The sequence below is a fragment of the Camellia sinensis genome, chromosome 6 (assembly GCF_055761805.1).
Source record: "Camellia sinensis isolate YWXY chromosome 6, ASM5576180v1, whole genome shotgun sequence".
Classification (NCBI taxonomy): Eukaryota; Viridiplantae; Streptophyta; class Magnoliopsida; order Ericales; family Theaceae; genus Camellia; species Camellia sinensis.
The window spans coordinates 181,180,660-181,252,748 of NC_138966.1; the positions used below are offsets into that span (position 1 = coordinate 181,180,660).

General features: G+C 37.4%; 1 protein-coding gene and 2 long non-coding RNA genes across 3 annotated transcripts in view; all 3 read left to right on the top strand.

The window, feature by feature from the left end:
- Positions 1-6,000: 6,000 nt before the first annotated feature.
- LOC114284209 (uncharacterized) lies at positions 6,001-10,699 on the top strand. The gene is made up of 2 exons (XR_003636811.2): positions 6,001-7,824; positions 10,228-10,699. It is a non-coding gene; the product is annotated as an uncharacterized LOC114284209 (long non-coding RNA).
- Positions 10,700-13,737: 3,038 nt separating this feature from the next.
- Positions 13,738-19,936, top strand: LOC145793090 (uncharacterized). The gene is made up of 4 exons (XR_014333600.1): positions 13,738-14,309; positions 15,238-15,623; positions 19,101-19,136; positions 19,645-19,936. It is a non-coding gene; the product is annotated as an uncharacterized LOC145793090 (long non-coding RNA).
- Positions 19,937-43,966: 24,030 nt separating this feature from the next.
- Positions 43,967-72,089, top strand: part of LOC114272040 (uncharacterized) — a 183,703-nt gene continuing 155,580 nt past the window's right edge. The window contains exons 1-2 of the transcript XR_014333602.1: positions 43,967-44,097; positions 46,683-46,943. The gene's annotated coding sequence lies outside the window, so the exon portion shown is untranslated. The remainder of the gene's footprint in view (positions 44,098-46,682; positions 46,944-72,089) is intronic.

Sequence of the window (72,089 nt, forward strand, 5' to 3'; positions counted from 1 at the left end):
TCGAGTGGCAGAGCTTCGTCCCAGAACTTGGAGGTGGATTATGGCCGCGTCTACACAGTCGTCATAGTCAACTGCACCTTCCCTTCCTCCGTCTGCCACGGCGGCTCCGGCGGACAATTACTCCTCCATGCCTCCACCAACGGCGGCGGAGATCGAAACTCCAACGTTGCCGCCACCATTGAAGCATTATCCGACTCACCCTGGAAGCTTAAACCCATCTCTCTGGCGTACCGAAGGGATCAAGTCTAGTTCTAGAGAAGAGAGAGAGAGATACATGCTCTCTAGTGGCTGGCCCCAGTTCAAATAATGAACCATAAAACCAAAACCATGTGCTGGTTCCACCCACGTTATTTCACACTTTTCTTTTATTTTAATATATATATATATTTTTTATTATAATATATTTCCCCTATCCCTACCATTATGTCCACTTTTCAACACATCATTATTATTTTCAACTCACGGCTTCAGTAACCCGCAGTCTGATTTCACTACCTACCCTTACTTTTATTTTATTTTATTTTTTTTATCTTTCTTTTTCCATCAATATTTCATTATTATACAACTCAGTTACTGAGCATCACCCTTTTTCCATTCTCTTATTTTTTTTTATTTTATATTCCACCAAAAATAAAAAATAAAAAATAAATAAAAAAACCTTTCTACCATTTTTATTATTATTATTATTATTATTTTATAACATCTCCACTCTGTGATGCCCCGTTCTGCTCCACTTTATCAATCCCTTTGTTTCAACCTCCAATAGGTTTCTATCTTCAAACCTATTTGAGTTTGCGCCGGGGGGGGGGGGGATATTATACATATATCATGGTAAGCATGGTTATACACCATGCGAACCACCCAAGCCACCCCATGGAGCACTCTCTAAGTCGCCCCCTTAATGTACCACCAAAGTATTCTACATCAGTCCGGCATAACCCCGTAAACTGTCCCGACATTGATTCCAGTTAGCTTCTACATCGGTGCGGCATGACCTCGTAAACTGTCCCGACATTGATTCCGGTTAGCTCCTACAACGGTCTGACATGACCCTGTAAACTGTCTCGACATTGATTCCGGTTAGCTTCTACATCGGTCCGGCATGACCTCATAAACTGTCCAGACATTATCTGCTACAATGGTCCGACACGACCATACAGTGTCTTCTCCAACGGTGTGACACGACCATACCGTGTCTTCAACAACGATTTGACACAACCATACAGTGTCTCCTATCCTATTTTATTTTATTTATCAGTTTACTTTCCTGTTTTGTTATTCTCTCCAAACTCAAGTTGGTTAGTACCTATCCTTCTTGAGTTTGAGGGGGGCTGTTAGTATATTATTATATGTTAGTGTTTAGCTTTAATAATTAGTGTCCCCTTGCTTTATGCTTTCGGTGCCTCAATTGGCATCCTATGTTGTTTTCTCCTCTCTATAAAGAGAGTGTACATCTCTTTGTAAATATACACAGAAATACAGAGTTATTCATTTGCTCTCTCTCCCTCTCTTTATCAAATTATTGTTACAGTTGTTATGCACAATATTCTTATTGATGCATTCTGCAAGGATAAAAAGCTTGATACTACAAGGGCCCTTTTCCATAACCTTTCTTCCAAGGGATTACAACCTAATGTTAAGTCATACACTATGATGATAAAAGGTCTTTGTGAAGAAGGCCTACTACATGAAGCTAAAGAGTTGTTTCTTAAAATGGAACAAAATGGTTGCTTGGCAGATGATGTCGCTTACAACACTATTATCCAAGGATTTGTTAGACGACACAAGTGCTATGAGGCATTAATACTCGTTGAGGATATGGTTCAAAGGGATTTTTCAACAGATGCATCCATTTTTCCCTTGATCATCGATATACTCTCAACTAAAGGACAAGATCCTGCTCTCCAAGAAGTGATAAAGAAGTTCATGCCCAAAGATAGTCATGGAATGCAAGAGAATGAGTAAATTTCTCAAGCTATGAAGGTAAAGCTACATTATACTAAAACCTATAGCCTTTTATGCTCATAAAATGTCTGTTATTTAGTGAAACTCTTTTGAATACATGTATAGATGTTGCATCTTGCCTGTACCGATATGTACTGCACTAATGACAAATGTAGTACATTGACTGGTACGATATTAACGACGTTGGTTATTTTTTATTATACCTCTTCTCTTACACTAGGATGAAATTATTGGTATAAATTAAATGGGTTGAGACTGATCTCTATTAGCAAGAAGATTGATCATGGAATTGTTCCTTGTGTAGTTCCTACATTGCTATATTTGTTGCTCTTTGCATGAAATAGAAGACAATGCCATTGTCTTGTTTCAGTAAATGACTCAAATGTACATAAAGCCTGGCTTCTACTAGCTTTTGAATTCTTTTTTGCAATGTCCAAATCAGAAAACCCAACTTGAGAAGCATTTAACCTAAATTACTTTAGGTCTATAACATGGATACAGCTTTGCTAGTCACCATTTTCAAAGTTACATGTTTCATTCTTTTCAAACATCACGCTTTTTTAATGGAATGCATATTAAGATGGATTAAGATAACTTAGTGAACCATTTTTGCTAGTGTATCTTTAAAATGATTGATTGAGTTTGTAGTTTACTTGGTTTATTAGCCTATATTTTGATGTTACCAATCAAGGATTCTTTGGAAGGAAAGATTGGTTTGCAACTAAGGGGTTCTAGTATTGCTATGTGCTATTATGGTAAGATTCGGTTATATATAGCTTGCATTTATTAAGCTAACTACAGATTCAATAGTTCTGACATGACCCTTGGGGTGATTTTAAAAGTTTCCTGGTATGTATCCTTTTAATATTGGGGCTGTTGAGTCTAAATGATACTGATATTGAACTGTACCTGTAGACGTTCTCGAACGCCCCGAGAGGATGAGTCCCGTTCCCTCCCCGGTTCTGTTCATATTGGGTTCACTATAGTTCAGGACTCTTAGATAGTCACGGTTCTTAATCTGAACCAAAGAGTCCAAATCTGGCAAATCGTTTTGAGAAAACAGATTTTTAGAAAAGAAGTGCCAAACATGGACTGCTTTGCTAGATACAGAGTCGCCACCTAAATATTTTTTATGGGGGAATTTAGAAAACCCTTACTCGGTGCCAAAGGCCACGTGTCCGTCATCACCAAAGTTGCCTCGGCTCGGGAGCTTGGGTACGATTGGGGAAGGTCAGCTATGAGCACCCCCTCTCGCCCGATCCGAAGATCGGCCTCTACTAACCGTGATATCCATTTTTGAAAACATTATGTGTTCTTATTCCGGTTATTAGCCTAGAATTACTATATTATGTGCACAACAAACAAGTATAGACCAAACCACCTAAATTGGAACAAAACATTTCATGCTTGTTTTGAAAATGGTTTGCTACTCGTAAGTAGGCTAAAATGCAAGTTTTGCCACCCTCAAGTGGGCTTAAGAAAAGATGATTTTGCCACTATCTAGTGGACTTAAAACTCACAGTTTTTAATGCATTATCCCAATTTAGTTGATTCAACATCCATTCACAAGCATTCAAGCAGTTATATCACATAAGCAGCTAGCCTCATGGTAATCATGCTGTTATAGCAACACTCACACGCATGCGGTATGCTAAAGCATAAATGCTTACCGAGTACTCCAAGCCAAAACAGAAACTGGTTAGTAATCATATGCATGATCCTAGTTTAAGATGGCTAATGCAACACATGCGAAATGCAACTAGAAATGGGCTCGGCTGTTCTAAACATAGCATGTGAAATTCTATAACTAACACGTATTCGATTTGGGATTAAAACACAATACAGTTAGCATAATGTGCCGAGCCTGGTGTATGCAAGACAAATGTATGAATGCACGCATGCATAGCATAAGGTATGCTAGTTTAAATATGCCCTAGTCTACCATCATAAGTGGGTAAATAAAAAGGAAGAAAGACGTGGGGTTGGAAGACATGCACACACTCACGCACACTTATTACACAATTGCCCTTGCTCGGAGGGTCCAAATAAATATTACAGTCCAAATAAATAATACTAAATTAATTATACAGAATTTCTAATTAATTAACAAATTAAACACAGACTTAAAGTGGCCACAGCCCCCGCCCGCCTTGAAATGCGTGGATGATACATGCTTGACTCGCCTTGCTCGGAAACCTGTGCCATGCCACTGTTGCCTCTGTTTACACTGCTCTGCTTCTTTGAAAATTGTGCAACTCCCAAGGTGCACTCTCTGGACACTGGAGAGAATCACCGACCAAGTGGGATCACCACCGGCCATGTCCGAATGATTATCGGCCATTTGTAAATCCATCGGCCAACAATAAATGGCCGCTTGGCAGTATAGGTGGCCGGCCAACCAAAACTTCTTGCAGAACCTGTTTTTGACAGCAGCAGAGAGCAGACAGTGCATGGCAAGGAAATTCAAAGCAATGTATGCATGGCCACTCTCCCTATCATGCAATGGACTCAAGGGAGCATGGCCTTCGACCCTCGGGCCATCAATTATGCATTTCAATGCATGATGGCCCAAAAGCCAAGTGTGCAACTTCGATATCAAATGAAATGCAAGCACAAAACACATCAAAGGGCCCCAACCCCTATCATGGTTGATCAAGAGGCAAGGGATGCATGCTCAATGAAATGCAACCTAGGCATGGAGGCTAAGTATGCAACATGAACATGCAAATGAGAAATATATACTAGGCACGCAACCTAAACATGTAAGCAAACATGGCATGCAACAACATGCGATGATGGACTTGCAAAGCTTTAGGTCTGCCACAAATGCAGACGCACGCTCAAACGCAAGAATACTCGCTCAAGCGAAGGAACAAATAACACAAGGCTCGCTCGAGCGCAAGAATGCTCGCTCGAGCGAAAGCTGCGTCTGAGAAAGAAACCTGAGGACTCTCAACGCTCTCTTGAGCACAAGAAACCTTGCTCGAGTGAAGAAGCAAATACCTAAGGCTCGCTTGAGCGCAAAAAGCCTTGCTCGAGCGAAGAAGCCAAAACCTAAGCAGCAACCAATTATACCAACTGACAACCAACCTATTCCAAACTCACCCAACATGCCCCAAAACTCAAGTTCAAAGAATTAAAGGAAAGAAACAAGACATAGACAACAACATACAATCACTGAATCCGAGTTCGGAATACAATAAAGGTCGGGGTAAAACCAGAATCGCTATATTGTTATAGTGTGAATTGTATTGATTTGTACATCTTGAAAAATTGTAAATGACCTCAATAAATTATGAAATTTAAGCAAAGGCATCTATACGTGATTCTAGACAACTTTTATATTTTAACTTTTTATTAAAAAGATCGATTAGAACTTGTAATCAGATGATCTTTGTTACAACAGTTTTTATTTATTTCAGTATTGCAGATTTTAGATGCTGTTTTAATCCAAGAAACGATCTCATTTTTATTGTTTTCGAGTGAACTGAAGTAAAACATTATTTTCAACACTTTTCATATTCTGAACTTTCCTGAAAAAAATCATCTTAGAGTAGTTTCTTTTCGTTTTCAGCATCAGATTTTTCGGTTGAATTCCGTCTAGGTTCTTCTATCAAGTTTTTCTCTCAACCTGTTCAGTTTCTACTAAATTTGTTTGTGCTATCTTTTAGGAAATTTGATTTTGTACAACTTTTGTTCTTTGAGTTTCAGTCAATTCGAATTATTTAAGTATGAAATGATGCATTTTTATATTTGTTTTGTAAGTTACTTATGATTAAATTATGTTAACTTTATTTTTTACAGGGCTGACCCACCATATTTTTATATTTCTTTGGGTCTTACTAGCTTTTTATGTAGGGTTGACCCACCATATTTTTATTTTTATTTTATACTTAATTTATATTTTGTTGTGTACAGGTAAGAAATTAAATGCCACCGTATCTCGAGAAACTACCCATTCATCTTGGTGTAGATAGGACTACTTACCTTGTCCCGTAACAAAAATTAAAAGTATTTTTACTTGTGTCTAGTGGACACGTGTGTGAAGGTACAATATTTCCCTCATTCTTATTTCATCTCTTTCGTTCTCTCTCTAATACCACCACAAGCCCTACTTCTCCTTAATCTCCTGCTGCTGCTGCTGCTGCTGTAATACCCAAACAACCATGCAATTTGGGTCCCAATCATCTTCAATCTGCTTTAATTTCGTTCAATCGCATTCTCCAAATGCGACCTTTGCCCCCCATTTCTCAATTCAACAAAGCTTTAGGGCCTATTACGAAAATGGGTCATTACGACATCTCTCTTTATCTTATTCTCAACAAGCTGCTACAGTTCCAAGGCATTCAGGTCGATCTCTGCACCTTCAACATTGCTATTAACTGTTATTGCCGCCTTAATCAAGTCTATTTTGGCTTCTCTCTGTTAGGTTCCCTCTTCAAACGTGGTTAAACACAAAATGCAACAACCTTCACAACTGTGAGTAATGGACTTATTTTGGAAGATAAAACCCCTGAAGCTATAGAGTTATTTAAGAAATTAATCAGAATGAGAGGAATTCAGCCCGATGTCGTTATGTATAGAACCATTGTTAATGGCCTCTACAGAACGGGGAACACTAGCAGGGCTGTTAGTTTGCTTAGGATTATGGAAGAGGGAAGATGTAAACCGAGCATCGTAGTGCATGACACAATCATTGACAGTCTTTGCAAGGATAGAATGGTGGACGATGCTGTGAAACTCTTTACAGAAATGGATGAAAAGGGTATTTTCCCGGATGTTAGTCAGTTACAACTCTTTGATTCGTGGCCTGTGTAATTTTGGCCGATGGGATGAGGCTACAAAAATGTTAAGGGAAATGTTGGATATTGGTATTGCTCCGAATGTTCGTACATTTAGTGTGTTCATGGATGCACTTACAAAGGAAGGGAAAGCAAAAGAGGCAGAGGGGGTACTTGAAGTCATGATACAAAGAGGTGTGGATCCTGATGTAGTCATATACAATACTCTAATGAATGGATATTGTTTGCAAGGCCACATGGATAAAGCAATCAGAGTGTTCAATACCATAGTGGATGGGGGCCTCCAGATGTTGTTAGCTATAACATTCTAATCAACGGATATTGCAAGAAGATGAAAATAGATGAGGCCATGCATCTCTTTCCAGAAATGCCTCGGAGGGGGTTGAAACCTAACATTGAAACCTTCAGTGTTATCCTATAGGGCTTGTTTCAATTTGGTAGATGTGGAGCTGCTCAGGAACTTTTTAATGAGATGCAAACTGTAGGCATAATTCCAGATTCTCAAACTTATGGTATCTTATTAGATAGATTGTGCAAAATTGGGCATATTTCTGAAGCATTGTCATTATCCCACATGATGGAAAGCAACGGTTTAGATCATAGTGTTGTTATGCACAGTATTCTCATTGATGCATTTTGCACAGATAAAAAGCTTGATACTGCAAGGGCCCTTTTTAGTAAGCTTTCTTCCAAAGGATTACAACCTAATGTTAAGACATACACTATTATGATACAAGGTCTTTGTGAAGAAGGCCTACTACATGAAGCTAAAGAGTTGTTTGTTAAAATGGAACAGAATGGTTGTTTGCCAAATGGTGTCACTTACAACACTATTATCCGAGGATTTATTGGACAACACAAGTGCTATAAGGCATTAATACTCGCTGAGGAAGTGGTTTAAAGGAGTTTTTCAGCAGATGCATCCACTTTTCCCTTGATTGTCGATATACTCTCAACTAAAGGACAAGATCATGCTCTCCAAGAAGTGATAAAGAAGTTCATGCACAAAGATGGTCATGGAATGCAAGAGACTGAGTAAATTTCTTAAGCTGTGAAGGTAAGGCTACATTATGCTAAAACGTGTAGCCAATTATCATCACAAAAAGTCTATTATTAGGTGATACTCATATATATATATATATATATTGCATTATGATATTCTTGTCTGCACTGATACATACCAGGCTAATTTCAAAAATGGTAGACTAACTGCTATGATATTAACAACATTGGTTGGGTTTTATTATACCTATTCTCTTACACTAGGATGACCTTATTGAAGAATTTGTTTTTTGAAAAATATGGTAAAAATTAAATGCATAGGGGATGATCACTACATTTACATAAAGGGAAAAAAAATTTAAAGCTTTATCAACTACATATTGATTAATGATCACTACAGTAGGGTTGTAGAAAAAAAAAAAAATTTAAAAGCTTTATTAACAACATGTTGCATAATGATATCTACAATAGGGTTGTGTATGGGCCTTTTCAGCAAGGTAAGCATCATTTTTATTTTTGAGAATTTTTTAGTTTTATTAATAGCTAGATGTTGCTTAATAACTTATAGATTCTCTTATGATGTTGCTCACTAATTGAGTACTTATTATCAATTTTTGAATATATTTTCCTATTGTTTTGATGAACGATGTAAAGGAGCTAAACTATACAATTTTGATTGTGAGCTAAATTTGTTAAAATGGGGCAAAAGTGATCTATGTTGCTGATTTCTATATGTTTTGTTCACAATACCAAATGCAGCCCAATGGATATAATTTAGGCTGAAGGGGCCTGAACGACCCTCCTTTCCTGATGGATGTTGAGTTGGGCCAACACCCAGCAATTTACCTGTAGTATTTGAGAATAATTCTACTTGTAAACCTTCCAATTTTGTGTGTTACAAGAATAAAGTCCATGTATCTAGGAAGTTGCTCTCTCTCTCTCTCTTGAAAGTAAGAACAGAGAAAATATTTCTTGAAAAGCAATGGCTGCTGTCCTGATAGTGGTTGACAAATTAGTACTAAGGATTCTCCCATGTAAACAAGCCACTGGTTGCTATATGAGATTGTAAATACAGTTTCATTATCAGCCCTTTGACCTCTAATGCAAACAGTGAGAAGCTAATTGCTGAGGCATATCTACCAAGAAAGCTAGAAGCATTTTTCAGGAACAAAGTTGTACAAGAACTGAAGTCCAATGCAGACGAAGCTCAGGAGTTGCTGTAACTGCAAGGATCGAAGCAACAATTAGAGAGTTCCACTTTGGATGTGTTGTGGTTGTGCCTTAGTATGCCATTTTTATAGTTGTTTTTTGGATAATTCTTGCAAATATATTTGACCTGAAACACCCGTGCCCCAGACCCCAACATTAGTTTAACCTGTGTGTGGAGATAATCAACATCGAAAAGGGAAAATAGGAAGAATTACAGGCTCACCACCCTGTTGATGAACCAATGACCAGCTCCAAAAATCACTTCTTCCACTTGATTCTTCATAAGATAATTGTAATGTTGGTAAGAACATCCTACAGTGTATGTTGCAATTGAGAAAGAGGGTGGGTTCAGGTATTTGTTTTCTTTCCTTGGTCCTACGGCTGTGGAAAATGATATTTGCTACTTGTGCAAGAACATAACGAGAAAATTAAGATAGTAATGACATATTGATTCTAGCTATACTAGAGGAATATCTAATAATAAAATCATCTATTTTGAAATCAAGTTCTAGTCTATGATATTTGGATAAACATATGCTCATTCCTGATGAATTTGTTGTTGAAGTGTGACCTTGGCGTGTTAAGCCGCCGCTGCAACCAGGTCCAGAAACTAACTTTAATATGTTTTAGCTGAAACAATGCACACAACTACCTGTCAATGGAAAAAAAAAAATTAAACTAAATCCTGGCTAGTTTATTTTGTATCGTCACCCTTTTATTTTCACCTAGTTGAGCAAATACACTGACTTCTTGTTGAAAAATTCAACTAACAAAGTCATACCTCATCTATTGGGTGAGCTTCACAAACCCATTGTTGCAATTCTTAGATAGGTCATATCTGTGGGTTAGTTGTGGCGCTATGGTGGATTATGAACGATATGCACCTTATGATCTCCTTAATCCTGGTTGTTTTTGGCATTCCCCCTTGCATTGCTTTCAGTTTGAACTATGTTACTAGTTATAGGTGTAGAAGACCAGATTTCATTGCTAGTATGTTCTAGAGATGGAAAAAAAAAAAAAAAAATCAAAAATACATTCAGATATCATTTAAATGTCTAGTCAAAGAAAAATGTGATCTTTGTTAGTGTTGACTCAGCGCTAGGCTCCTGTATGTTTATTTATGATTGCAAATATCAGTCTTCTTCTTCATTCTCCTCTAAAAGATTGGCATGTTTTCAACACAAAAGCTCACTTGTTGAATCTTTAAATACTGATGTAGCTACTATCTGAATATATATATTTTGTGCAGGTAAGGCTAGGTGAAACCAATGTTTTGGGGTTGATGTTGATAAAAGCTTTATGGCAACGTCCTTCAACTACTGTGTCTTGTAAAGAAATAGGAGATCAAGGTTGGATACTCAACTAATTGATCATCAATCAGAGGATGTGTGGAGGAATCCTATCCTTTTGATCACATATCATATGAAGCAAGCTTTTAAGGGCCTGTGAAATATACTCGGCAACAAGCTCAACATGCAGTTGAAGTCCTATGCAAACCAAACTGAGTCCTTTTGCATTTGCTTTGATTCAATATGTTACTATTTCCCTTAGCATAAACAAGATGTACTTGGTATTTTTAAGTCTTTGTACACTGAAGCATTACATGTTGCTCTTTGAATATTGTTGTAGCAAATTATGATCTCAAATGCTTGTTGGAGATTCTTTACATCTTATTTTTTTATGAATGAGTGGAGTTATTGAATGTCATATAAGAATTTTCTTATATGAATTTATTGTTAGATTGATAATTAAATTCGTGATTGATTAGCGAAGGTTGGGACTGGGGATGTGGTGATTGCTTTCATGATGGTGATAGGCCTTGATTGTGTGTGCTACTAGTGACTGTTGGTGGTCTGTTGGTTTTGCATGTTTCAATGGTTTCACATAGTTATGTGCTCTTTCTTTGTATACTTGCCCATATATCTTCCCCAAGTTTCCATCTACTATCTTTGATGGTAGGGGTTAACTTGGGGACAAAAAAGGATATATGGACAATTTTGAGTTTTATTCATGTGTTCTTTTGTTGGGTACCCTGCAATTGTAGGGATTGTTTACTTAGCTATTTTCTTATTATCTGTATTAGTCGTCCCCCCTTCTTTGGAGGGCAGAGTGAGATTTGTTGTATTACCTGGGGTATGCCTTTTGTAAATGTGTAAACTTTTGTCTTTAATTTATGACTTACCCACCCAAAAAAAAAAAAAACCAAAAAATCTTTAATTTCTATTTTTGGGGATGTGGGGTTGATGGAAGCAAATTGTCCGCCTACTTACGTTATGTTTGGATGATAGATTTAAACTATGATTTGAAAAGGAAAAGAAAAAATGTGAGTGAAAAATTGTGAATAAAGGAGCAAGTTTTTCTTTCATTTCTCATATCTTTTTCAAACCTCAACTTAAATTTACAAACCTTACACAATATTTGAAAAGGTTAGGCTACAATACTTGTCATATATACCACATGCAAAATATAATCAAAATTGGTAATGGTTTCAAACTATTGTGGTGCTGTGTTATGGGATATTATGGTGGTGGTGCAAGTAAATTATTAAAATAAAATTGGTTAAGAATTATTATGGTTGATTATATTTTAAAGTGATTAGGGGATATTATGGTGGTGGAGCGAACAAGTTATTAAAACAAAATTGATTAGGACTTATTCTGATGATTGATTATATTTTAAAGGAATACTGGTTATAACTCATTATAATAACATTAGTAAGTATTTCTATTTACATCTTATGTCTTAAAGTATTCAATTTAACTATGATCCAACAACATAATAAAAAATAAGACTTAATAAATTTTGATTTGACAATTTATTATTTCAACCACTATAATAAAGCATAACCAAACAACATTTTAATAAATATCAATTCAAACCATAACGTGTCTCTCACTATAATTGGATGTGTAGATCCTGCTTTTGCTGTGTTTTTGGTTGATGGTTCACAGTATAAAGAGACGGAACAAGCAACAGCGGCGTGGGTGGCGATTAATAGAAATGGATGGAAGGTGGCATCTAGGGCCTTTTCATTCCAAGAGCATTCAGCTTAGAAAGTCCAATAATACTTGGTAGCTCAAATTTTTATGGTCTAAATAGCTCGAAAGTATAAAACGACAACGTTTTAATACAATCGGGCTATTTGGACCACACAAATTTAAGCTACAAAGCATTTTTTTACGAAGTCGAAGCGTGTGGGTGTATGGACAAACTACAATAGTATTGTTCCCGAAATCTCAAAGTAGCTTTAGTTCAAACAGATTGCCAAGAATTGATTACTTGTTTGAGATCAAATGTTGCTGCTAATTGGTTCTCTAAATCCTTGGTATATGATATATATAAAATAGGGCGAATTACATTAATAATCCCTATAGTCTGGAACTTGTGTCATTTTGATCCTGAATTTTAAATTTTATTCCAAATAAAGATAATTGAAGATACCATTGCTTAATTTTAAGGGCAAAATTGTCAATTTAATAAAATATAAACTAATTTGACAAAAACTAAATGCTATAAAAATATTTTTTAATTTTTAAAAATTATTTCTACCCACTAAAAATAAAATTATGTAAAATTGATAAATCTCTTAGACATTTATTTATTTTTTTGCTAAGTTAATTTTTATTATGTGTTTGGATAATGATCATGTAATGGGTGGTTGTCTTTATTTTCATTAAATTAGTTTCTATTTTTTCAAAAATCAAATATGATGACAATTTTGATATCATTATTAAACCAATCCATGAAATCAAAAAATCCAAAACTAAAAATATTTCATATATTAAATTTATCACTACACATTAAAATCTTAACAATCACCCATTACATGATCACCATCCAAACACATAATAAAAATTAATTTGGTTAAAAATAAATAAATGTCTAAAAGATTTATCAATTTTAATAATTTTATCTTTGCTTGATAGAAATAATTTTTAAAAATTAAAAAATATTTTTTTGACATTTATTTTTGTCAAATTAATTTATATTTTATTTAATTGACAATTTTACCATTGCAATTAAGTAATAGTATCTTCAATTGTCTTTATTTGAAACAAGATTCAAAATTCAGGGTCAAATGTGTCACAATTGAAAAGTCAAGGACCAAAGTGATATGACCTCCAAACTATAGGGACTGTTAGTCTAATTCGCCCTATAAAATATCATTTTTGAACACTATAACAGGACATAACAAATTTAATTTAACACTGGATTAATTACTTAATACTATAATTTTTACAAAAATATAATTGTCTTCCTCATCTAAAATTTTGTTGGGGAAATTATAAAAAAAATTTAAAGCTTGAACTTTGTAACAAAATAAAATTTAAAATTTTAATTTTGTCAATTTAAATTTATTTTGAATTTAAATCAATTATTTATTTTTGTTACAAAAAAAATATTTTTCTCATTAAATTGAATAAAAAAATAATACTTTAGACATTTTATATATAACTACATTCAGTTTAATGAGTAAATTACTCTTTTTTTGTTGATTTTATTTGATGAAAATATACAAATCTTTTAGATAAAAAAAAAGGGATTTTTTTGGGGTTCCTGGTATTAAGATTTTATAGCATAAAGGATATCCAATATTTAATAATGTCTAAGATCCCTCAAATTGATTCAGAGAAAATTTGATCCAAAGAATTTCTCTGCACTTTACAAAAAAAAATTTCTTTTGGAAAGAATTTCTCTAAAATTTTTAGAGAAATTAACTTCAACCCAAAAAAAATCTCTCAAAACAGAGAAATTTCCAGAGAAACCTTTCTAGAGAAATTCTCTCAAACACAGATAAATTCCATTTTCTTTGATTTCCAATGGCAGGTCTCTATTTATCTCTCAGGGCCACATCATCTTCTTCACCACAGAGCTTCACTTCGAGGTTTGTTTTCGTCCTCATAGTGATTCTTCTTAAGACAGATCGGGGACCTGAGGTAGACAGAGCGACGGTGTAGGAGAGGAAGGAGGAGGATGGTTGGCGAGAGTGGGACGCCGGAGATGAAGGGGAGACTACGGTGTAGCTGCGGTTGGTAGGGCAACAATAGCGAAAGAGAGAGAGAAAGGAGGGTGGTGCGACGGGGTGTTGATGGGTGGCAAGCTGTAATTGTAATGTAGCAGCAGACCGAGATGAGACGCAGGTGGTGGCCAAGCGGTGACACTCCGGTGATAGTAGCAAGGGCGTCGACAGCGGTCGATAGGGAGTGGTCGGTGAGGGCAGTGGGTATAGCAGAGTGAGTGAGAGTGAGAGTGGAGGCAAGATCGCGACACCGACGACAACGCAATAAGGGGCTGACGACAAAGAACGGACAATGGTGGTGTGGGGAAATGGTACCTCTTCTCTTACACTAGGATGAAATTATTGGTATAAATTAGATGGGTTGAGACTGATCTCTATTAGCAAGAAGATTGATCACGGAAATGTTCCTTGTGCAATTCCTACATTGCTATATTAGTTGCTCTTTGCTAGAAATAGAAAGCATAGCCACTATCTTGTTTCAGTAAATTGCTCAAAGATTCATAAAGCCTGGCTTCTACTAGCTTTTGAATTCTTTTTGCAATTTGCAAATCTGAAAGCCTACTTGAGAAACATTTAACATAAATTACTTTAGGTCTATAACATGGATACAGTTTTGCTAGTCACCATTTTCAAAGTTATATCTTTCATTCTTTTCATACATCACTCTTTTTTAATGGAATGCATATTAAGGCCTCGTTTGGGGAGTGGCTATTTTATCCAAAAAGCCAAAAAGCTAACTAAAACTTGTCACATCACCTCTCTACTTTTCTGCACATCTTTTCGTAAAAAGCCAAAAAGTTACTAAAATAGCCTGTTCCCAAACCAGGCCTAAGATGGATTAAGATAACTTATTGAACCTTTTTTGCTAGTGTATCTTTAAAATGATTGACTGGGTTTGTAGTTTGCTTGGTTTATTAGCCCATATTTTGATGTTACCAATCAAGGATTCTTTGGAATGAAAGATTGGTTTGCAGCTAAGGGGTTCTAGTATTGCTATATGGTACTATGATAAGATTTAGTTATATATAGCTTGCATTTATTAAGCTAACTACAGATTCGGTGGTTTTCACATGACCTTTGGGGTGATTTTAAAAGTTTCCTGGTATGTAGTACATATCTTTTTGATATTGGGGTTGTTGAGTCTAAAAGATACTGATATTGAATTGTGCCATAGCTAGAGTGGAAGTCAATTATCAAGGCACGAGTACTAACAAAGTTGGTAGTGGTTACTCAATGTAGGAGGCCGACATGTGGACAATTTGTCCAATTATTGGGCTGTAATGCTCCAGAACACAAGGTTGCAGTCTGCAGAGGCTATGGGTTGCATAGTGTCTGGCTAGCAAATGTTTCCTGGATTGGTTAATGAGAGACAGAGATAGGGTTGCAACGACCCAAATATGGAGTGACAATTGACAGATGTCCCAAGAATGGAAACCCTTTGGCTGGTGAAATTGGCAACGTGCAACTTTCATTTAGAATGGCATATAATCAACTTGATGAGCAAACCACTTTTCCATCTTACCTATCCAATGAGACCGAAGGTGGGATGATGCATTTGTTGCTGGGTAACAAACAATAACAGATGTACCGGGAGTTTGCCCTTTTGCTGTCTCCCACTAGTACAAGTATAGTTGCCTTTTTCATTAGTCAAAAGCTTCATTTTATTTTTTTTGTTTCTCTAGAATTGCCATTTGAGTTTTATTAATAGTTGGATGTTGCTCAGTAATTTATAGATTCTATTATGATGTTGCTCCCTAATTTTTAATTTTTGAACTTATTTTACCTGTTGTTTTTCACATCAGATGCAAAGGAGCTTTACAATTTTGATTATGTGTTTCAATTCATTAAAATGAAGTAAATTCAATCTATGGGAAGAAGATAAAGTATAGGGTGGCATTGTTAATCAATCGAAGACAAGCTCTAAAAATCACTTCTTCCACTTAATTCTTCAAGAAATAATTGTAATGTCTTTAACATATCTTACAATATATGTTGTACTGGAGAAAAAAGATAGGTTCAGGTATTTGTTTTCTTTCCTTAGTCCTGAGCATGACAAATAATATTTACTACTTGTACAAGAAAAATAAAAAAAAAAAGGTGTTGACATTTTGATTGTACATACACTAGAGGCACACCTAATAATAGAACCAATTGTTTTTCTTCTGTAGAGATTGAAACCCAGTTCTAGTCAATTTTGTGTGCTAGTAGAAAAAGTCCATGTATGTAGAAATTTGATGATGTAAGACGAGTAGGGATTACTTTCCCACAAGTAGTGAGCCCGGATTAAGTATACTACCAGCCATAACAATAGACCTATAAAGCTGGATTTAGTGGGAATTTGTGACTGTAAAAGTATTTAAAAAATAGGAGTTTAAGGGTTTGTAAAAGGGTAGGGTTTTGGAAATGAAAACACAAGTGTTTAAGGGTTGTTGGGTGGCTGTTAAGCACTGTGAACAGTGACGTGAACAATAACCTTGTTGGAGAGAGAGAGAGAGAGAGAGAGAGAGAGAGAGAGAGAGGGGAACTTCACCCTCACAAGAGATAGGCCAATCACATAAACACTATCAAATTTTCATAATATTAACTCTTCCGTTGAATCATTGAGATTACATGTATATTTATGGGTTAAAGACTCTCCTAATTATATAAGGGCTATAACTCAAATTTAGAAACTAAAAATATTTAGCAACTATTAATATTCTAGACGAACTATGACTTCTGATTCTACTTCAATCATAATAGGAAACTTTTATGACTTCTAACTCTACTTCAATATCAAAATAGGAAACTTAGACTTTTGACCACTAAGATTATTCTATATAATAAAACACCTATGTAATGACCCATTTAATAAATTGACCCAAAATAAAACCCATGGGCAATCCTACAACTCATGCCCAACAATATTGACATTGCCATAATACCTTTAACTACTAATCACTACCATGGTCACTTCTATTTGGACCAAAAAGGCTTCTTGACAATCATAGGACCTTTAGACTTTGTGTTGGGCTTCTACAACCTATCGTACTTGTTTAACCATGCAATGGATGTTACATCAATTGATCCCTCTCTTTTGTGCTGGTAGGAACGAAGAAAAAATTTCTTGAAAAATAGAGGTTTCCGTCCTGGTATTGGTTTACAAATTAGTATTAAGGATTCTCCCATCTTAACATGCCGCTGGTTGCTATAAGAGATTGTAAATGTATGCCCTGTTTATAGTTGTTTAGGGATAGTTCTTGTGAATATATTCGATCCCAAATCCCCTTGTTTGCAACCTATTCCCACCAAAAAGGGAAAAGTGGAAGAAGGAAACATACAGGCTTACCCTATTGATAAACCAATAACAAACTTGAAAATTTATTTCCTTTTTTTTTTTCTTGAAAATCAACAACAATAAAGTGTGGAGGACAAGAAGTCCTCATATAGTGAAGAAGTGCCTAATCAAAATAAAAACAATCATCAAAAGTAACAGAAAACAAGAAAATCCAATCACTAAGGGTTGCAAACAACAGCCCAATCCCTAGAAATCAAAAAGAATGGAACTCCCTTAAAAGGAGGAGACACAAAAGCCCAAAACAAAGCCAAAAACCCAGCCTTATCCCATAAAGAATCTGCAGCAGCCTCCTTTCCATCAAAGATTCGTGAATTTCTCTCCAGCCAAATAGTCCAGAAAATAGCACAAACAATACAAGACCACAATGTTTTGGCTCTCTTATAGCCGCTGAACCCTTCAAACTTAACAAGAAACATATGTATGCTATGATACCCCTATTCCGTAATATGTTAATTGGTCCTTAATGTGAATGTGATTATGTGTTTTGACGTGATTGTGTGCACCATTATGTGAAAATATGTGGTTTTGAATTTCTATCTGTTCACCGTAGGAATATTTGTTCGATTATCTGCTTTGGAAATTAAATTGAAGGCCTTATCGGCCACAGAACCTGAAATTGATTGCACCATTATGATTAGCAGAATGTTTAGAGCCTATGGTAAAATATAATTGAAAATTGATTCGGGTCAGATTAATTTGATTTATTTAATGACTTTGTGCTCAAATTGTTAACATTTGTAATTTTGGTTAGTGGGATTTGTTGTGTAAGAGCACTACACCTCCCATTCCCTCTTGTATCTTCAATTGGGCTGATCAAACTCTAAGAAAGAGAGAGGGGCCATCTATTAGAGAGAGAGAGAGGGAGAGAATTGTGTAATTTTTGACTTAAGCTTGGGAATTTGAAGTCTAGTTCAAGAATTAACCATAGATTGGGCTTCTAGGTAAGCATTGATTCTTGAATTTATGAATTTAATTGGTAATCTTGTGTGTTCAAAGTTGTGTGATGATGTAGAGCATGAAATGGGTTGGTTTTGTCGAATTTGAAGTCTTAGAACTCATGCATTATAAATTGGGAATGAGAGTAGTATACCACATGCATGTACAAATTTATGAAGATGTAAGTGTTGAATGCATGAAACTGTTATGTTGGTAATGAGTTTGGTGGAAAATAAGCCATGCATGCGATTTATTTGTGAAATTGAGCTTCATTGGGTTGTAATTTGGGGCTTATTCCATGTTAGTATGATTATATTTCAGATTTGAGCCATTTCATGCAAGAATTGTTGGCTTAAAGGTCGAATTTGAACTCAAGAACACAATCTGGGAAACCCAGAATTTTGATGTCCGCTCGAGTGGGGTAATGGCCGCTCGAGCGGGAAATACGTGCTCCCAGTACTTTTTGCAGACTTGGTGTCCGCTCGAGCGGGGTATTTCATGCTCGAGCGGGGGAGCTTTGTAGACAGGCCTTCGGCTCGAGCACCCTATTTCACGTTCGAGCGAATTTTTCATGCAACCAATACTTTTGCAGGCCTTAAGGGTCCGCTCGAGCGGGAAGTCCATGCTCGAGCGGGGACCCTGTTTTTTGAAATTTTGTTTTCGCATTCTGTGTTTCATTTTCCGTTCTCCTTCACTTGTAAACACTCTTAGGCATGCATTAAGCATTGTAATTGAGTTAAAGAGATAAGAATAAAGCCTAAAAGAGGAAAATGTGAATTTAGAATGGATTGAATTGTTAATGACCCTTTTGTGTTCGTGGAATGTGTAGGGTCGAGCTCCAGGGAAAATCCACATGCTGATCACTGTGAGTAATATCTTAATAAGATATCTGGAATATGTTGTTGTCCTGTTGTTTATGTAAGTTATGTAAGTTCATTAGTTTGAATGGCAGACAATGATTGACATAAAAGATTAGGCCGAAGGCCGATTGACATGAATGATCGGGCCGAAGGCCGACTGACATAAAAGATTGGGCCGAAGGCCGATTGACATGAATGATTGGGCCGAAGGCCGATTGACATAAAAGATTGGGCCGAAGGCCGATTGACACGAATGATTGGGCCGAAGGCCGATTGACATAAATGATTAGGCTGAAAGCCGATTGACATAAAAGATTGGGCCGAAAGCCGACTGACATGAATGATTAGGCCGAAGGCTGATTGACACAAATGATTGGGCCGAAGGCTGATTGACACAAATGATTGGGCCAAAGGCCGGTTGCTGTAACTGTTCCAATAATTGCTTATGTATCTTCTTTTTTTAATTGATATTATTCGCTGGGCATTCACTCACGCTCATTCATGTACATGTAGGTGAGCCAAGGGACGTCCAAAACCAGCCCCAGTGAATTATGATAAACAGTCAGAGTTTTGAAGAGTCAGCCCAAAAGTCTCACGCATGAGACTGTCTTCGCCCTTTTGTCCTCTGTTTGTAGTTTTGTTTTGTTGGCGAAATCATCTGACCATTGTTGTATATAAGTCTTGGGTTTGACTGACTTAAATCTAGATGATCCTGTATGTACAGTGTTTTGTATTAGTACATATTCTGATGTGAGTTATTAACATATAAATGTTTGAAATGTTATGGTGTGCATATAAGCACAGCTCTATGGACAAAGTTTTAAATTGCTTCCGTTTGGCCCCTTTTACTCTGATGAGTTTTGACTTATTTGGTTGAGGCCGTAGGTAATCACACGATTACTGGCCGGTTATGGCTTTAACCCATAGGGGCGGGTTTGGGTCGTGACATATGCAATCCCGTGGAGTAGCACATTTAACATCACACAAGCCAAATAGACGCTGCCATAACTCAAAAGCCACCAAACAATGAAGAAAGAGATGATCCGCTAATTCTGAACTCCTCTTGCACCTCACGCACCATTGAGGGCAAAGATAGTGATTAGGCCTTCTCCTTTGGAATAGGTCATTGGTCATGACGCCTCTTTGAGCTAAGGACCACATGAAAAACTTCACTTTATGAGGGACACAGCTTTGATTTTCATATGAAGAGGAAACAAAGGAACGGAGGACTTTTCAATGAGCTTGTCAATTAAAGATTTACAAGAAAAGACCCTGAAGAGCTGATACTTCACACCCTTTTATAGGGAGATAAAGATAAGGAAACCCCACCAATCAATGTCAACAAAGATGCCAACTCAAGAGACTTCCTATCACTTAGATTCCTAAGGAAAATGAAATTCCAAGAAATTGGTGCCACGTTAGAACATGCCACCGACTCAATTGAAACATTTCTAGCATAAACCAATCGATATAAAAGTGAAAAAGCTTTGTCAAAAGATGTATCCCCCACCCAAACATCCTTCCAAAATTGTATACTGGCCCCATCACCCACTTTCATAGACAAAAATCGAGACACAAGTGGAAACAAACAAGAGATAGACTTCCAAGGAGAACGACAATTGCCTCTGCTAACCACAATGGAATCTCTACCATTAGCCTAAATTCCGTACTTGCTTTTAATAATGAACACCATAAGGACTCACTTTCCACAGGAAATCTCCACAACCATTTGCTCAAGAGGGCAATGTTTCTAATAACAATGTTCGCAATAGCAAGACCTCCTTTATGCCAAGGAAGAGAGACAACCTCCTATCTAACTAAGTGATCCCTCTTACCCTCCTCGTACCCTTCGCAAAGAAAATCTCTCAATAGTTTCTCAATATGCCTTGCAAAACAAACTAGTATCTTGAATAGGGGCAAGAAATAAATAGGAATACAGCTCAACATTGCCTGTACCAAAGTGTATCTCCCCTCTAGACAACAATGCTCGCTTCCATCCCTCCAATCTTTTCCCAATCTTAACAAGGACTGGATTCTAAAAGGCGTCTATTCTAGGATCACCATCCAATGGAAGCCCCAAATACTTAAGAGGGAACTTGTCAATTGGACAACCTAACATGGCTGCTATTGTTACTCACAACTATGCTTAAGAATAATACCCATAACACTGCTCTTACTAAGATTGGCCTTATACCCGGATACAACTTCAAAGATCCTCAAAAGCATAAGTAGATTACATACCTTACTTTCCACCTTAGTAGAGAAAAATATAGTATCATCTGCAAACTCCAAATGAGTCACACTAATCATATCTCTACCCACCACAAACCCCTCCCCTTATCCCTAGCAACGCCGATTAACCTCCCTAACACGTCAATCAGTACAATAAATAAAAACGGTGATAATGGATCTCCCTGCCTTAATACCCGAGATGATTGAAAAGAATTCCCTGCTCTTCCATTCACAATAACTGACATGTTGCACGATGATACACACCCTCAAATCCACTTCTTCCACCTAAAATCAAAACCTTTCCTTTCCAAAACAAAGTCCAAAAAGCCCCAATCCACATGATCATATGCTTTCTCAAAGTCTACCTTGAAAATAACCCCTCCTTATCCAACTCTCTATATTCCTCCACAACCTCATTGGCCACTAGGACCACATCCAAAATTTGCCTTCCATGCACAAAGGCACCCTATGAAGGAGAGATCGTTTCCCCAAGAACATCTCTAATTCTTTTGGAAAGAACCTTGCCCAAAATTTTGTAAAGCGATGCAACTGAGGAAATGGGCCTAAAATCCCCAATCTTCATCGACTTCTCCTTCGTGGGGATAAGGCAAATGAAAGATGCATTGGTGCAAAAGTTAACCTCTCCACTCTCAAAAAACTCACCAAACACTCTCATTAAATCTCCTTCCACAACGTCCCAGCAATCTTGGAACAATGCCATTGAAAAAACGTCTAGTTCTGGAGCCTTATCTCTCTCACAATCAAATACAACTTGTCACACCTCACACTCATCAAAGGGTCTCTCAAGATATTTGGCATTAGAGGCATTAATTGGAGCCCAATCGATGCCTTCAATCCCTGGCCGATCCACACCTCCATTAGAGTAGAGGTTCAAGTAAAATTTGAAAATTTCACTCACAATATGCTCTTCCTTGTTCACCACTAACTGCTGATCAACCTCTAAACACTTGATAAAGTTTTTTTTTTTTCCTTTTCCCTGATGCAACTCTATGAAACAATCTAGAATTTATATCACCCTCCTTTGCCCATTTCAACTTAGCGCTTTGCCCCTAAAAAATCTGTTCCCTAAAAATCTTCTCTTCTAGTTTCATTCTAAGCATGTTTCTTTCATCCCTTAAAGCCCTAGATAAACCGTCCCTAACTTCCTTTGCATCTATATCCTCAATGCCTCTAACTAACTCTGCCTTTAACTCATTCAAATCACCAAAGACTTCACGCTTCCAAACTTTTAAATTCTCTTTGACCCCTTCCAACTTACGCGTGAACTTAAAACCTGTAACGCCTCAAATTTTAAGCCCAAATAATAATGCAACAATCATGGCTCTCTTAAAAGAAGACCAAATATAACTTCTCATACTTGTATTACATAATAATAATAGTTCCTCATACGATATTACATTGATTCAACAATAAGTAAATAACCAAATAAGCACCCCCAAGGGTTTACAATCTTTCAAGGCTTAAGCCCGGTTACACAAAATGGTTATTCAAACCCACACATACATAGCCCTTGGCTTACAAATCGGATCACAGCAAAGGAGAACTTTAGTGCTCTCAATACACACATTTCCACACCCTCAATTAGGTGGATTCACCACGTTTTTTCCTGCACAAAAATCCGGTAGGGTGAGCATAAAGCCCAGTAGAAAATTGTTAACAAAGTATATACATTTTATACAAGTCTCAAGAGATGAATGCACATGCCATGCCATGCCTTTTTGAAAATAAAACGCATCTTCATCTTTTGAAAACCATCATGCACAATGATGTTATGCAACTTCAACTGTTCAAAATTTATTAATTTAATTAAAGGGGCTGGTAAATACAACTTTGGTAATCCCTACGTCGGTGTCTGCAAGTAGACTATACGAGTACTACCAATTGTCATTTTTATAGGTATTAACCGGGAGGCTCAACACCTATCCGCGTGACTTTCTGGTCTTTCACCAAGGACACTCATGCCAACTTAAACAATTTCATCTACACCACCTATCAAGACTTATCACTGTATTTACCCCCAAAACCATTTCATGAAAACCCATTTCCCAACATTCCTTTCTTAATGCAAATTTCCAAAGTCTAACATAGTCCAATGAATTGAAATGCCAATGTATGATTAAAAATGCAATGTAACATTACTTCCATATTCAATTGTTCCACACAATATACCATTGTGATCAAAATTTCCAATCCTCTTTTCAACACAATTCCACAAGATGAATATTCATTCAAGAAAATAACGTAATTCCTACATTTCGAGCAATCTCAACAATTTAGTCAATTCAAGACTAAATCAACATTTTGACAACAATTTCCAAAATAAACAACATTTCTCATTTTGTTCACAAAATTCGTCATTTATATATAAATAAACAATTTTCAGAACATTCATTTATTTTGATACACAATAAATATGACAAAATCTTCCAAGGATTCTCATCATCTTTCAAAAAGACCCAATTTCTAGGTTTTCTCACCAAAACCATTCATCTCCAAAATATTTAGAAGAATCTCCCCAAAATCATCTTTCTTCAATCAATATGGTTCAAAACCTTCAATTTCTACTTTAAAAGAAAAAGAAATTAAACTCACTTTCAAAATCACTCATCTTCTTGAAATCAACAATCAATTTCTCAAAGCTAATCAAAGAATGATTTCGAAAATCATCTAGATCTTGCAAGAACATATATACAACTCTAAGAAAATCCCTACCTCAAGTTTTGAAAAGAATCTGAGATGAAACCCTACAATTTACGGTGTTGAAACTCGATCTCTACCGCACACAATGAAGCCCTCGAGGTGATAACCAACTTTGGTAAAGAACTTAGGCCTAAATCCCAGTGGATTTGGAGAAATCAAAGAGAGAAGATGACTTCTAAAGACATAAGCTCTAGATTGGAAATTTGGAGAGTTTTAGAGAGAGGGGGGGCTGCAAAAAGTGATCTGAAACCCTAATTTACGGACTGATATAACATGATCCGCTCGAGCGTGAAATACACTTTCCCGTAAACAATTTCGAATACATTTTGCATTTTTGCTTTCGGCGAGCTGACTGGGCAGCTTGACCCCCATAAGTTGACCGAGTCAAAGTCGGGATCGCTACAACCTCCCTCCTTAAAGAATTTCGTCCCCAAAATTTCAAATCAAACTACCCAAACAAAAGGGGTTTCTAGCGATCAAAACCACGCTATTTCATTTTAAAATCACAATATTAACTCTCAACCAATTTTTTTTTTGCCATTTCCACCATGGTTATCTCATTAACAACAACCTCCCAAATATGCATAAACATGAAATTTCTCAAAAAGTAATGGCAACTCTAAACAACCTTATACTTAAAACAACAATGCACATATCAACATGTGGTTAACAACTTTAAATACGTTTTCCCTCAACACTAGGGAATATTACAAAGAAAAACAACTTAAGCATTTTCAAATAAATCTGGATATTTGGAGCGGACTTCCGCCTTCCATTCCCACGTCGCTTCTTCAACCCCATGGTGTCTCCACGACACCTTTACCAATGGTATGGTTTTGCCCTGTAGCACTTGCTCCCGGGTATCTAATATTTGATCTGGTCGTTCTTCGTAAGAAGCATCCTCATCTACCTCCAAGTCAACCCAATCAAGAACATGAACAGGGTCGGGTTCATACTTCCTAAGCATAGACACATGAAATACGTTGTAAACTCCCGAAAGTTGTGGCGGTAAAGCTAACCAGTATGCCACTTTCCCAATTCGCTCTAAGATCTCAAAAGGCCCAATGAACCTTGGAGATAATTTACCACTCTTACCAAATCTCATCAAACCCCGCCTTGGTGAGATTTTTAGAAACATATGGTCACCAACTTCAAAAGATAAAGGTCATCTCCTCTTGTCGACATAACTCTTTTGTCGGCTTGACCCCCGTAAGTTGACCGGGTCAAAGTCGGGATCGCTACAAAACCCTTCCACCCTTGGGGTCTACAACTCTTCCACCAATCCTTAAAATCGCCCTTAAAAGAACAATCCTCCAAGCACGTATTCTCAAACCTAAAGGGACAAGGACCCCATTTAAAGGGACAACTCTCAAAAATCACCGGGCAATGCCTCTTGTCTAATATCGATAAACAACACTTCCCACCCCAAGGTGTGGAGGAACCTATCCAGTCTACAATACACAAGATTATCTTGAGGGTTAGACCAGGTAAACCTAGCATTGCTCAAAGGAAGATCAATCAATTCACCCTCCCTAATGAAAGAATCAAAATCCCTCATGCTTCTATTTGAAGAAGCTCCATTAAGCTTTTCGGGCACGAGCGTAACCACATTGAATTCACCGCCCACACACCAATTAGGAGCACAAAGCCCAAATAAACCCCCAACTCCTCCCACCAATCCTGTTGTTCCCTAGGTTTATTGGGACCATAAACCCCTATTAACCACCACTCACTATTATCTCGATTCCGAAACTTGATAGACAATGAAAAAGCCCCCAATAGTGTTTCACAATCCGATACAATTCTATCATCCCATATAATCAAAATACGCCCTAATCTCCCACTAGAAGGTAAAACATCCCACTTTTTAAAGCGAGTCCCCCAAATGCTTCTAATAAAAGGCCTATCACACTCCTCACACTTAGTCTCTTGAAACATAACAATATCTGGTTGATGAGCTTTCAAAAAATCTTTTATTACCACCCTTTTTCTACAGGACCATAGTCCTCTAACATTCCAACTCAAAATCTTCATTAAGCACCTAGAACACCCCTAACCTTATTCTCTCTTCCCTCATAATTAATGCCGCTCTCAAGATTCCTCAGCTCCCTCAACCCTTTTCTATGCCCCGAACTTCTTTGAGCGTTGCCCCCCTTAGATGTAAACTCCCTCTTCTTGGACCTAGACTTCAACCCGTTGTTCTTTACTAGGGACAACCCAAGAGTGTCAAGCCAGTGCACAAAATGGGGCACATCCCCTTCCTCCAATGAAAAGAGAAAACTGTAATGTCCTTAAGAACATCCTATAGGGAATGTAGCATTAGAGAAAGAGGGTTGGTTAAGGTATTTGTTTTGTTTTGTTTTGTTGGTCCTCTAGCTGTGACAAATGGTATTTCTTACTTGTGCAAGAACAAAGAAGAACAGGAAAAAAAAAAAGAAAAGGTAATGACATTTTGATTGTAGCTACACTAAAGGCATATCAAATTAGACAACCATCTGTTTTTTCTGTAGAGATTGAAATCAAATTCTAGTGTATAATATTTGCATGAACTTGTGTTGAGTCCTGATGAATTTGTTATTGAAGTGAGACATTTGCATGTTAAGCAGTCTCTACAACCAAATGCGCACTTGGATTGATGCACAAAACTACCTGTCAATGGAAAAAGTAAAAATGAAAGTCTCATGGCTAGTCTATTTTGTATCATCACCCTTTTACTTTTCACCTAGTTGAGCAAATAGTTATGTGATTTTGTTTTTGTTTTATTCCTTTTTCCTTTTTTGTAATTTTATCTATTTTTCTCATATGTTGTAAAATTTTGAGGTTTTCAATCAAAAAATAATATGAAGTACCCCTTTCTAATACACTTCCATAACTAAAGGGGTAATGTTGTTCTTATGGAATGGTTGAAGAAATATAATATACTTTGGAAGTCTAAAACAATGGCTACACGAATCAAGATCATCAATAAGCCTTTTTGCTCTAAAGGAAAATAGAGTCCTAGTTTATGTTTAATTATAGTTCACTTTTTTTTTTTTTTTTTCCAGTCTGTTTGTTTTCTTTTTTTTCTTTCTTTTGGATGCTTTGATAGTTTTTCATTTTCCGGACATGGTTTAATTATGGTCCATAGATCTCCTTTTGTAAGTTAATGTTATTAATTCTTATAAATGGTCTATTATTTGGTCTAGTCAAAGCCTCCAAGATTAATAGTTTCTACTCTTGGAGGGCTAATAACTAATAAGAGAAGTCCATCAGATATATCTATGTATGAGCTTATTAAATGATGTGTGGATTTGAGGGAATTTGAGATTACTTTTTGTTTGGTGAAACTCAACTCCTAAGAGGATAAAGCACGAGGACTCTAATCAAAATTTCTATGTTCTTCACTATTTCTTCTGCATATTCCTTCTTCCTCGAATCAACTCTTTCCAACCTTAGAATCTTGTTCCTATAAGCTAATCCTGGACAAAAATTTGACCCTAGCAATCAATAACCAAATGGAAAGGGAAAAAAAAAAAAAAATAGAGAAAACTGAGGCTGAGTTAGTATTCTCAGGTGATTGGTTTGTCCCAAATTAGTCATTGTTCGTTGCCAAAACCCTACCAACTACACTACCTAGTCCTAATAAACCCAAACATTTTCGCTATTTGTTGTCCTGTTATTTAATTTATTTTCCTGATTTTTCAGCAGCTTAATGGCAATAAGCACTTTTGAATCTAATCTCATCCCAACTCCCTTTTATCCTCCAATTTGTACAGACTTTCTTTTATCTTTAGAATAATGAAACCACATGCTTTCTAAAACTTTAAACCCACGAGCTTTCTTTTATTCCAACCCATTCCTTCCATTTTTTAGAAACCCTAAACCTAAAAGATTTCTGAAACCATTGCCCTCCATTCAACCAATTGTGAGATGCACTACTTCAAGTCTATTATCTCTTCTCTTATAGAGATCTCGGCTTTGACCCGACTCTTGTGATGTCCCGGACTCGGGTTTAATGTTTTTGTATTGTTTTTTATCCTCTTCTTCCTTTGTACACCTTTGAAATTGGTCTTTGGGTCGTTGTGGTTACCTTTGCAATAGGTTGGTTACTTAGTTTTCAAACCTTATGTTGCCCAGATTTTTGGTCCTCCGCTCGAGCGGACTATGTTAATTGTGGCCCTTCGCTCGAGCAGACTTTCTTGCGCTCAAACGGGAGTTGCAAACCCCCAGTACTTTGCACGTCTGCAAAAGCGCTGGAGGAGTACCTTTCACGCTTTAGCGGCGTTTCCTACGCTCGAGCGGGTAGGCGCTCGAGCGTCCTTTCTTGAGCTCAAGCGGCTCGTCTGTCGTCTGCAAAAATATTGGAGGTATGTATTCTACGCTCGAGTGGGTCTCTTCTTGCGCTCGAATGGAACAAAAGTTTGTGTCTGATGCTCGAGCATCAAACTCTCCGCTCGAGCAGACTGCGCGTATATCAGATTGCGAAAAGCACTTTTTACATCACTTTTCATATATTTCCAGTCAAAACCCTAAAGTGGAGAGTCTCTCTCTCTAAAATACTCTCTCTCTCTTAATTTTAACCTAGATCCGTTGATCTCTCAACCCTACACCTTATGATAAAAAGGTGGAGCTTCTCAAGATCTTCTCTTTGAACCGAGTAAAGTTAGATTTCGGCATCTTTAGGGTTTCTCTCTTGCTTGGCTCATCTTCTCTCTTTGAGGTAGGGATATTCTTCACTTTGTTATGACTTTTAACCTAGTTATTTCTGGTCATGCATAAATGGTGAAAATTTGGGAGTATTTTGGGTAAACCTAGGGTTTGGTTTCAAATTGAAAGAGGGGTTTCTATGTTGTGCTTCATAGATGATTATGGGGTTTTGAATATGAAGTTATCATGTGTTTAAATGATTAATTTTGCCCTTGGGTCAACATTTGGAAAATAGGAAGTTTTGCCCTAAAATGTTTGGAATAATTTATTTTGTATAAATAATGGAATTGATGTGAGAAATGTGAAATTGGGAGGATGTATGAAAGAATGGTGTAGTTGGATTTGTTTAAATCACTCACCTATGGAAGTTTGATAAATTATCTATTATAAGGATTGTATATATGTTTAGAAATAACTGTATTGGGCTATCGGTGGAAGATAGCTATGACTGTTGTAGAAATTACATAAGGATTAGGTGAACTGAAACTAATCATTTGAGTTATGTCATTGAATATGACGGTATGATTAGGTCATTGAATATGTGTTATGGGTAGTCATTGTATATAACGATGTTTTTAAATACATTGTATATGCATAACGTTTTGGGAGAAGAAAGGGGATATACTCCATTGTTTAGGAGGAGATAGAGGATGGACTCCATTGAGAATTAAGTTAGCCGGAGTGTCCAGGGTAAAAGTCCTGAAATATTATGTATACATGGGTGCCAATCCCGCGGACGAAATTTTCATAAAATGGCAAAGTTGAAGTGCTTGTATAGTAGTTATGTTTATTGAGAACCACTGAGTTTAGTCTTAGTTGGATTAATTGAAATTTATAAATTTGGTCTATGAATTGGAACGAAATGTACTAATTTGAAATGGATATATGGGAATGAAATGTGATATGAGTACTGGTACCGCGTAGTCATGGGAAGAACGTAAATTGGTCATGAATATTAAGTATGTTTATATTTGACACTTATATCTTAGTTAAACTTCATATATTGTGATAGATTGTTTCTACTAGGCTTTGGCTCACCCTATTTGGAAAACCATTTTCAGGTACTGGTGATATGCCATCTCCAAGGACGTAGCTTGGGAGGACCTAAGAGCTGAAGGCTCTGTTTTGTTGCTTAAATGTTTAAATGTTTATTCAAGCCTTGGGTTTTATATATATGGAGTTTATGACTCCATTTTTGTTGTAACCAAGTTAATGTCTTGGAAAGATGTAAGCCCGTAGGGTATTTATTTTGTTGTCATTAACTGATACTACATGCTATAGATTCAAGGTGAACGTTTATGAATGCATGAAGCATGTAATATCCTTTTGTAATACGGACTCTAATGAATGAAAATACATCAATTCTATCATATTTGTTTCTCTTATGAGTTAGTTTATTTGTATTATTTTGGGGGCGTGGCAACTTGGTATAAGTACGGATAATAAGCGCCACAATGGGTTTGTCTCACTTGTTAGAGACTTAAGTACAGATAATAAGTGCTTATGCGATAACATGCTTATGTGATTATTTGGGTATGGGATTGAATTTCCAAGATATAAATTGGATCTGCGGGTTTCTAGGAGTTTTATTAGAAAGGCACTTGATCACTGCTATTTCCCATTAGAACTCTAGCAACGCCATGGGATGGTTGCTATCCGGGGATGAAATTCGTATATGTTTATGTGATTATGTGCTTATATGGAGTGAATTACTGTTGTCCAACGCATTAGGATACGAGTGAGTTAGCTTTGGCACATTTATGCATGTGCTAATATCTTTTATCATCTTCATTAGGATGTCAGGACGAGGACGTGGTGGTGGTAGGCGTGGTAGGCCTAGGCAGCAGGATGTGCCGATACCGGATGATATTCCGGCACAAGAGAAAGGAGTTGGTCAGCAGGCCATGGACGCCTTAGCCCGCAAAATGGCAAGAGCATTGAGGGAATCTATGGACATTCTCAGAGTTGAGAATCAAGTCCAAGCCTAGGTAGCTGAAGTAGGGCCATTTTTTTCCTGAGGATAGAGTTCTTCTGATTGAATCTGGATGAGTTTTTGGGGGATCTCAAGGAACCACTGAAGGTAGATAAGTGGCTTGAACAGATGGTGAAGACGTTTGAGATGCTTGGTATTGAAGACAGGGCTTTGAGAATGACCTTGGCGTCCTTCCAACTAAAGGAAGACGTGGGTCAGTGGTGGAAGTATACGCATAGGCGTATTGAGCGAACTTGGGAGGCTTTTGTTGATGCCTTCCAGGACAAATACTTACATGCTACAGTAAGGGAGAAGTTGTGGGACCAATTCTCCAAGTTGGTGCAGTTAAACACACCGGTGGCCGAGTTTGAGCCCACATTCACCAGTTTATCGAGGTTTGCACCGGAGTTAGTGGCAACTGAGGAGCGCCGTTGTTTAGAATTCGAGAAGCAATTAAGGATTGGGCTCATGTTTAGAGTGGCCAGATCCATGATTAGGGATTATGGACGCCTTGTGGAGGCTACAGCCCATCTTGAGACTATCATGTATGCGGAGGAGGAGAGGATGAGGGGCTCCAAGAGAAGTCAGGAGAATTAGGGGGACTGTAAAAGGTAGAGGAGTTCTAATCCCCAGCAGTCCTTAGGAGCTCAGTCGAGGTCCACTTTTCCAATACCGAGTTCTAGTTTTAGGAGAGGTGGCCAGCGTGATGTGACTTGCTTCAAATATGGTCAGTTGGGCCACAAGTCACCGGTTTGCTTGCAAAGAGGAGGAGGGCAGCGAGCAACATCATCTTCGGCTCGTTCTCAAGGCCAAAGTCAAGGGAGAGGCCAGCCACTCACTTGTTACCAGTGTGGTTAGGTAGGGCACTTGAAGAGGTTTTGCCCACAGTTGGGTGGCACATCTGGTGCCTCTGGTTTGAGGCAGACACAAAGTCACCAGCCTGCACAGTCAGCACAGGCCTGGAGGGCCACTCAAGGAACCTCTTCGGCTCAGTCAGTACATCAAACTTATACTCCGAGGGGTGAGTAGGTTGAGAAAAGACCTACTGGGCGTGTGTATACTATCACGGCGCCAGATCTTGTACTCGCTCCTTCTGTAGTGAGAGGTACCTTCTTGTTTTGCAATTCAGTTGCTAATGTGTTGATCGATATGGATGCATCCCATTCATTTATCTCGTCTGCATTTGCATCAGTTTTGGAGTTGGAGTTGGCACAGTGAACATCTCCTATTTGTGTAGAGTCACCTATTGGTGGTGAGGTTATTCTGAAGCAAGGGTGTCGGGGTTGTGACATAGAGGTTTCCGGTCGTCGATTACCTTTTGCATTTATATTGCTTGACATTTCTAGTTTTGATGTTATTTTGGGTACGGACTGGCTATCGTTATACCAGGCTATTATAGATTGCTACCGTCAGAGGGTTGTCGTATGTACCTTGAGCAGAGATTGCTTTCATTTCTTGGCGGACCGGGTGGATAAAGTCATATCACCAGTATATGATCCGCGTAGACGGAGTGAACTTAGTTGCCTTCTTGCTAGCTTTTTGAGTAGTGAGTGTGATGAAGTTCAGGTTGAATTGCCAAGGGCGGTTTGTAAATACCCAGATGTCCTTCCCAAGGATCTTGTTAGTTTACCACCCCACCGAGAGATCGAGTTCTCTATTGATTTAGTGCCTGGTACGTCACCGATTTCTATGGCACTGTATCGGTTTGCACCTGCTGAGTTGATTGAATTGAAGGTTCAACTCCAAAAATTGTTAGATAAGGGTTTTATCCGCCCTAGTACTTCACCTTGGGGTGTACCAGCTCTCTTTGCTAAAGAGAAAGATGGAGCATTGAGACTTTATATGGATTACCAAAAGTTAAACCTATGACTACTAAGAATTAGTACCAAATGCCTCGTATAGATGATCCGTTTGATCAGTTGAAGGGGTTTTGTTGTTTTACCAAGATAGATCTGAGATCGGGTTACCATCAGTTGAGAGTAAGGGAGGAGGATATCCCAAAGACGGCATTCCGTGCGTGGTATGGCCATGACGAATTCTTAGTGATGCCTTTTGGGCTGACCAATGCACCAGCGGTTTTTATGGATTTAATGAATCGGATTTTTCGTGAGTTCCTAGACCGTTTTGTGGTCGTCTTCATGGACGACATTTTGATTTACTCACCTTCTAAGGAGGAACATGAGGAACACTTGCGAGTGGTGCTTGAATTGCTTAAAGCCCATAAGTTGTATGCTAAGTTTGAGAAGTGTGAGTTCTAGCTGAAAGAAGTCAAATTCCTGGGTCTTGTGGTGTCCAGGGAAGGGGTGACTGTAGATTCATTCAAGATAGAGGCAGTGCAAGATTGGGCACAGCCTAAGAATGCTTTTGAGATCCGTAGTTTCTTGGGTTTGGTCGGGTATTACCGTCGGTTTGTGAAGAATTTCTCTAGACTAGCCTCACCTTTGACTAGGTTGACGAGGAAAGGAATCAAATTTGTGTGGAGTGAGACATGTGAAAAGTCGTTTTAAGAGCTTAAGGTTGGACTGACCACTGCTCTAGTCTTGATTATTTTGGAGAGGGATTTGGGCTATTCAGTGTACTATGATGCTTCACCGGAATGTTTGGATTGTGTTTTGATGCAAGAAGGGAAGGTAGTAGCCTATGGCTCGTGGCAGTTAAAAATAAAAGAAAGGAATTACCCTACCTATGACCTAGAGCTAGCAACGGTGATTTTTGCCTTGATGATTAGGAGCATTATCTGTATGGTGAGAGGTTCGAAGTGTTTTTCGATCATAAAAGTCTGAAATATCTGTTTACACAGAAAGACTTGAACTTGAGGTAGAGGAGGTGGATGAAATTCATAAAGGATTATGATTTTGAGTTACATTATCATCCAGGGAAGGGCAACGTTGTAGCCAATGCCTTGAGTAGGAAGTCTGTCAGTAGTGTGGCTAGTGTTGTTATTCGGGAGTGGGAGATGCTGAGTACCCTAGGGGAATTTGACTTGCACCTCGGCGAGTCCGTTGAATTTGTGGCCTTATTTTCTATAGTTGCACAACCTACACTTGTGAACCGAGTGTTAAAAGCGCAAAGGGGTCATCTTGAGGTAGAAACCATCAGGGAGAAGATCTCCAATGGGAAAGTAGAGAAGGGTTTGAATATGTATCCCGACCAAAGTGTGAGATACCATGACCGTTTGTTTGTACCAGAGTCTTGCCGAGAGGAGGTACTCCAAGAGTTTCATCATTCATGCCTTGTGGTGCATCAGGGAGGCACAAAGATGTATTACGATCTGAGTCGCCAATTTTGGTGGGGGGTATGAAGAAGGATGTAGTCGTGTTTGTATCGAAATGCCTTACTTGTTAGCAAGTGAAGGCTGAGCATCAGAGGCCTGCGGGTTTGTTGCAACCCTTACCTGTAGCTGAGTGGAAGTGGGAACATGTCACGATGGATTTTGTTGTGGGCCTTCCGAGGACTCAATGGGTTAGTGATGCCATTTGGGTGATAGTTGATGGGTTGACTAAGTCGGCACATTTTATTCCTATGTGCGTGAGTGATTCGGTAGATTATCTTGCCGATCTGTACATTAGAGACATAATGAGATTGCACGGGATTTCTGTGACTATCGTTTCGGATAAAGATCCACATTTTACAGCTCGACTGTGGCAAAGCTTGTAGAGTGCCTTGGGCACTAGACTAACTTTTAGCACAGCTTACTATCCTCAGACTGACGGGCAATCCGAGCGTACTATTCAGATCCTTGAGGATATGTTTCGGGGTTGTGTCCTTGACTTCAAGGGTTCATGGGAGAGGCATTTGCCCTTAGTGGAGTTTGCCTACAATAACAGCTTCCAATCGAGTATTGGCATGGCACCATTTGAGGCCTTGTATGGTCGACCATGTAGATCCCCAGTGTGTTGGGCTGAGGTGGGTGATGCCCCTTTGTTGGGTCCAGAGTTTGTTTGGGAAACGACGGAAAAAGTTGCACTTATCCGTAAGAGATTTGTTATGGCCCAGAGTCACCAAAAAAGTTATGCCGACCATAGGAGGAGACCTTTATCTTTTGAGGCAGGAGACTATGTCTTTCTGAAGATGTCACCTAGACGGGGTCTTATGAGATTTGGGAAGAGTGGGAAGTTGTCTCCTTGGTTCATTGGACCTTTTGAGATCCTTGAGCGGATTGGAGAGGTTGCTTATCGTTTGGCGTTGCCACCATAACTTTCCGGAGTGCATGACGTGTTTCATATTAGTATGCTTCGGAAGTATGAGCCTGATCTATCGCATGTGTTGGATTAGACCGACTTAGAGATTGATGATGATGCCTCATATGAGGAGAGGCCGATGAGAGTCTTGGATAGATAGGGACCAAGTCTTGCGAGGCAAGACAATTCCCTTAGTTAAAGTTTTGTGAAAACATCATAAAGTTGAGGAAGCGACTTAGGAACGTTGAATTGGAAGTCCGAGAGAAATATTCGGACTTGTTTATTAATGTTTGATTTTGTATTGAAATTTAGATCAAGATAATGAAAAGTGTATAAACATTGTATATATTATGGGCATTTTAGAAACATGAATTCTATGCAAGCATTGCATATGTCTTGAGAACATGAAATATTAATGGGTGTTTTATCACTTTTGGGAGCATTATGCATATTGTTTAAATCACGTGAAAATTTGAATTTGATTAAACATTGTAGATGTTTTGAGAAATTGTAAATTTCATTGTAATCTAGGACTTGTATATCGAGTCGGTGAAAATAAATGACCGGTAGATGGGTCATGGCATTGAATATTGATTTGTAATCATTTTGAGAATTGGCTAAACTTGATTTTGAAAGCTAATTTGTAAATTTCGAGGACGAAATTCTTTAACGCTGTGTTTGGTCGGAGGATTTGAGGAGGGATTTGGAAAGGGAAAGGGAAAAGTTAGGTGAAATGTTAATAAAATATACTTACATTTCACCTAGTTTCACACACCATTTCTCTTTCCCTTTCCAAATCCCTCCCCAAATCCCCCAACCAAACACAGCATAAGGGGAGGAGGTTATAGCGATCCTGACTTTGACTTGACTCTTGTGATGTTCCGTACTCGGGTTTAATGCATTCGTATTGTTGTTTATCCCCTTCTTCCCTTGTACACCTTTGAAATTGGTCTTTGGGTTGTTGTGGTTGTGTTTGGAACAGGTTGGTTACTTAGTTTTCAATCCTTGTGTTGCCCAAATTTTTGGTCCTCCGCTCGAGTAGCCATTCTTGCGCTCAAGCGGACTATGTTAGTTTTGGTCCTCCGCTCGAGCGGTCTTTCTTGCACTCGAGCGAGAGTTGCAAACCCCCAGTACATTGCACGTCTGCAAAAGTGCTGGAGGAGTGCCTTTCACGCTCTAGTGACGTTTCCTACGTTCGAGCAGGTAGACGCTCGAGCATCCTTTCTTGAGCTCGAGCGGCTGGTCAGTCGTCTGCAAAAATACCGGAGGTATGTATTCTACACTCGAGCAAGTCTCTTCTTGCGCTCAAGCGGAACAAAAGTTTGTGTCTGACGCTCGGGTGTCAAACTCTCTGTTCGAGAGGACTACGCGTATATTAGATCGCAAAAAAGCACTTTTTACATCACTTTTTCATATCTTTCCAGCCAAAACCCTAGAGTGGAGAGTCTCTCTCTCTCTCTTCATTTTGACCTAGATCCTTTGATCTCTCCACCCTACACCCTTTGACAAAAAGGTGGAGTTTCTCAAGATCTTCTCTTTGAACCGATTAAAGTTGGATTTCTATATCTTTGGGGTTTCTCTCTTGCTTGGCTCATCTTCTCTCTTTGAGGTAAGGATATTCTTCACTTTGTTATGATTTTTAACCTAGTTATTTCTGGTCATGCATAAATGGTGAAAATTTGGGAGTATTTTGGGTAAACCTAGGGTTTGGTTTCAAATTGAAAGAGGGGCTTCTATGTTGTGCTTCATAGATGATTATGGGGTTTTGAATATGAAGTTATCATGTGTTTAAATGATTAATTTTGCCCTTGGGTCAATATTTGGAAAATAGGAAGTTTTGCCCTAAAATGTTTGGAATAATTTATTTTGTATAAATAATGGAATTGATGTGAGAAATGTGAAATTGGGAGGATGTATGAAAGAATGGTGTAGTTGGATTTGTTTAAATCACTCACCTATGAAAGTTTGATAAATTATCTATTATAAGGATTGTATATATGTTTAGAAATAACTGTATTGGGCTATCGGTGGAAGATAGCTATGATTGTTGTAGAAATTGCATAAGGATTAGGTGAACTGAAACTAATCATTTGAGTTATGTCATTGAATATGACGGTATGATTAGGTCATTGAATATGTGTTATGGATAGTCATTGTATATAACGATGTTTTTAAATATATTGTATATGCATAACGTTTTGGGAGAAGAAAGGGGATATACACCATTGTTTAGGAGGAGATAGGGGATGTACTCCATTGAGAATTAAGTTAGCCGGAGTGTCCAGGGTAAAAGTTCCGAAATATTATGTATACATGGGTGCCAATCCCGTGGAAATTTTTTTTGTAAAATGGCAAAGTTGAAGTGCTTGTCTAGTAGTTATGTTTATTGAGAACCACGGAGTTATAGTCTCAGTTGGATTAATTGAAAGTTATAAATTTGATCTATGAATTGGAAAGAAATGTACTAATTTGAAATGGATATATGGGAATGAAATATGATATGAGTACTGGTACTGCGTAGTCATGGGAAGAATGTAAATTGGTCATGAATATCAAGTATGTTTATATTTGACATTTATATCTTAGTTAAACTTCATATATTGTGATAGACTGTTTCTAATGGGCTTTGGCTCACCCTATTTGGGAAATCATTTTCAGGTGTTGGTGATATGCCACCTCTAATGACGTAGCTTGGGAGGACCTAAGAGCTGAAAGCTCTGTTTTGTTGCTTAAATGTTTAAATGTTTATTCAAGCCTTGGGTTTTGTATGTATGGAGTTTATGACTCCGTTTTTGTTGTAACCAAGTTAATGTCTTGGAAAGATGTAAGTCCGTAGGGCATTTATTTTGTTGTCATTAAAAGATACTACGTGCTATAGATTCAGGGTGAACGTTTATGAATGTATGAAGGATGTAATATCCTTTTGTAATACGGACTCTGATGAATGAAAATACATCAATTCTATCATATTTGTTTCTCTTATGAGTTGGTTTATTTGTATTATTTTGGGGGCGTGACATCTCTTCATCCATATCTTTTTTTATTATGTTGATTTAAAAACTTATGTGATTGAAATTTTTATTATAGTTGAATTTTTATTTTTTTATTTTTTTTGTTGCTGCATTAGTGTAAAGAAGGTAATTTGTAATGTCCCAACCCTTCACATGTCATCGATATTGTCTACTTTTGGCCATGCCCACACAAATTTGTTCTTTCTAGTGAGTCACCCATCCCAAAACTACTCCAGCCTAAGCACGCTTAACTTGGGAGTTCTGCTAAGGATTTCACCAGCCGGGAAAAGGCTTGGATGCTATATAAGGATCCAGGTTTTTACTTTTATAGCCCAAAAACTCCCCATCCATTCTCGATATGGGACATCGAGACCTTACAATCCACTTCCCTTAGGGCTGCACGTCCCCGTGCAGTAGCCTACCAGCTCGCAAGCTCGCCCACATGCACCGAGAGATACCAGGGCCCCACACTCAGTACTCTGGAGAGTCGGCTCTGATACCATTTTGTAACGTTCCAACCCTTTTCATGTCATCGATATTGTCCGCTTTTGGCCATGCCCGCACAGATTTATTCTTCCCAATGGGTCACCCATTCCAGAACTACGCCAGCGTAAGCACGCTTAACTTAGGAGTACTGTTAAAGATTTCACCACTCGAGAAAAGGCCTCGATGCTATATAAGGGTCCAGGTTTTTACTTTTATAGCCCAGGAACTCCCCTCCATTCCCAATGTGGGACACCGGGACCTTACATAATTATCTACTGGTAGTACTACCAATGCGGGAGGTAAAGGGGCTGGACTACACAATAGAATTTTTATTATTAGAATGCGTATTTTCTATTCATTTCTTACTAGCTTTTGTGATAAAACTATGTTTCATTGTTGACTTATCTTCTCGGCATTAACTATCTGGAATAACTATTCAGCAAAGAACATTGCATAGGTTGCACTTGTCACCCATTCTCTTCCCTCGTGGATTGCACTAGTTTACGTCATTTGATCCCCTTGTGTTCTATTGCATTGTTTATTGTTTTGCTTGTAGCTGTCACATATTTCTCTTTCTTGTTTGTTGCAGTGCTTCTACTATTTGCTACCTTCCTCCCTTTTCTCCTCTCCCTTTCTATCTGTGTGTGTGTGTGCGTGTGTGTGTGTGTGTAGGGGGGATAAAATCAAATGCATGAAGAAGTGTATGAATTAATCAAGGCCCTGCTATTGAAGTGCTTCTTTTGTGTGACGTGTTTGTTACTTGTATGTATGATTGTGCAATTGGGATCTTGAAACTATATAGTTGAAGCATACTGCTTCAAGTCATGCTAGGCTAAGGTATATATGTCATGGTAGACATAAATTTTGTCTTTGTTGTGAGAAGTTTTCTAGTCTTTGCTATAAAGAAAATTGTTAATGGAATATCGTTGGAAGAATGATTTAGCCTGCTAATGAAATCTCTTTTCAAAAATACAAATGTTCTGTAAAGCTCCAGGTACCCTCATCAATTTTTGTTGTGTAGACCTACCAAATAAAATAAGTGGTCACCATTGGTTCAATGGTAAAACTTTGGCTTAATAACCTTGAGGTTATGGTTGAGGTTATGGTTCAAGTCACAGGGCAACCACTTTGTACACTATTCAAAAGATTAGGTGTGTACCCAATCCTTCCTCTCCAAAACACACATTAATGTCTATTAATTAGGCAATATTTTTTTAGATCTATCAAATAAAATGCATTTGTATTTTCTGAAAATATCATGCTTTTTTATTTTTGTCGCCGTTAGTAAAAAATCCATGTATCTAGGAAATTGATCTATTTGTTTTTTTCTGCAGGTCAGAAAATTGATCTGTAAATGTAATGATTGGTTTTACTTGCAGTATTTCATGTCATGTTTGGATATTAGATTTGCTAAGGGATTTTTAGCGTTTGACAAAAAAAAAGGAAAGAGGAGAGAAGATTTGAAATGGAAATGAAGTTTAATCTCCTCTCTCTCTCTTTTTCTTCTCACTTTTGGTTATGTTTGGAAAGTGAGAATCATTTGAATACAGATTTATCAAAAATAAAAAATAAAAATTTATGTTTAGTAAATTCAATGTAGGTGCATGGAGATTGTTTAAAATACCCGTTTTCATTGATTTTCATTACTAAAATAAGATAACTTAGTGAACCATTTTCGCAAATGTATTTTTTAAATGATTGACTTGGTTCGCAGCTTGCTTAGTTAATTAGCCCATATTTTGATGTTACCAATTAAGGACTCTTTGGAAGGAAAGATTGGTTTGCGACCAAGGAGTTCTAGTAGTGCTATATGGTACTACGATAAGATTCAAGTATATATAGCTTGCATTTATTAAGCTAACTAACTACAGATTCAATAGTTCTCATATGACCCTTGGGGTGATTTTAAAAGTTTTTCTGGTATGTATCCTTTTGATATTGGGGCTGTTAAGTCTAAAAGATACTGATATGGAACTGTGATATCGCTAGAGTGGAAGTAGATTATCAAGGCACAAGTACTATCAAAGTGGATAGTGGCTGCTCAACTGTAGGAGGCCAACTTGTGGGCTAGTTGTGACGCTATGGTGGATTATAAACGATATGCACCTCATGATGTCCTTAATCCTGGTTGTTTTTGGCATTCCCCTTTTGCATTGCTTTTAGTTTGAACTATGTTACTAGTTGTAGGCATAGAACACCGGATTTTGTTGCCAATATGTTCTAGAGATGCAAGGAAAAAAAAAACCCTTCAGATATCATTTTAATGTCTAGTCAAAGAAAAATGTGATCTTTATTGGCTTTGAGTCAGCACTAGGCTCCTATATGTTTATTTTAGAATTGCAAATATCAGCCTTCTTCTTCATTGTCTTTTAGGAGATTGGCATGTTTTCAATGCAAATTCTCATTTGATGCTTCTTGAGATATTGATGTAGCTACAGCCTGAATATATATATATATATATATATCAAATTTGTGCAGGTACAGACATGTAAGGTTGATGTTTTGGGTTAATGTCGATAAAAGCTATATGGCAATGTCTTTTAATTCGTTTGTCTTTTAAAGAAATATGTGAACAAGGTTAGAGCGTGTATGGAGGAATCCTATCCTTTTGATCGCACATCATATGAGGCGAGCTTTTAAGGGCCTGTGAAATATACTCAGCGACAAACTCAACATGAAGTTGAAATCCTAAGCAGACTGGACACAGACCTTTTGCATTTGCTTTGATTCTATGTGTTACTATTTCCCTTAGCATAAACAAGATGTGTTTGGTATTCTTAATAGTCTTTGTACCATTGAAACTTTTAACCAATCTGCTTATTGGGCATAGCATTACATGTTTGTATATCATTGTAGCAAATTATGATACCAAATGCTTGCTGGAGATTTTTTTTTCCCCTCTTATTTTTAATGAATGATTGATGGAGTTACTTAATCTTATATAAGGATTTTATTGTATAAAATTTATTGTCAATTTGATAATTAAATTTGTGATTGAAGCTTTTTATGTCCTCTGGTGGAGAAAAATCAAAAAAACATGCAATTTTTATTTCTAGGGATGTGGGGTTGATGGATGCAAATTGTCTGCATTACTTGCATTGTGTTTGGATAATGGATTTAAACAATGATTTGGAAAGAAATAGAAAAAATGTGACGGTGAAAAATTGTGAATGAAATATAAATTAAGTTTTTCTTTCATTTCTTATCTCCTTTTCAAATCTCAACTTAAATTTATGATCTAAACACAATACTTGAAAAAGACAGGCTACAATACTTGTCATACATACCACATGCAAGTTATAATAAAAATTGGTATTGATTTTAAACTATTGCAGTGCTAGGTTATGGGGGTATTATGGTGGTAGAGCAAGTAAATTATCAAAATAAAATTGGTTAAGAGTTACTATGGTGTTTGATTATATTTTAAAGTGATTACGGGGTATTATGGTGGTGGAGCAAGCAAGTTATTAAGACAAAAAAAAAAAAACCCCAAGATTTGAGTCATTTTACAAAATAAATTTAGTTTTTAATTTTGTCAATTTAAATCTTAATCTTTTGATTTGTCTTCAATTTAAGCATTTGTCTATTTTTTGTTAAGCAAGACCAATAGAAAAATAGTATTTTAGCCTTCAAACTCAATGTAAATATATATAAAATGTCTAAAATATCATTTTTTATTTAGTTTAATGACTTTTTTACCTTTTTGTAAATAACTTTTTTTTTTTATCCCACTAACCAGTAATTCTCCCTTTATAAAATTGATTTTTTTTATACATTTTTTTTATAATTTTTTAGTGAATTTTTTAATACTTTAAGTAATTTTTTTACTTTTTAGATTTACATAGATACATTTAAAAATATAATATTTATAAAAAAATCTTTAAAAAAATTTATCAAATACAAAAAATATAAAAATTCTAGACACTTTCATATTTTTGTATACTTGTTAAATTTTTGAAATAGTTTTTTTTTTTTTTTTTACAAATATTTTACCTTTAAAATAAGAAATTTATCTATAAATCTCATCTTGAGGAATGGTGATTCGTTTAGTCCCAATAATTTTTTTATAGACTAATTAGTCCTTTTAATTTTGGAAATGTAGATTTAATATATTATTTAGGAATTGAATTTCCGATTATACCCATATTTATATATATATATATATATATATTTGTGCTAAAAAGGTAATATACACAATCTATAAGAATCAAATTGGTGATGAATTTTTATATGGGAATTTTTTTTATTTGGAAAACATTTCAAAATGAGTACAAAATTTACTTGAAATGTGAGATTTTTCAAACATTTTAAAAAGATGTGAGATTTTTCCAACATTTTAAAAGAAGTATAATTTCAAACTTTAACATTCCAATATAACGCTCAAACATAACACTTCAATGTAATATTTCAAAAAAACCCTTTAATGTGCTTTCCTCAAACATAACTCTAATATAACACTCGAAAAATACTCTTTACCGTAACACTCTATTATAACACACAAAATAATTTCTTAGTGTATTTTTTTCAAACGTAACACTCTAAAAAAGATGTGGGATTTTTCAAACTATTCTAAAATGATGTGAGATTCTTCAAACCATTCTGAAAGGAGTACAAAAATTCCTTACTAAATTTTGGTCAAATGTATAAATTCAAATTGTGAGTATTGCGTTTAGAAAAAGTACACTAAGAAGTTTTTTAGTATTTTTGTGTGTGTTACGTTAGAGAGTGTTACATTTGAAATTACATTGATTGGAGTGTTACGTTTTGAAAAAGTACACTAAGAAGTTTTTTTATGTGTTACATTGGAGTGTTACGCTTGAAAAAAGTACACTAAGAAATTTTTTAATGTGTTACATTGAAGTGTTATGTTTTTATTTGTAATGTGGAATTTGTACAGAAGGAAAATAAAAAATCTTTATAGTGCGGATTGTCCAAATGTGTAATTTCACATTTAGAGAAACTTACTTTTATCTCTCAAAAACTTAACCCAAATGTGTAAATGATTACCTTTTGTGTAATTTATACTTTAATGGACCTTTGTATTTACAAGAAAAAAGAGAGAGAATTAAATAGTACACAAGATCACATTAAAAGAATTTATACTTTAATGGGCCTCTATATTCATAAGAAAAAAGAGAAAGAATTAAATCGGTGGTGCTACATGCACCAATTAGTGTACACACTAGTATACCAACTAGTGTTATCATATCATTAATGACCTTATTTATGATACAAATTACAAATACCCAAAACTTCTAAAATTATGCCACATCATCTATTGGTACACTAGTGTGTACACTAATTAGTGCATATAGCATTATTCGAATTAAATAGTGCACAAGATCACAGGATGTGATTTATTAGTGCTTCACCTTTAAAATAAGAGTAAAAGTTCTACCAAATGTCCCACATAGATATATGAGACATTTGGTAGAAATTTTGGTAAAACTTTTGAAATATTTATTATTTTTGTTAAAATAATAACAACAATACTAATTTAAAATAAAAGTGAAAAAAAAAAGTCACGAAGCGTTTGGTTGCAAAGGGCTCTCTCTCTCTCACACTCACCTAGAGACACGGAGCTTGAAGAATGAGGAGAAGGAGAAGAAGAAGATGTCAAAAATTGATGCATCTGCGATTATTGGAAGAGCAATATCTTATAATTGGCTATTAAAAGGTACGCCGCCACCTGTCTCCTCATTTCTTTTGCTTCGTTCTTTCTCTACCATTTTTACAACACCTACTTCTTCTGCTCGTCCTCCTCCTTCTTCTTCTGTAATTACGAATCAACGAGTCAAGCTTTCTAAAACTGTAACCACACATCAATGCGATTCGAATTTCGATGATGCTGTTAATTTGTTTAATCGCATGGCCCAAATGCGACCATTGCCCCCCATTTCTAACTTCAACAAAGCTTTAGGGACTATTACAAAAATGAGTCATTAAGCCATTGCTCTTTTTCTTATTCTGAACAAGTTGCAACAGTTCCAAGGCATCCTGTTCGATATCTACACCTTCAACATTGCTATTAACTGTTGTTGCCACCTTAATCAAGTCCATGTTGGGTTCTCTCTTTTTAGTTGCCTCTTCAAACGCGGTTTTACACCTACTGTAGCTACCTTTAACACTCTGATAAATGGACTTATTTTGGAAGATAAAACCCATGAAGCTGTGGAGTTATTTAAGAAATTAATAACCAGTAGAGAAATTGAACCCAACGTGGTTATGTATGGAACCATTATTAATGGCCTTTGCAGAATAGGGAACACTATCAGGGCTGTTAGTTTGATTAGGATAATGGAAGAGGGAAGTTGTAAACCTGACACCGTAGTGTGTAACACAATCATTGATAGTTTTTGCAAGGATAGAATAGTGGATGACGCTCTCAAACTCTTTTCTAAGATGAATGAACAAGGTATTCATCGAGATGTTGTCACTTATACCTCTTTGATTCATGGCCTACATAATTTTGGAAGGTGAAAGGAGGCTACCAAAATGTTAAGAAAAATGTTGGATGCCAGTATTTCTCCAATTGTTCGTACATTTAGTGTGTTCATGGATGCACTTACCAAGGAAAGGAAGACAAAAGAGGCAGAGGGGGTACTTGAAGTCATGATACAAAAAGATGTGGATCCAAATGTAGTCACATACAGTACTCTAGTGGATGGATGTTGTTTGCAAGGCCACATGGATGAAGCAATCAAAGTGTTCAATACCATGGTGGATAGGGGCCTCCACCCTGATGTTGTTAGCTATAACATTCTAATCAACGAATGTTGCAAGAAGATGAAAATAGATGAGGCCATGCATCTCTTTCAAGAAATGCCTCGGAGGGGGTTGAAACCTAACATTGAAACCTTCAGTACTATCCTACAGGCCTTGTTTCAAGTAGGTAGATGTGGAGCTGCTCAGAAACTTTTTAATGAGATGCAAACTGTAGGAATAATTCCAGATTCTCAAACTTATGGTATCTTATTAGATGGGTTGTGCAAAAATGGGCATATTTCTGAAGCATTGTCATCATTCCATGTGATGGAAACTGAAAAAATCTAGAAATGCCTTAGATGTTGATTTGTGATTATATATCAATTTTAAGCAGTATATAACAATCCCAATTAAACAATCAAGACAAATCGACACAACGATTTTAATGTGAAAAAATCACAATTCGAGCACCTCCAATTGTGATAAAAAAATCACGGGTAACCGCCACAAAACAATCCACTAAGAAGATATAAAGGAATTACACAGGTATACTCTCAATTACCTAGCGAATCCACGCCCGAATTGAACCAACCCTTACGTGCCTCTTCTAACCCCGTCTTCACCTCAGAATTGCCTTGACGATGAGCCACACCAGAATCCACCAAAGCTTCAGGCTCGAATTCCTCGGAATCCACCGAAGAATAACTCTCTCTCTTATGTTGAATAAGCAAACAAACCTTTGATGTAACCTTCTTAAACCATGAGTTGAATACTCAATTAAAACATCCAAAATAGCCCCAGATATAAACCCTAGAACCCAAAAAGAAGATCTGGAGGCGTTATCCTAGATTTGGACTAAAACATGTATTTATAGAAATTTGTCCCACGATCTCCGCTCGAACGTCAGATTGGCCGCTCGAGCGGACCTACGCTCGAGCATGGAAAGTTCCGCTCGAGCGGGAAAAAACAACATCCAGTCTTTTTGCAGGCGAACAAACTTTTGAAACCTAGCATTCTTCGCTTGAGTGGGGGAATGTCCGCTCGAGCAGACAAGCAACTTTGAATGCATTTTTGCATTTTGCTTCGGGGGCGCTGCCTCGGACCCGCAAAGGGGCGCTGCCCCCTCGACCCCCGCGAGCTGACCGGGCAGCTCGATCCCCGTCATAATCAGCGAAGTGGCAATTTTGAAAGAATTAAACACCACAAACTTCTCTGCAAAGCACGATTTGGGTTGGATTCGCATCTAATAAACTCATAGCCTCATTGAAATAAAAGTGCGAAAACAAATACAACTGAAAGGAGTTTTGTCAAACGGTGGTTGCCAAAAATAAAAACCTAACAGAAAGGAACGGTTTAGATCATAATGTTGTTATGCACGGTATTCTCATTGACGCATTTTGCAAGGATAAAAAGCTTGATACTACAAAGGCCTCTTTCAATAACCTTTCTTCCAAGGGATTACATCCTAATGTTAAGACATACAATATGATGATACATGGTCTTTGTGAAAAAGGCCTACTGCATTAAGCTAAGGTGTTGTTTGTTAAAATGGAACAGAGTGGTTGCTTGGCAGATGGTGTCACTTACAACATTATTATCCGAGGATTTATTGGACAATACAAGTGCTTTGAGGCATTAATACTAGTTGAGGAAATGGTTCAAAGTGGTTTTTCAGTAGATGCATCCACTTTTCCCTTGGTCGTAGATATACTCTCAACGAAAGGACAGGATCCTGCTCTTCAAGAAGTGATGAAGAAGTTCATGCCAAAAGATAGTCATGGAATGCAAGAGAATGAGTAAATTTCTTAAGCTGTGAAGGTAAAACTACATTTATACTGAACCATATAGTCTATTCTTAAGTGAAAGTCTTTTGTTTTTCCTTTCTTCTTGTTACTGTAATGTGATCTTTAACTCCTGAATATGACATTTTGTAGCCTTTAGGGTTTGTTTACTTCCAAAGGAAAGCAGTGATCAAACAATTTTTACCTCGACTCTGATAAAAAATAAAAAATAAAGAACTATTTACCTCGACTCTTATATTTCTCTTTGGTTGCCTCTTTTGCTTAGTTAACTGTAATACAAATATGATACGACTAATATTTCGAGCATAACCTCTAGTGACATGAAAATTGATGCATTCCGTGTCATTGTACGTTCAATTCCTTTTTCCTTTCCTCCATATGATGGAATTTTGTGAACTCCAGTACCCTTTTTTTTTCCATGTCCTGTTTCTGCAATATTCTCAATTGTTTCATGTTGGTCAACTTTTTCTCCCGATATCTTAAGCAGGTTCAAACACTTATGTACTTGAGACTTTAACTTCAACCAATACTTTTGAAAAAGTAGACTATTGGTCATTAGTAGAAGATTAAAATTTGAAGGCCTTGATATGCATTTATTTTCATAATCTTCACATCTAGGAAGACATATATATAGAGGATAGGATAGGATTTGTTATTTGTCCTCTTTTTAGGCTTTAATGGTATCTCCTTTTTAAGGGGATTCCTATGTTTTTAATTTCTAGAGACTGGAGAGTTATGTGATTTTGTTTTTGTTTTATTCTTTGTTCTTTTTTTTGTAATTTCATCTCTTTTTCTCGGCTCTAGGCCAACTGTAGTACTAAGAGTATAACTCTAATCTAAGAAGATCAAGAAGGCTCCAAAGGACACGTAGCCGGGAAGTGGTCACTGCTACTCATGGAGTTTGACATTATATTTTATAAAATTTTGAGGTTTTCAATGGAAAAATAATATGAGGTATCCCGTTCTAATGCACTCCAAGAACTAAAGTCCTAGTTTATGTTTAATTATAGTTTTTTTTTTCGGTCTTTTTTTTTTTTTGAAAGCCAAGGATGCTTTGATAGTTTTTCATTTTCCAGACATGGTTTAATTATGGTCCATAGATCTCCTTTTGTAAGTTAATGTTATTAATTCTTATAAAATGATCTGTTATTTGGTCTGGTCAAAGTGTTTAAGATTCCTAGTTTCTACTCTTGGGGGGCTAACACTACAAGAATTCACACATTTGCCGACCACTTTTGCCGACCAAAAAAATTTTGGTCGCAAAAAAATGACATTTGGCGACAAATATTAATTAGTCGTGAATGATCATTATTTTTGGCGACCAAATATTATTGGTCGCAGAAGGATATATTTTAGCGACTAAAAAATGAGTTGGTCACAAAAAGTGGTATGCTTTTGCCAACCAACTACAAATTTGGTCGCGGAAGGTCACATATTTTTTGGTGACCAAAATTTTGGTCGTCAAAAACTTATTTTCAGCAACAAAAAAAAATTAATCGCCAAATTAGTACTTTTAGCGACTAATATTTTAGTCGCCGTTGATTGAGATTTGGCGACTAAAAAAATTTGTCGGCGAAAGTACATTTTCTGCGACTAATGTGGTCTTTTGGTCGCCAAAAGTTTGGAAGGGAAATTTGATTTTTAGTGGGGCGGGAATTGAAATTTTTCTGCGACAAATAAATTTGGTCGCCAATTACAAAATGACGTCGTTTTGTACCATGGAAGCAGGAAAAAAAAAAAAAAAAGAGCCCTAATCTCCATTGTCTCTATCTCGCTCTGTGTCTCGGTCCGCCCTCTCTCTCTCTGTGTTCTTTCTTTCAATCGGTGCCCTCAATCGGTGCCCATTCGCTCTAGCTGACTGAAGTCCCTCACCACCGTTGCTCACATCCGTCGCACATCGCCACCGCCGCAAATCGCCATCGCCCTCTGTCTTTCTCTCACACAGAGGGAGCGATTGTTGGGTATTCGCTGCTGTGGTTGTTGCTGAGTATTCGCCAAAAGCATACGTATGCATACGGTATCGTGATTTTTGCACTCTCTATCGTCGGTTGAAGACATTGTTTACTGGGCAAGGCTGGATTCTTCCTTCTACCTGGTCCTCTGTCGAACGGGTATCCAGAAAGATTTTTGGGAATGTCTCTCCTGATGTTGTTGCAGAGAGAAGTGCCCTAATTCAAGAGTGTTTACGATCCATTCTGCATTGCTTCTTGGTATGATGGTCTCTGATCACACATTGCTTTGCATTGCTTACGATCCATTCTGCATTGCTTCCTTCACTAGCTTGGATTTTCATCCTTCTTATCACACATTGCTTTTTGGTATGATGGTCTCTGATCGATTATTAGTTGACATCTGCTAAATAAAAATACATCTTCACTTCTTCTTGTTCTTCTTTCCTTTATTTGACATAGTCTCTTTAAAACAGTTGGTTCTGCTAGTGGTGAAATAACGCTTTGGGAGGTTGTGATGAATGAGAAACTGCTTTCAAAGCCATTCAAGATATGGGACATGACAAATTGTTCATTGCCATTTCAGGTTCCCCTATTATCTTTCTATGGTGATTACATTTTTTATACGTTTTCTAATTAGAAAATTCTTTGTTATTTGTCTTAGATTTCTACAATGTTGTATATGTAACATATGAGACATGTATGTAGGTTGTACGCTGTGTGTATGAATTAATTCTAACCAGATTTAGTGCATCCTAGTTTTGTGGACAGTAGTAATTTTAAAATGTTTATCAACTAGCTGTAGCTTAGTATTCATTTCTAGATCTTCCATTTGAAATCTTGAGAACATAGTCATAATTTGGAACTAAGGTTCCAATTGATGCTAACATTGTGTACACTGTGCTCCTTATGTGTTGGATACCCTCTAGCTATGAAGCACCAACACTTCAAAATGGGTGTCATGTCTGTGTTAGACAGGTATGGGACACAAACACGACGGGAACACACGTGTGTCAAGTCAATTTTTTTAATTAGTACTTTTTTGTAGGAATTTTGGGGATATTTCACAGAAACGCATGTCTTGTGTGTGGACAAGCCTCAAGACACCTTTGCGAGTTTTTTTTATATATATTCATATACATAGTTGATAGAAGTATATAATTTTCCCCCCATATCCCAACCGTGTCCGTATCCTCTTTTTTTAAAAATTGCCATGTCCTGTGTTTGTACCCGTGTTACCGTACCTGTATTCGTGTCCGTACTTCTTAGCCTTTCAGTGTCCTGCTTTCTTAGTTGAAACATGTTTTTTTGTCATGGGCTCTAACAATTAAGGGTGCAAACAGGCTTCCATTGTCAAAGATGAACAAGTATCTGTTACTCGTGTTACGTGGAGTCTAGACGGAAATTTTATAGGTACGTGCACTTTAACTTCTGCTAGATTTCAGATTGTCCATGTGCACATTTCTTATTATTTTTCATGCTGCAGGGGTTGCCTTTACAAAGCATTTGATCCATTTGTATTCTTGCACTGGTGGGTCCAATGACTTGCACCAGCATTTAGAGGTGAGTTGGGACATTGCTTCCTGGCCAATAAGAAATAAAATCTGTAACTTCTAATTGGCTTTCCATTCCTTTGTGGTTACAGGTTGAAGCCCATAATGGTCAAGTTAATGACCTGGCAAACAGCTATGTGTAGTGACGTGCGGAGACAATAAGTTGATAAAGGTGCGTGGATTGTTTTTAGGAAATTTTTTGATAGGTTTATTTGTTTATTTGCTTCTTCACTAAAGGAAACATTTGAAACAGGTTTGGATTTAACGGGCTGAAAGCTATTTAACTTTGAAGGGCACCCAGTGGTTGTATATTCTGTATGTCCTCATCAGAAAGAGAATATTCAGGTATCTAAGATAAAGGGAAATAATTTGTTAGTTGGTAACCTATTTAGCATTTAATTGATTTATAGATGCAAGTTATTTAGCCTTAAACATGCCTAGAAGATGTATTTTGACATTTTTGTAAGGAAAAAAAATTAGGGGAAAAAAAATGAGGTTAAAGAATTTGTTGGGTCTGATTTATTCTGATTGCCAAAATAACAACAAATCATGCATAGGTGTTGATTTTTTCTTGTACTAAACATACTTGGAAATTGTATTCTGACATTTTCACCAAACAATAGGTAAAAGAGGTCGGAATTTGTCGTACCCAATAGTTTCAAGAATCATATGAATCATTTAACATGAATCGAATTGTGAATCATGCGATTCACCATCGATTCTGTCCCAAAATAGATTCACATCGATCTATGCATGAATCATGAATTGAATTGTGAATCAAATCACGAATTGTAAGATATTGATAAGATAGGTACTATTTTCAACCACCATTTTACCTCTTAATTAATGGGAACAGTAGGACGTTATTGCTGTTAGAGATAGACTTTTATTTTGTGGAAGTTCATTTTTTAGCGGAGAACATGTTTTATTTACACAATGATTTCCACTTGTACATTTGCAGTTTATATTCTTAACTACTATTGATGGGAAAATCAAGGCCTGCTTTCCAGTTGGCCGAAATTATAGATCCTGCTCAATGCCAGTTGGTTACCATGCCAGACAGCATGGATGCAGTCAACAAGGTGTGTTCCTACTCATTTGTTGCTGCAGAATCTATCTATTCGATTATGCTCGACTGACACATCTATATCCAGGTTGCTTGACTACTCTATACAAATTCCGGTTTTGGTGTTTTGGCACTTGGGTCTAATGGGATTCAGAAGTTATGGAAGTGGACACGTAGTGAACAAAATCCAGGTGGAAAGGTAATAGCCAGTTGGGAGTAATTTCATTTGCATGTTTTCCTGTTTCTTTTCTTTTATTAGTCGATATTTGTGGAGGAGAATTCTGAACTTGGTGAGGGTCTAAAGGCCACTGCCAATGTTGTTCCACAGTAATGGCAACCAAACAGTGGTCTTGTTATGACTAATGATGTCACAGGTGTCAACCTCGAGGAAGCAGTGCCTTGCATAGCACTCTCAAAGAATGACTCTTATGTAATGTCAGCCTGTGGCGGCAAGGTTTCGTTGTTCAACATAATGACATTCAAGGTATGTCTGCACGTGGTTGTTAGAATTTTACAATTCACAATTCAATTTGTATGATCCGATACGAGTTTCAAGCAAAATGATTTGATTCGTGAAGTTGATTTTTATATTATGAGAATCTTATGATTCAATTGCGATTCACTGCAATTTAATTCTATTTGCATAATGCATGAAACTGTGTCGTTTTCTCAAAAAAAAAAAAAAAAAAGAAAAAAAGAAAAAGAGAAGAGATCAACTAATTATATTGATATACGTGGTTTTATATGTGTACATATATACGATCTAGTTATATTTATGAAGGATTAAAGATGAGATTGTTTTGAAATGTAGGTAATAACTACGTTTATGCCACCTCCACCTGCTTCAACCTTCCTAGCATTTCATCCTCAAGATAATAACATCATAGCCATTGGAATGGAAGATTCAACTATCCACAAATACAATGTTCGGGTGGATGAGGTAATTGCTTTCTATCATGTCCTATCAAATATTTGTGCCAATCACATAATTAGAAGCAATCTGATACACTTTGTGTTTTATAGGTTAAATCAAAACTTAAAGGTCACCAAAAGCACGAATCTGGATTAGCTTTTTCTACCAATCTTAACATATTGGTTTCATCAGGAGCTGATGCTCAGGTAATTTTTCTTACAGTTTTCCTTGTCATCTGAGATCATTTAACTATTTTCACTTTGAAAAACATCTAAATCCAGTGTTTGCTTTGAACCTAAACTCAACGAGAAATTGGGAAGGAGCTTCGTTCTCATACTTCTTCAGTTCCTCCTTGCAGAGACCTCATGTTTCAGCACCCAAGGACCAAACCTTGCGATCTTCCTGCCGAATTGCCTTTATCTATTGAGGGCATTTATTGATAGAGTTTTGTGGGACTTTTGGCGAATAATATTGAGGGCATTTATCTACTGTGGGAAGTGTTAAGTTTAGCTGTTAAGGCAATTGTGTTGGTTCTTTAGCTTAAAATGTGTGCAAAGCATATAAGCTCATTATCTGTTTGTATATATGCTTCAAAGAATTGTGACAGTTGCATATTGAGGTGAAATGCAGGGTATGTTCAACTTTATTTAGTCAACACTTGATTTCAATTACTCGATTGTGTTAATCTTTACCCATTATGTTGTTGTGAAATGTATCAACAAACTGCATTGCCACTGTAATCGATTTTGTGTCTTTAATCGATTTTGCATTTCCAATCGTTGCATAAGAAACTTATTGTTTTCACTATTTGCATCCTGTGCTAATTATGCTAGATGTGCGAATCAGATTCTACAGAATCTGACCAACATGCAGGTGCTAATCTTAAACCATATATCACGCATCCACTATTTGAGTCTTGCTTCATGTCTTACATTGTCTCTCCTATTGTGTAGTCTTCGTTCTTATTATTTATTTCCATATTAAAGTTGTGGCTTAGGATTCCATTAGAGAAGTCTGATAATGATGCTATGAATGGGAACTCTGATCATCTAGTGAGTATTACTTTCGCAATTGCAGTTGAAATCATATAGCTTACAAATCTACAGTTGAAGATGTTTATTTAGTCAAGTTGTTGCAGTTTGAACTTGCTGTATGTGAAATATGCCACTACCCAAAGTTGATCTTGCTTATTAGGGGTGGAGAGCTGGAGTGCATGCGTTTTAATTTTTTGATTTGTTTGAACTTAGCATATGCAAATGGAAAGTTATTTTGTCACGGAATTGCTTCCTGTCATCTTGGGGTTATGCCTCTCTCTTATGGCTGGATCATTTGCAGTTTCTTTGCTCCTGTCCAATTAATTTTTGAATCCTGAAGTGTGTTTTTTTTGGCCTAACAAGATTCATTTTTTAATTTTTGAATCCTGAAGGTCTTCAATAACTCATCATTTGTAAGATATGCTACCTAGAGAAGTAATTAGTGTCTGATATAACTGCTCAACCTCCAATTAGCAATCATTGAATTGTATTTGTGTTGGAGTAGGATTTGACAATGTATTTGTGTTGGAGTAGGATTTGACAATGAATTCTATGCTTGAATAACTATGCCTGAATGAATTCTATGCCTGATAGTTAACTATGCCTGAATAATTAGTATTTGTAAGATATGCTATCATTGAATTCTATGTTCAGAGGAGATGTGTGTCACATGTCTATATACGGTGCTTGTGGTTTTGTTAGAAGTTTGCATGTTTTGCTTTGGCATTACTGGTTCAGCAGGTTAACTTCATCTTTTTATATTGATTATAGTATCGTAAAGTGGTTGGACTTTGTCCCCTAATTTTTATGTCTCTTTGATTGCACATAGTTTATACCTTTTTAGTTTTGCACATGTTACAAGTGTTTCACTTCATGGTTGAATGTATAGTGAGTAACCCCCTTTGTTGTTGCAACCATTATCTCACTTAAAGAGCAGGTGGAGGGGATACAGGTATTTCACTTTTTTTCAAAATCTTACTGGCAGGGTTGTTATGGCTGTTAGCTTATTAATCATCGCGTACTGAAATTTGCAGGTACAACAACAGGTTATCTTCGGTAGTGCTGTTTCATAGTGACATAATTTTGGGCCATCATTGAAAAGTGGATCAAAAGTTGGGAAATCTAGCTCTAATGGTAATGGTGACCGACGGGCTGGAAATAGGGCTGTTTCTTCGGTATGTTCTTACCTTGTTTAAGTTATTTTCTTTTTGAACAATAACAAAGATATTGATTTTTTTCATGATTTGGGTAGAGAGTAACTTCAACAAAGGGTTCAAGGCCAGAATCAATCATGTCTGTTCACGAACTAGACGAGCACCCTTCCCAACATATTTCTTAACAAGTTCACGAAGCTAAATTGTACAAGACTACTTGGCAGTATAAGCATTTTTGGGAGGATTAAATATTTTTGGATGGATGTGTATGGATAACAAATATTAGTAGTTTTATTTGTTGATAGCTACACATGTATAACAAATAGTTATGTTTCAAATTGTTATGCTAGATGGATGTGACTTGTGAATGAAAACTTAAAATAATTGTATTGTGTCGAATGTTAATGAATTATGTATTGTGTCGAATGTTAATGATTCAGTTAATTTGAATGATGCTATAAAATTATAGGTTTATTATGGATTGAATGAATTATTAGAAATTACAGGTGTATTGTTTTCCTGCTTTGGCGACCAATTTATTAGTCGCGACAAATAAATAATTTTTTTTCGCAAAAAATAACAATTGCCGACCAAGAGTTTTGGTCGCAAAAAATACATCTATTGCCGACCAAAACAGCTCTTGGTCGTGGAAACTCACTTTTGCCGACCAAAAGTTTTGGTCGCGAAAAGTAACAAATGGCAACCAAATTTTTTGGTCGTGGAATGTCACAATTGACAACCAAACTTTTTGGTTGTTGAATGTGATAATTGGCGACCAAACTTTTTGGTTGCGAAATGTGTCAATTGGCGACTAAGATATTTGGTCGGGAAAATATCACTTTTTGCGACCAAAGTATTTTAACGACAAAATGAATTAGTCGCGGTAATTAAATATTTAGCGACCAAAAATTTAGTCGGCAAATTCAATTTTTCCCGACCAACCAAAATTTTGGTCGCGAATTACTTTTGCCGACCCTCAATTGGCGACCAAAGTAGCGACCAAAAAAATTGGTCGCGGATTACTTTTGTCGACTAAAAATAGACTTTTAGCGACCAATTTTTTGGTTGCCATAAGTGTTAATTCTTGTAGTGTAATAACTAATAAAAGAAGTCCAACAGATATATCTACGTATGAGCCTATTAAATGATGTCTGGATTCAAGGGAATTTGAGATTACTTTTGTTTGGTGGAACTCAACTCCTAAGAGGATGAAGCACAAGGACTCTAACCAAGATTTCTATGTTGTTCACTATTTCTTCCTCGTACTCTTTCTTGCTCTAATCAACTCTTTCCAACCTTGGAATCTTATTCTCTTAAGTGTAATCCTTAACAAAAATTTGGCCCTAGCAATTAAAAACCACATGAAAAGAAAAGAAAAATCCAAAAAAAAAAGAGAGAAAACTGAGGATAAGTTTGTATTCTCAGGTTACTGTTTTGTCCCAAAATAGTTATTGTTTGTTGCCAAAACCCTACCGACTACACTACCTAGTCCTAATGAACCCTAACATTTTCCCTATTTGTTGTCTTGTTATTTAATTTGTTTTCCTGATTTTCCAGCAGCTTAATGGCAATAAGCGTAGCAGCTTATCACATTTGAATCTAATCCTATATGAACTCCATTTTATCCTCAAATTTATAAAGACTTTCTTTTATCTTTAGGATAATTAAACCATATCCTACACATCAATCAACTATTTTTTTCTCTCTCCTATCTCATTCTCTCGCATCCCACACATCAATCAATCATTTTTTCTCTCATACAAGTTTATTCAATTACAAAAAAATACAAATCATCCCAAACTAAAAAACTCCAATTTTGTAAAAACTATTTTCAAAATATACAACCAAACAAATTTTCAAATTTTGAAAACCCTTTTTCAAAACTTATCTTTCAAAATTGATTTCAAAACCAAACCAAACACAACCAAAAGCTTTCTGAAACCGTTGCCCACCATTCAACCAATTGTGAGATGCATTATTTAAGTCTATTATCTCTTTTCTTTTCACCCATATCTTTTATTATGTTGATTTAAAAGCTTATGTGATTGAAATTTTTATCATAGCAGAATTTTTGGCTACAATAGTGTAAAGAAAGTAATTATCCACTGGTAGTACTACCAATGTGGGAAGTGAAGGGGCTGGACTATGAGTTCTGTGGGCTGCTGTTTGCCTTCCCTAGGGCTATGAGTTTTATGTTTTTGTTTTCTCTTTCACTTTTACTTTTATTTTTTAATGAAATTTTGTTGTTGCTCAAAAAAATATATGTATAGAGGGGCTGGACTACACAGTAGAATGTTTATTATTAGAATGCGTATTTTCTATTTCATTTCCTGTTTACTTTTGTTATATAACTATGTTTCATTGTTGAATTATCTTATCAGAATTAACTGCCTCGAATTACTATTTAGCATAGAACATTGCAGAGATTGCACTTGTCACCCATTCTTTTCCCTTATGTATTGCACTAGTTTACCTCATTTGCTCCCTTTGTATTCTTTATTATTGTTTATTGTTTTGCTTATAGCTGTCACATTTGTTGCAGTGGTTCTACTATTTGCTCCCTCCCTTCCTTTTCTCCTCTATATGATCAAATTTGGTAAACCTTAGTACTCTGTCTCTCTCTCTCTCTCTCTCTCTCGGCAAGAGCACAGAGAAGAAATTTCAAGAAAAACAAAGATGGTTGTCTTTATTTGAAGGATTCTCCCATCTCAGCAAATCATTGGTTGTTTTAAGAGAATGTCAAATTTGATTTATATTGTTTAGCCCTTGTCCTCTGATACACATGGTGAGAAAGAAAATTTTCGAGGCATATCTACCAAGAAAGCTAGAAGCATTTTCAGGAACAAAGTTGTACAAGAATTGAAGCCTAATGCAGATGAAGCTCAGGAGTTGCTTTAATTGGAAAGATCAGTTTAACTTGCAAGTTGAGAAGTAGTAATTAAAGAGTTCCATACTGGGGAAGTTTGTCTTGGCTTGCCACCCACCCTCAATATGCAAACCCCACCCAGCTTTGGGGCCCTTCCTTGACGCCACAAATGGAATATCATAAAGCTGCACACAATATTTCAAGTAAATCTTAAATCCGACATGGCTCATTTACATGGCTATTTAGGTTTTCAGTGCTTGTTAATATAGTGGCTAGTTGTTGTCTGTGCCTACTTTTGAAACTATCTGTTGAGCTAATCTTTTTCCAATTAATTTTAAAGTCCACTATATATTGTTGATCCGTCCTTCATTGCTCTTCAACAAGGTATTGTTATGATCAAAATTGGTGTTGGTTATGAATTATTGTGGTGTTAGTTTTTGGTTATGGGCCACTGTGGTGGTGGAGCTTGCAAATTATCAAATCAAAGTTGGTTAGAACTTGTAGTGTTTGGTTATATCTTAAAGTGGTATTACTTATTGCTCATTTGTGGGAGAGCTTTAGATATGACTAAATGGTTCTTGGATAAATCCAAAGTAATACTGGTTATGACCCAATATGATTATAATCAATAATTTATATTAAATTTTTTTTAACCAAATCGCTGAACGTAGATGTATATATGGTATATTTTTTTCTTTTTTCTTTTTTCTTTTTTGTGAAAATGTGTATACGTTATTGTATCAGACATATTTGCAAAAAAAAAAAAAAAAATACATATCATATGTACTTACTTTTAGCAATAGAGTGTAATGAAATGAACATATTTTTTGATGAAAAAACTTAAAAGTAAAAATCTTATTTGATTTTGCTAAAAATATTACTCCATAAAAATCAATTTATTTTTAGGAATATCAACAAAATTACTAAAAGACAATTTAATTTTCATACTTTGAAAAGTTCTACCACCTCCCATTTAGTTATGCTAATATAGAGATGTTAATAGGGTTTCATAACATTATTAAGATTATATATTTAACTCTTCACCAAGAGTAAAAGCTTCAAAACATTCATAAAACTCTTTCTAAATAAAAAATAATTAAAAAAGAAACATCAGTTTTTTTTTTAATTATTAAACAATAATCACTATTACCAAAACCATTATAATTGAAATAACACCATTTAACATATAAGATGAAAGAATAACTACTAATTAATGGTGTTTAAATTACTCAGTGAATTGAAAAATCAAACTGAACAAATTTCTTTGAATTTGGTTAGTTTGGTTTTTGAGTACATTGCCTTACTTTCAGTTCTTCTAATCATCAAACACATAGGATTTGATTGATTCTAAAATTTAAAACTTGCCTAAATCAAATCAACTCAAGAACCCTTCTCTGAAAAGCCTTTTTCTCGTTTTTTCTCTCAATGCACATCTCTCTATTCTTTAATCTCTCTTGTTTTTATCCCTTCCCTGAGTGGTTGATGGATAAGCAGGAAGTTGTGGGCTCCTGCCCTCCGTATTATACTAGACTCTCATTCTTTTGCTCACAACTAGTGAGCTTTCCCACAGAGGAGTTGTGATGCGACTGGAGGTGCAGCAGATCTGCAACTGACATTGGTTGACGATGCCTTTGGCTTAGCTTGACCGAGATGAATTACAGCATGTCCCACCAGCCAGGCATACAATTGATTGGTCTCACACATTGCGTTTTCTATGTCCTCATTCCGGGTCAAATGCCAATTTGGGTGTGATCAAACCCGTCTAGATGAGGGAGTCGAATATCCAGCTCCATTTCTAGTTCGTGCTTCGCACTTGGCCTGATACCTCACTACTTGGAGGATGAGAGAGCTTTTGGCCTTCTGCTGTTAGCTTCAGTTATGCCCTTTCTGGCGAATACGTTGATAATGGGGAACAGACAGAAAACTTGACTCAATTGTGCCCCTAGTTCATCATTTTGACCTTTTTTTGTTTTGGCTTTCTACAAAAACAAATTTTGACCAATATCAGAGTTAGATTAACATGCTTATTCGATTTTCTAATTTGAAATCATGCAAGTCAGGTTGTGAGCACTGGAAATTTTCCTTTTTTGGGTCCAAAAAATGGTCCAGTTTTTGAAAAATGGAATAATTTTCAAGAAAACTAGTCAACCTCACTAAAAATCTTCAAAACTATTTTTGCAAATGGCCATTGCTCAACCAACACGGAATCTACTCTCGAGATGCACAATCTCATATCTGAACTTGATTTGTCTTGCAGCTAAATCTTGTAACGGAATAGGATAACAGAATTAGAATGCAAACGAGCCAATTTGCACATGGATAAGATAGTCGAGTTAAACAAGGATCAGCCAATTAACATGGATGAGACCAGCAAACTGGAAATGATTGGGGCCAAACTTTAGGATGAAGTTTCCTACGTATCCTTAGTTCCGGGGTTGAGTTTCATTCGGGTGTTAAGACTCTCCTTTTGCGCTCTAACTTTTGCCAAAGCCGCCCTTCCAGGTTTTCAACCTTGCGAGCTATGTTTTTCTTTTCTTCTTTTCTTTTCCTTTTCCTTTTTTTCCTTTTTTTTCTTTTCCTTTTCTCTGCTCTAACTTTTGCCTAGGTTGCCCTTTTGGGTTTTCAGCCCAGCGAGCCTCTCAAGGCTAGAAAATTTTAACTTGTTCATGTTGATTGACTGTAGGATCTCTAAGCCATCTGAATCCAGGAGAATGGTTGTTGTTTTTGATTAAATAGTCTTAATGATGTAAGAGCCCATCTAATTGGGGTTTGAATTTGCCCCTAGTGTTGTGGACAGAAACTCGGTCGTCCTTCAACAATAAATTTTCTTCTTTCAAATTTTGGGATTGGGCTTTCTTGCCAGTCTCCATTGGCTTGAGAAATGACCCAATTTTGAATCTTTGAGCACATCTGACATTTTTGCCCCTAGTTTAAGGACTACTTCTGATCTAACTTTGCAAGCTTCCTTTGATGAGATCTAACCTTCTTGATCTGATCTTCTTGCCCCTAGTTCAAGGTTTGCTTCCGATCCGGCCATACAAGCCTTATATTGTGATTGATTGTTTGAACATTCTGAGTCAAGGTTCAAGGTTTGAAAACAAAGGGGTCGAGTCTTGAGGCTGAGAGCGATCCTATGCTGCACAATCTCAAGATCAATTCCACGCATGTCTTCATAGGACCACGCAAAACATTTTTTGAAATCTTTTAAGAAAGCAACTAGTCGTTCGCACTCTCCTGAAGACAATGTAGAACCAATCTGGACTAAGCCAAGATCCTTCTCAGTACTCACATTAACAAACACGATCTCATTCATTAAGGGCTTAGCATGCCTCCCTTTCTCTCAGTTGATCAAATTTTTGCAAATCCCGAGGAATTCCTTCCTCTTTGTTCTCATCATAGTGTTAGAAAAGTTTTGAAAAACGTAGGTCAATGCAATGATTTCAAGGCACAGAAAAGTAAGTGAAAATCTCTACCGTTTCATTCAGATCTTCTGGAGCAACTGGCTCAATGGCAAAAACAGACGCAAAAGAAAGAGTGTAAAAGACAAACACAAAACAAGATAATGATATCTGAGGTAACACTCCCGAAATCACCCGACTCTAACACAACAGGACTAACTTGATACAACAAGACAGACTCAATACCCAAGTCAGAAAGTACAATAAACAGCATTTTTAAATTGCTCAAAATAGTGCGTGCCATCCACCACATTTGGAGTAAAATGAGCGTCATCAGTAGGTGGTTCATCCCCCAATCACATAGTCACATTATCCTCCAAGTTCATTGATTCAGTGCCGATAGACTTTGCAGGACCTGGTGCGATGATGACCTCGTTGTCAATCAGATCTTGAACTTCATGGCGAAGACGATAACAACCGTCAGTGTCATAACCGGTTTGTTGATGGAAGGCACAGTACGTGGCAGCATTATGCTTGGCTGGAAGGGGATTTAGGAGAGGTCGAGGGTCAAGGGGTTTAAGATGGCCTTGTCCTACGAGGATTTTGAGAGCTTTGGATAAGGTCATATAAAGTGAGGTGAAGACCCTCTGGCCTCGGGCCTAATGGCTTGAGGTTTGTGAAGTTGTGTTGGACGTACCGGCAAAGAGGTTAGCAGGTGCTGACTCGATTTGATGATCTCTTTCGAGTGTAGGATTGGAGCTGAAAGGAGCATTTCTGGTATGACAGCCTTTTTCATGGCTTGCCCTTGGATTCGAAATGCCTCGAACCTGAGTGGCAAAAGTGCCATCCACAGTCTTTGCAACAACTACAAGCAGTTGCTATTTGTTTAGTCTTTCGGCTTTCAAAGCCTCAACAACCCACTGAAGATGTTCATAGGGACCAATGCTTGCCCCTACCTTGTTCTTGCCATTTGCCTCCACTTTGCCCAGGGATTGGGTCGCTATATCAGAGCGGAGCCCAATTGTTGTCGACATGTCATTACCCAGACCTGAGATAGCTTCGGGTTAGCCATTTTCAATTGTAGCTTGGCCCAAGATTGGGGAGCCTTTTGGTGTGAAATTTCTAGCATGTGATGTGGTCGATGATGGAACCAAAACCCCAAAGGCTAAATTTGGCATTGTTCTTTGAAGATCTTCAATCATGCTCATTAGCTCAAAAGTAGTGGGTTCATGGGTTTGAGATGTTTGGTGCTCAAGTGCATCCATCATACACAAGTCCATGCTTTCTGGAATGAACACCTCAGGCTTTGGTAAATGGGCCGAGGTGATATATATGCTGGGGTTATAAGTAGATGGCAGTGTATGGATTAGATTGAGGTGTGGATGAGGTACTTGGTCATTGGGGTCTTGAGGTGGAGCTATCGTCTGGTTGTCGATGAGATCCTGGACCTCATGACGAAGACGGTAGCAACGATCGGTGCCATGACCACGTTGTTGATGGTACACATAGTATTTGGTGGGGTTATGTGTAAACACCCCATTTTTGACCGTCCTTAAGACTCAGACGTCATCGATTGAGCGCTCGGTGATGGTGCATGCTGTGCTCGTTTAGAGGTTTCGGAGTTTTGGCTAAGAGCCTTGCCTCCGGGCCTCTAAACTCTTTGTGCTTTGGCTCGGTTTGTGGACCGAACCTTGTTTTCTCTTCCCGGAGGGAGGGCGAGGTCTTGTAGACCATCTCTTTGTGGTCGTAGACCACTTTTTGTGGTCGTAGGCCACTTTTCCCGTCTGGAGACTAGTTTTCGATTTTTAGAGCCTTTGGCCGCGCGCCTTGTCTCGGGACCACTTAACGTTCTCCATTTCGCGTGGTTTTTGAACCACACCTTGTTGCCTCTGCCTAGAGGGACACTGTGGTCCGGGAGACCACTTTTGTGGTTGCATACCACTTTTGATGCCCTTAGACCAGTTTTCAAGGCTTTCGGTCGCACGCTTTGCCTCCCGATCTCTCGTCTTGCATCCGCTTTGGTTTGTTTTTGGTACAAACCTTGTTTTCCTTGTTTGGAAGGTGGTACAAGGGTGGGAGACCATTTTTCCTTCTGCCAGCCAGTTTTCTGGTCGGACAACTGGCTTTCTTGGTCCTTGAGCCACATTTTCTAGTCGACCACCACACCACTTGCTTGTTTTTGGTGCCTAGATCTCTCCCACCTATGGCCGACCAGTTGTTGTCCTGAATGACCACTTGAAGTGGTCGGCCGACCACTTTAAATAGCAGGCCGACCATTTCAAGTGGTCGACTGCTTTTTCACACCTTTTTAGAGATACTTTCCTCCAGCTAGCACAGTTGGAGGGCATGTGAGCCATCCTCCATACACGTGTATGGAGGGATTTCCTTGGCCCTTAGCTTCTCCAAGAAGCTTTGGTTTTTGTCTTCTATAAGAGGGAGGCTCCTCCTCCCTCCTCTAAGTTCAGAAAAATGGGGTTTGAGTGTTAGATATAGTTTTGTATCTATCTTGCTTTGTTCTTCATTTTTGTGCCTTAAAAGTGTAGATTTGTCGCACTTTAACACACAAACACATACTTAAACACCTTGCTTAGGTTACTGAGGCTTCTTGAAGTTGTTTTTGGTGTTCTTGGGCTGGTTTGAACTCAAAGAACTTGCTGGAGTTGCAGTAGTAAAGAAGGTCTTCAAGGGTGAGTCTTTGACCTTTAAATCTCCCATTTTTTCTTAAGCTTTTAGACCAACTTGCATGCTGTTTTAAGCTTGCTCTTAACTAGAAAAAGTTTTGTTTTTAAGTGCTTAAAATAGTTGTTTAAGGTCACTTTTTCGTTGGGGGTGGTTTACCCCTTCTTAGGCCTTGTTAGGCCTTGTTTTGAGCCATCCCTTTAGGCTCTTGTTGAGCCCTTTGCATGACCTTTCTACCACTGAAATCTAGAAGATTTTCAGTGGTGGGAAGGTGGTTTTGAAGTCCTAAATAGGAGAGGGTCATCCCCTCTCCTTGTGTATTGTTTACTTGCTTTGAATGCCTCATATGTGAGCATCTTTCTTAAGCTTATGTTGGCCATATCTTAGCTTGTATTTGTGATTATTTTGTTGTGGCATGTCACTGTTTTTGCTTGGTTTTGTCACTCCATGCATGCCTAATACACTTGGGGTGTGTTTGATTGGGGAGATAAGGGGGGGATTATTTACTGTGCGGATTGTAATCCGCACAGTAAATCCAATCCGATGTTTGTTTTTTTTTTAGTCCGCCGGACTCTTTATCCCCCATATGGGGGATTATACTATCCTAGGGAGGGTGTGGGACAATTTTGGAGGGATTATTTACTGTTGGGATTAGGTGGTGAAATGACCATTTTGACCCTCTACTATTTAATTATGTATTATATTTAGTAAAATTCAATAAAATTTAAATATTTCAATTTAAAAATAAAATAATTTTATTTAAATTTTTATTGATGTTTTATTTATTTATTTAAATAATTTTTTATTGATATTTTATTTTAAAATTTTGTTTATATTTTATTTAATTCCATTATTTAAATGTTAATAGATGTTTTATTTAATTTCATTATTTAATTATTATTATTTTTTTTAAAAAAATTTATTGGAAATTTTAATTAAAAAAATAATATAAATTTTTATTGATATTTTATTTATTTATTTATTTATTTTTTTAAAAAATAAATTTATTTAATTGTGTAAAAAATAAAATAAAATAAATTTTTATTTAATCTAGCTAAAAATAATTAAAATATTAAAGATATGTTTAATATTGCTATTACTTAGTAAACAATTGAAAAAGGGTAAAATAGTTTTTTGTTCATTTATCCTATCCAGTCTGTCCAACCAAACGTTGAATTCACCAAAAATAGTTCTTTCTAGACATCTAATCCCATGAAAAAATAAACACAGGATACATATCCAATCCAACCAAATAGTTCGGGGGATTCACAGTCCCAGGACTCAAGTTCGATGGATTATAATTCTCATTTATCCAGTCCGTCCAATCAAACACACCCTTGTAGTGTAAATCACACAAACTAGTCTTGTATACCTCATGTTTGAGCATGTGTTTCTAGCTTGTTTTGGGGCCATCTCTGTAGGGTTTTGGTGTTACTTTAACATGCCTCAGATCTGTTTTGGTTTGGTTTGGTTGGCTCTTGCATGCCTAATACACTTGTAGTGTAAATCTCTTAAACTAGCTTTGTATGCCTCATGTTTGAGCATGTCATTCTAGCTTATTTTCTTTCCATTTCAGCATGTTTTTGGTGATGTTTTGCCATGCCATGACTCTATTTGGGTTTGGTTTGGTTGGCCTTTGCATGTTCCATGCACTTGTAGTGCTTTTCCATGAAATAGCCTAACATGCATCATGCTTTGGCATGTCATTTTAGCATGCTTTTGCCTTAGCTCTGAGAAGACTTTGTTCATGTTTTACCATGTTTAAGGTCTGATTTGTGTTGTCTTGGTCATGCATGACTTGCTTTGTATAGCCATGATTCAATCTAGCTTGTTAGCTTTGTGTATTGAGTCCCCTTGCATGCTTTACTTGGCCTATTTCAATGATTTGACATCATTTATTATGTGATTTTAGTGCATGTAGTGTGGTCATGCATTCACATTTGTCACTTATTCAATGCGTTGGAGGGTTTGTCCCTTTATGCCTTAATATGAACCATTGCGTATGCCTTCATGCCTTAGCTTCTGAGCCATCATTTCAATGTGTTTTTGGGATTATTATGCCATGATATAACTCTGATTTTTGTTGGTTGAGTCATCCCATGCTTGGTCTTAATAGGTGTAGTGTAATCCACCTTATTTGCCTTGTATGCATCATGCCTCATGCTCACCATGCTAGCTTGTTTTGTCTTTCTTTCATACATGTTTTAGTCTCATTTTAACATGTTCTAGGACTGTTTTGGGTTGCCCTAACCACATGCTTCATGTTTTGTGTACTTGTAGTGTAAATGCTCTTGCTTGCCTCAAGCTTTGAGCACCATTGCATGCTTCATTTGTGTTGTGTACATGATTTGGCATCACTTAACCTGACATTTCAGAGCCTATAGCATTGCCATATTCCCACTTCATTCATGCTTTAAGTGCCTTTGAGTGTTGTGCTTTTGTTGCCTAGTTTGTGGCCACGTGTGTATGCTTGCATGCCTAGGTCTTTGAGCCACCATCTCAGCATGTTTAGGTCCTTGTTTTGACCTATTTAAGCTCTGTCCATGCTTGGTTCATGCTTTTGTGTCATGTATTGCATGCCTCCTTTGTAGTCCTATTTGATAGTTTCATGCTTTAAGGACCCTTGCATGCTATACTTGTGTTGTTTGAATGATTTGGCATCTTTTCTTACCTCATTTTAGTGCACTTAGTGTTGTTACACTCCCATGTTTTTCACTCTTTAAGTGTTCTTGAGAGTTGCACTTTAGTGCCTTAATTGGTGAGCCAATTGGCATGCATGTTTGTATGTGTTTTCGGTGCCTTCATTTTAGCATTATGGCAACTGATTTGGGCATGGCTGAGGTCTACCCCTTTTGGTTTTTAAGTCCATTGAGTATGTGGTTTGCATGTTGTTCCATGCTTGGTGTGTTGCATATGGTTGCCATTGTTGCATTGCATTGTGCATGCATGCATTACATTGTGTTAAGAACCTTATGATTGCATTGCATTGAGTATGCCATCTAGTTCTTAGCGTTCGACATTGTGTATGCCATGTTATTCCTTGCATTGTGTATGCCATGTTGTCTATTGCATTGTGTATGCCCTGTAGTTGCATCCTGTTTTGCATGTCTTGCATTCCATGTTGTTGCCATGTAGTTGCATTTGCATGTTTGCATGCTAGGGTTGCATTACATTGCATTGAGCATGCCATGTTATGTGTTGCATTGTTGCTTAGATTGGGTGTTAATCCGAGCACAAGAAACGAGGGACGTTTCATACTTCAAGTGATGAAACGTATCTCAATTCTCGGTCGCCGACGCTCTTGATCATACATGATAGAGTTTTAGGCTTTATGTGTTTACTTGTGCATTCATTTTACATTGAATTGTGCAATTTCGCCTCTCGGCCATCATGCATTGAAATGCGCGATTGGTGGCCCGAGGGTCGAGAACCACACTCCCTTGAGTTCATCACATGATAGGGAGGGTGGTTGTACAAACATATCTTGCAAATACATTGACATGCCTTTTTTTGCTCTCTGTTGCAGCAAACTGGAATTCAACAGCAACAACTGGCGGCCAGCCAGAAAAACTAGCTGACCGACCACTTTTCCTAGTTTTCAACAACCAAAAGTGGTTGGCAGGTAGCTAGAGAGACCAAAAGTGGTCGGCCACCCTCCCACAGGTTTCCCAAGGTGGAGTTTCAGCTTTCTGGAGCTTTGTGCAAGTTTCTGAGGACAAATGAAAGTAGAGGCAAATTGGGGCATCACATTGGATTTCCGAACGAGGCAACCGGGCATGCATGCATTCCTCTCCCTCTGAGGCTCCTGATTTATTGCTTTCCTTAACTGCCATGCTTAAATAGCTAGCTTTTTCTTTGGTTTGTAATTTAATAGTTAATGCGTTAGCTATTCAATTTGTTTTTGTAATAATTAGTTCACTAGGATTAGTTAATTAATTTGTTGTGTAATAATTAGTTTAATTAGCTTAGATTAGCTAGTTAGCTCTTTATTTGGTCCCTCCAGCGAGAGGGCGTATTGTTGCAATAAGCGTGCGTGTGTGTGATGCATGTCTTCCAACCTCCATTTCTTTCTGCTTTTACTTAACCGCTTACGATGGTTAGTTTTAGGGCATATTTCATTTAGCATACCTTATGCTCGCATGTTTGTATCCATTCATCTGTATTGCATGCACCGGGCTTGGCGCATCATACTAACTGCATTGTATTTCAATTCCTATTTGAACACATGTTAATCAAGTTGCATCTCACATGACATCTTAGAATAGCCGAGCCTGTTTCTAGTTGCATTTTCGTATGTGTTGCATTAGCCATCATAACATGAGCTAGGATCATGCATGATTTCTAACTAGTTCTTTGTTTTGGCTCGGGTACACTATGAGTGTTTACGCTTTAGCATACTGCATGTGTGTTAATGCTGCCATGAAAGCATGCTTGCCATGAAGCTAACTGCTTATATGATATAACGCCTGAATGCCTGTAGGTGAAGGTTGGATTACTTGAATTGGAACAATTCATTGAAATCCGCGTTTTAGCCTACTTATGAGTAGCAAACTTCATACCATTTTCAAACGAATATGCAATGTTTTGTTCCAAATTAGGCGATCTAGTCTATACTTGTTTGCCGTGTGCATCACATAGTAAGATTAGCTAATTAACCAAAATAAGAACACGTGTTTTCAAAAACAAGATATCATGCTTAGTACAGGCCAATCTTTGATCGGGTGAGCAGGGGTGATCATTGCATGACCTTCCCCTCTCGTACCCAAGTTCCTGAGCCGAGGCAACTTTGGTGATGACGAACACGTGGCCTTCGGCACGAGTCGGGGTTTCCTAAATTTCCCAAAAATAAAATAGGTGGCAACTCTGTATCTGGCAAAGCAGTCCATGTTTGGCACTTCTTTATTAAAAATCAGTTTTCCAAAATGATTTGCTGGATGTGGACTCTTTGGTGATTTATCGGTCTTATATCGCACATTGTAAGATTAGATTCAGAGTCGTGACATTTGAGTCCAAACTATAGTAGCTCAGAACAAAACGAGATTCGCGCCCCCCTCGTAGGCGTGCGGATGTCGGAGGGTTCCCGGGAGCGTGTCTACATTATGTCTGGCAGGGACTGGGTCAAGAAGAGGTTGGGGATCAAGGGTTTTGAGATACCCTTTTTCCATTAGGATTTTTAGTGCGCTAGTTAGGCTCATATAAAGGGGGGTGAAAGTTCTGCCTTGAGCTCAGGTTGGGCTAGCTGTTTGTGAGTTGGATTTGACAAATGGGTCGGCAATTTTAGGAGTGGCAATGGTGTTGATTTCAGTGGGCTTGGGAATAGTGCTACTGCCAGCATTGGTACTCCCGGCAAAAACCCTCCTTATTGGTTCACTTGCTCTGGGAATAATCCCTCTGTTAAATGCACTCTCGATCTAAACCCCCAAGTCATGCAAACTTTTGAAAGTGAATAGTGGAGCGACTATCAACTTTTGCAACATATCAAGCTCAAGATTCTGCACCACTATCTGGACTTGGTCCCTCTCAGAAGGGCGATTTGTCATCTGCGCTACCTTTGCTCTCCACCTTGCAACAAATTCCACAAAAGACTCTATATGGTTCTGGTAGGTCGTTTCAAGGTCTTAAGTGGTTATTTCAAGTTGGGTATTGTAAGAGTACTGATTGACAAAGGCCTCAGCCAACTCTTCCCAGTTTTGCTTCACTTTATCCTCCAACTTGGCGTACCAAGTGGCTGCTATGCCCAACAGAGTTCTTCCATACAGAGAGAGTTTCTGAGGCTTAGTCAGATGGTTTCAGGACATCCAAGAAGAGCTAGATATGTACCATAGGATCTCCAAACACGTCGAAACGGTCAATGTGTGGCATTCTGAACCTGTCTAGGAGCCTTACGGCAGCCTCGGTGTACCCATCCTCAATGTCTGGAATGGAGTTAAGGCCCTGTGCCTTTTTGAATTGCTTCTCAAGGTTTGCAATTTTTACCAAGGTCGAATCGGGATTATTAGTATCAAGGGGATAAAACCTCTTATTAGGCTGCACCAGGGGTCTGAAAACTCGAGCTTGAGCTAACCCTTCTCGGGGATTCAGACCATACGATTCTTCAGCTGGCGGAAGTGGGTCAAAGTTCGGCTAGGGTCCCAAGACTGGATGTGTGGTAGGTGCCCCAGATGGGCGTTGCATTTCAGCAATGGTCTCATCTTGCATGGCGATTCCCTGGTTTAATGCCGCTATCATGGCAACAACTTCTTCTGGACTCTATGCCATCACGGGTCTACTGAGTTGAACAAAGGTGATCTAACTGGTGGCTGTCAGATCAATTGAACCAGTGAGCCATGTCTGGCCCTTCTTTGCCCTGCCACCGGCGAAGGAAACACTGGTTGTCTCTGAACTAAATCTCCGATATGACAAAGTCTATCAACACGAGTCCAGAGTACCCGGGGGATATCAAAGCCTTCCGAACCTATGGTTCCAGGACTACCTTGCAAAAGAGAAAACAGACAGCACCTCAACCCAATTTCACTAGAACGAATATGATCACAGCTGAGTAACTGTGCTCTCTACTGAATTCTACCCCAAAACAAATACCAACTTGCAACTGATATGCACATCCCTGTACAGTTTCACTGTAAAGCACATACCAGTTAAGTGAGAACCAAAACACCCCTATGAGAGGGATAGGGTTACCTTGTCCTAGCTTTGTCAAGAGCTAGGGTTTTACTATGCACAACAAGTGGCTTCACACAATCCTGCATTCGGATAAGCAACATGTCCTAGTTTGAAACAGTCTCTATGGTTTCTGATATGTAACTAGGTCGATTGGTCAAAAAGAGGTACCTCAGTAAGACTACCTAATATACCTCTCACACCTAACACCGAGAAGTGAAAGGAGGATCAAGCGGTATAACGGTAGTCCAGATCTAAGGGTTGTGTTCCCATCGTGGCAGAGCTCGCAACCGGTCAACCTTTTGGCAAGCTTTTCCAAGCAAGCCTTTGGTAAACCATTCAGAAATAGCAGATGGCAAACACTGTGACTTGAATGCACCAATGCAAATGCAAATGCAAAGAAACACATAAGTGTAGATAAAAAGTCATATCATGAGTTTGGGTCAAGTTCTCTAAGTCCCAACAGAGTCGTCAGAAACTGTGCACTCACTTTTTTCCGCGGCCTGCCTTTCGGAAAGGTTTGAAAAGAAGGCCTCACAGTTCAAACTCCCGCGGTTCTGAATCTAGTCTCACAAGTGCAATGTGAAACTTATAAACACCAAAGAGTCTAAATCTGGCAAACCTTTTAGGAAAATCAATTTTAAATCAAATAATGCCAAAATTGGACTATTTTGCCAGATGCAGAGTCGCCACCTAAATATTTTATTTTTGGAGAAATTTAGGAAACCCTGACTCGTGCTAAAGGCCACGTGTTCGTCATCACCAAAGTTTCCTCAGCTCGGGAACTTAGGTACGAGATGGGAAGGTCTTGAAATGAGCACCCCCTGCTCGCCCGATCAAAGATTGGCCTCTTCTAATCATGATATGATGTTTTATAAACATTACGTGTTCTTATTCCGATTATTAAAGTAGCTTTACTATGTGACGCACACAAGCAAGTATAGACTAGTTTGCTCAATTTGGAACAATTCAACTCATGTTTGTTTTCGAAAATGATTTGAATTTGCCACCCTCAAATGGGCTTAAAAGTGCGGATTTGCCACCAAACAAAGTGGGCTTAAAACACGATTTGCTACAACAAAGTGGGCTTAAAACGCACATTTGTTGAATCATTCCAATTCAAACAACAAGCCTTCATCCACAGGCATTCATGCAGTTTAGCACTTAAGCACATAGCCTCATGGCAAGCATGCGAAACATGGCAATATGGCAATCACACTCATGCAAGTATGCTAAAGCATAAAACTCACCAAGTACTCCGAGCCAAAACAAAAACTAGTTAGAAAACTATGCATGATTCCTAACTATAAAAGATGCCTAATGCAACATATGCAATAATGCAATTAATAGGCTCGGCTACTAATATGGCATATGAATCAATTTAAACAACATGCGATTAAAACACGTATTCAAAGATGTGTATTGAAATGACAATGCAGTTTGAATGATGCGCCGAGCCTCGGTGCATGCAATACAAATGAATGGATGCAAACATGCAAGCATAAGGTATGCTAATTGAAAATGTCCCTAATCTAACCATCAAAAGCGGATAAATAAAAGGGAGAAAAACGTGACGTTGGAAGACATACACACACGCATGCACACTTATTACAACATTATGTCCTCGCGAAGGAGGGTCCGAATGAATAAGCTAGCTAACTAGCTAATTAATTATTATAATAATTGAGACGAATTAACTAACTTAGTCTATGCTAATTAAATATTACAAAATGAGGTAATTAGCAAACACTAAGCTAATTAAATACAAAGCAATTAAACTAATTAATTAGCTACCACTAATTAACTAAACAAAGTTGTCAAATGGCCTCGGGAAGCGAGGGATGCATGCATGCTCGGTTCCTCCACCCGAAAAAGCCACCGCTTTGCCACTGA